Source organism: Pseudophryne corroboree, chromosome 2 (assembly GCF_028390025.1).
Source record: "Pseudophryne corroboree isolate aPseCor3 chromosome 2, aPseCor3.hap2, whole genome shotgun sequence".
Taxonomy (NCBI): Eukaryota; Metazoa; Chordata; class Amphibia; order Anura; family Myobatrachidae; genus Pseudophryne; species Pseudophryne corroboree.
This window is the reverse complement of record NC_086445.1, coordinates 837,094,204-837,166,292: the sequence shown is the minus strand read 5'-3', so window position 1 is coordinate 837,166,292 and position 72,089 is coordinate 837,094,204.

Genomic DNA, 72,089 nt, shown 5'->3' with positions numbered 1-72,089 from the left:
ACACTGGCTGCTCTCCAGCAGATTCTGTGGGCATTATTTTCTGGGAGGCCTGGATCTGCAGCTCCACCCACCCAATTGTTAATCCAGCCCTGCCTAAAGATGGCCTGTTTCACTTGCATTGAGAGCTCCTTGGACCACATGTCGCGGGATCACAGCAACAGCTTCCAAATGCAAATGCCACAGTTAGAAAAATCAACTCCAGACGTTTTTCCTACTTAATTGATTAAGAAATAACAAAGAAATAGCCCAGACCTGTCCATGAAATAGCTTTTGAGTCAATTGTATAATCACTTTTGGTCCTTTGAAAAACACCCCCTTTAATCAATCGATCATAATTTCTCTTACATTTACATATTATCAAATGTGATATTATTATAAAGGATCTGGTCAGGATCCCAGCTGTTGGGATCCCGGAAGTCGAAATGCCGGCACCGGAATCCTGACACTGCTCGGAATGCTGGCGTCGGTATCCCGACAAGGTTCACAAACCCAACGCCGGGATTCCTACAGGCAGTATCCTGAAGGAACGTATGACGAGCTGCCAGAGAGGAAAGCTGGGGGAAGGGGGTTTAGGTTTAGACTGTGGGGGGGGGGGTTTAGGTTTAGGCTGTGGGAAGGGGGTTAGGGGTAGACATCCCTGGTGAGAGTTAGGGTGCGGGGTAGGGAGGGTTAGGATTAGATTGTTGGAAGTGGGAGTTAGATCTAGGTGCCACCGGGGAGGGTTAGGCTGTGGGGGGGATTTGGGTTACGGGGTTCCTGGGGAAAGGATTTCCCACCATCGGGATGCTGCTGTTGGTATTCTGACCATCGGCATCGTGAATGCTAGTATTTCATACCCAACGCTATTATAATATCATTATGACCCATTCAGGAATATATGTAATTATTTAAGGTTCCCCATGCATCAGTTATTTATACCTAGGGCACGTCTTGCCATATGTGTTCCTGAAATTAATTTGATACCAAGATTTCTTAAATCATGAAATATGAGTAAAATATATAACAAATATATTTGCCTATACCAAATATAGAAAGCCACCCGGAGTTCTCAGAGTATACAGAATGTCTCTTTGTGCCCAGTGTGGCTGAGAGGAGGGAGGATGTGGGTACGCTTTACCCGGGCTTAGGCCTGTTGGAGGGGCCCACAGGTGGCCTGGGTCCTGCTGCTCCCCTCCCCCTTCCCTGTTATTGCGAGCCGCAGTTTGGACAGGGAGAGAGAGGACTGACAGCTGCTGCAGCTGCCTCTCTCCCCAGCCCAGAAGGGTGTGCTGGGCTGGGGAGAGAGGCAGCTGCACCAGCAGTCAGTCCTCTCTCTCCCTGTTTGGGGGAGAGATCGCACCCACACACCCACAGCCACCCACAGGTTTTGGCCCCACCTACCTTTTCTAAGGAGAGGGTCTGGTCACTCCAACACACCCCTCCCTGTATCAGGGCCCAGCAGGGCTGTTGGTGCCCCTGTTTATGTATGGCACCATTAGGTTGGTACCAGGACATAGATCACCCCATGAGGCATTTGAAGTTATTCTGTTACCTCTTTAGTTGCCAGTGTTGTCTAGTAGCTAGAGTAGTATTCCAGGCGTTACAATTTACACATCAAATGTACATCTAACACAACAATTAGCTTTTTAAACCTGTAAAGGAAGTCCTGTTTTGAAGTCATTTGTCTATGAAACTAGGTCACAGAATACATTACACAATGTATATAGATGGATTTATTTGATATACGAATTTACAATGTATGTGTTAATGATCCTGTTTTGTTCACTACACCTTTCCACTCCTCTATATCTGATAATACATCTGTATATGGATATTATATTGGTGTGTATCCTTAGTATCCCCACCAGTTATTGATGCTCAAAGGTCCAAATCTCCCCTCTGTGCTGGATTCCTATTTGGTGTTGTGTACCTTGCTTACCAATTAGGGGTTGCACCAGGAACGTGCAGTCAGGGGAGGCAGTCATTAAGGATTAAAATAATACAAAGAAGATACTTATGACACGTTCTGTGTCATAAGTATCTTCTTATATTAATCTAATCATTTTCAGTATTTAAAAAGTAATTTCTGCGGCACTGAGAGCGGTGCCTCATGCTGCCCATTGTAAACGGCTGGAAGCAGGGGGCGGGCCAAGCAGAGGGCTGTAAAAGCCCATTAAAAAAAACTATTGTAAGCGGCACCTATACAAGTGCCTCAGTGCATCAGGGATGTGCTTTCAGCCCATATGAAAGCACGCCCATGTCACTGCTGACAATGTGATTGGGCAGTGGGCGGCAGATTCAGCACTGTCAGTGCTGCTGCTGTACAGGGAGGGAGAGAGCTAATTATTTTGCATCTTATTCATTATGTCTATAAAAAGGACCACATGTCCTCAAACAAAAGAGGCCCCACGGGTGTGTCGGCCCACCGGGAATCTTCCCTGTAAACCCTATGGCCAATCCGCCTCTGAGTATAAGGACATGCATGTGTCAGTCTGTCCCTTGACTAAACTGAATGCTGGACCTTGGAATGGTCCCATGACAGCATACTGGCCAAAAAAGAACAACTGAAAGGATTAGGGAAATCTCCACACCCTCCCCCTTGGCTGTAGCGGTAACAATGATCCATGTCATCATGCCTCACGTGAGCGTGTCACTGGCAGTGTGCGCATGTGCATTTGCACACACATCCCCCATTGTGAGCCATGAGTGGAATGCATGCCACTGCCAGCTCACTGTTCTTGTCTGTGCATGTATTAAGTGAGAGCCGTGAGCGCAGGGGTGGTGTCAATTGACAAGGTTCGCACTTTGCATGACACAGAAGGGATTGCTTAAGGCATTATTGAATAGATAAAAGTGTTAACCCTTGCACCATCAAAGACCCAGCCCAGTGATGGGTCTAATTTTATGATGAGGCCTGGGGCTGCATTCCCAGGTGCTAAATTGTTAATCCGTCCCTGCTACTCCCTTTACACTCCTCCCCGAATTTTCCCATCTACCCCTCTAGCAAGCCAAATACAGGTAAAATGGAGCAGGAATGGTGCCACCTCCAGAGCCTTGTGCTTGTGACAGTAGCATAGCTTGCACACCCCTAGTTACACGCAGTATTAAATTCAGACACACTAAAGTCATAACACACTCCTAACAGGATTCCCTCAGGTTAAGAAACGGGAAGGGTAGATATCATGTAGTATAACAATAAGCAATTATATGACCCAGAGTGGGCACTATTATAATGTACCTTTACCGGCCACCAGTATCAGAGAAGCCTTGACACGACCTGGTGTCTTAATCATATCTTTGCAAATACAAATGTGTCCTGCTACATCTTTGCTCCATACGTCATGCAGCGGGCCTTGCTAGTTGCACCTTTCCATGAATAGTATATGCAACTAAGATCTCTGAATTTTCTATTATCATGTAGTGCCCAAGTCTTATTGCTGATACTTTTTGGTGTGCTGGGGAAAACACATTTTCTTTCTCTAGTTTAGAATAACCCCTCCCTTTCATGCACCTAAGAAGTATTACCAAATTGATTGAGCAGCTACCATTTCATATTGGACAGCTTAGATACAGTACTGTATGTTATGTTACTATAGAGTGACCATTTTATCCCTTTTACCTGGGATGCTCATGGATTACACAGGTTATGTGGCTGATTAAAATCAGCTGAAATGTAGGCTTGAAGTCAGTTAGCCACAGAACCTGCGTAATCCATGAGCGTTCCAAGTGAAAGGGATAATATGGTCACTCTAGTTACTAAAACTCCTACAACACACTAATATGTTAAAGTAATTAAAACTAGTTATACTTACTGTCTTTATGTTTTAACCGATTCATTTTTAGCTTCAAGGATGTTGTCACAACTCTTGCTGGGGTCATGTGGATTGTGGCCTTACTTCTAGGATTTACAACTACACTGAGCAGAGGTGAGGAGTCAAATGCATCAATGGTATTCAACAGGAACCCCCACAAGGGGGATTGGGCTTCACTGCTCCTCATACATAGGCCGCGGCACTCTAACTGTATTCCTAATGTTCAGGGTTGGTGGAGGATCCAAAAGGCATGCAGCAAACTGAGCTCCATGGGGCCTACTGAAGAGTCGTCATCAGAAACAGGTCAGAACCAAGTGAGCAATGCTGTATCGTGGAACAAGCAGAAGCAGGTCAGAAGAAAAGCAAAAATGGAAGAATCATCAGATGGATAGGAGTAGAACACAGATAAGTCTAGAATGCATTGAGTACAAACAGTAACAGAAGTTAGAGATCAAGTAATGACCCTAATTCTCTGCCACTGAATAGTGCCCAGAGGTTATGGATCAAAGGGTCGACACTCAGAAGGTCAACTATGTATCGATCGACACCAAATTGTCGACATGCACAAAGTGGTCATGGTAAAAAGGTTGACAGGGTCGAAATGGAAATAGTCAACACATGAAAAGGTCGACATGAGTTTTTATTTTGGTGTAAAAATTTTCCTTCCAGCATGTGAATCCCCAATTAGTGCACTGACTCCCTTTGCTCACCATGCTTCGAGCAAGGTTACCATTCTGAATTATAGTCCACATGCATGGTAAAGTATTCAAAAAAGTCCTAAAAAAAACTTGTGTTAACCATATGCTGTGTCGACCACTGTCATGTCAACCATTTCAACCTGTTGACCTTTTGAGCATGTCGACCATATGCATGTTGACCATTTGATGTCAATCTATTGTTTGTCTACCTTTTAACTGTCACTCTATCATCCAGATAATGTGCCGAGAGACTTCCTGGTAGCTGCAGCCACCTGGAGCCAAAGCCACACTGAGGCCAAGCTGCTGGGAAGAGCTATGGGATTCTGGTGCAGCAGGAGCCAGGATGAGGGGCTGTCAGTTAGTGAGGAGGGTATTTCCATGCCCCGCACAAAACAGAGTCACCCCTGCCCCATTGGACCAGCGCTACCAAATCCGGTAAGTGGGAGCTGGGCTCCAGTGCACTGTGCCATATGTGCGCAATGTGAGGTGTCTTTCAGCTTGCTTCTGGCTATCTTTTGTATAACATACAATTGTTAAACAAATACATATGAATGATCATTGATGTTCCTCGGTTGATAAATTGTAACCATTCACTCTCTGATTCATCATGTGCAATTATAAAAACATTAGAATAGAGCCGATTGAATCTTAAAATATATTTTTAGCACCTTGTAAAGTTGTCATTCATCTATTACACATTATGTGATAGAATAAGAGTCACAGGGTACTGGCTGAGAATTACTCATCTGCTTTATATATAGAGCTATTCAGGTAGATACTGTTCATTTTTACATCATGAGAACATATGTTCAAATATTACAAAACACATAATTGCAAAATGAAAGCACTCAACATTAATATGTTGAATTTAGTAGAATAAAAAGCAGATTTTAACACTAAAGTATTGACATTCTCCCAACACAAGAAAAACACATTTCACTAAATAATTTCTAGAAGTGTTAAATATATTTTTTAATCCCTGTGTCATAGCGCAAATTGTTGACTTTGTATTCAAGTGTTATGTTCTCTGAGGCTGTGATAAGCAATAAAACTTTCAGAATGTATCTGAGATTATAGGATAGAGCACTTCTCCTCAAGTACTGATCAGGTTTTAAAAGGCTATGTGATTTTAATTGATCTGCCTGTGCTCAGTATGTGATATTCTTCAAATGCGGTGTGTCAGCAAGGATTCAACAAAGAACATACTGTGTCTACCCCAGCCGGTGATTTATAGAGCTGTCACTAGCTAATTCAACACATCACACTCATACGTTTTTTAGACACGATCCCAAAGATCGTTTTTGTTTTATATTTTATCTTACCAAATGACTTTGCGGATACTGTGATCTTAGTCAAAGTCAAAGTACTTTATCCCCTTGTTGCCTTAAATGACCCATTTGCAAATGGATGATCATAAAACTGGTAGACTAAAAATAACTGTATCATTCCAGCAAGCTACATTAGTTGGCAAAGGGTAATAAGTCTGTTTAATGTTTAACTTGTTTCATATTAAAGAACTACTTTGCAATTCATATTTAAAGACATTCTTGTGCTGCTTCTTATTTCATTGTTGCTGACAAAACAGGCCGGGTATAACTATGGGCCTAATTCAGACCTGATCGCAGCAGCAAAGTTATTCTCTAATGGGCAAAACCATGTGCACTGTAGGGGGGCAGACATAACATGGTCAGAGAGTTAGATGGGTTCACTATGGTATGCCAGCGGTCGGGCTCCCGGCGACCAGCATGCCGGCGCCGGGAGCCCGACCGCCGGCTTACCGACAGTGTGGCGAGCGCAAATGAGCCCCTTGCGGGCTCGCTGCGCTCGCCACGCTACGGGCACGGTGGCGCGCTATGCGCACCACACTATTTTATTCTCCCACCAGGGGGGTCGTGGACCCCCACGAGGGAGAATAAGTGTCGGTATGCCGGTATAATGTGCGCCGGGATCCCGTCAGTTGGCATACTGAAGATCACCCAGTTAGATTTGTGTGAGTTATGTTGTTTCTGTGCTGGGTAAATACTAGCTACTTCATTTTTAAACTGCAATTTAGATTTCAGTTTGAACACACCCCACCCAAATCTATCTCTCTCTGTACGTGTTATATCTGCCCGCCCCCCCCCCCACTCCCTCCTCCCTGCAGTGCACATGCACATGGTTTTGCCCATTAGAGAACAAATTTGATGCTGCGATCAGGTCTTAATTAGGCCCTATATACAGAATTAAAAAATGAAGTTTCTGCTGCGGGTTACACTGGGCTCCACAAGGAATGGACAATGGGGTGTAGAGTAGGATCTTGAACCGAGGCACCAACAGGCTCAAAGCTTTGACTGTTCCCAGAATGCATAGCGCTGCCTCCTATATCACCCCGCCTCCCTGCACAGGATCTCAGTTTTGTAATTGCTGCATTCACGGCTGCAGCTCCGGCTCTCCCCAGCGGCGCTGTACACTCCCGAGCCCTGGTTGCCGGTTAACTACAGCAGGAGGCTCCGGTTTTCTTCTTGTCAGGCACACACGATGGGGGCTCTCCGGGATCGCGTTGCCGCGCTTCGGGAGGTGGTAAGTGGGTCCCGCTTGCGGGACCCGGTCTTTATCGCGATCCGGCGTGGTCAGTGGGAGGCGGGCCGCACACGCTAGTGGTGGACACTGTGGCAGTACAGGCGATCCCTCTAGATCACCAGGGCTTGGGATAGGTCAGGTTTTCTCTATAAACCGTTTTATCAGAGCCCGCAGTACCCGGTGGTTTTGCCAGCAGGGGGATAGAGCTTGGACCTGAAGCCCCTCCCCCAGCCCCAGGGTGCCATTTCCTGCAAATGTTCCCGCCCTGGTGCTGCATATCTGTCTCTCCCTCACTCCCTGGCAGTGTCTGCGGCGCCATTATCCCTCAGCTCACTGTTCCTGGGAATGCTTGTGCAAATCCTCCTATGTAAAGCCGCCTGGTTGTCAGTGCTGTGACTTTACAAGACACTTAAGTATTCTACCTGCCTTTTTTTAGTCAGTGTTAGTTAAGAAAGAGTGCACTTAGTCAAGGTTTCCTAGTACAATTACCCTGTGATATACATCCAGTTCTTACTGTGTACTGTTATATCTATTGTTATATAGCTGTGTAAGCTAGTCCAGTGCAGTATTATTGTTAGTAATAACCTCTGCATTGTACAGACTGTGACTATTTGTGTGTGCATTTGATAGCTGAGTGGTGTCCATTTCGTGTCTTTCACTCAGCCTGCTATCCCTATATTCTATAACCTGAGGGGGCTTGGTGCGTCAGGTTTTATTTAATATAGGATTTTCACAAAGATATACTGTATTACGTATTTTTCTCTGTGATTTAGTCACCATATCTCTCCTTTATCTCTGCTGGTGCTGACTACACTGCGCAGGGGTTTGGGCTAGAGGTATTGGGCTGCTGACAAATTGTACTGTGTTACCTGATACTGCAAGTTATATCATGTCTGCTTCTGAGGGTAACGGTTCTGGGGCTGAACACACTGCCGGTGTTGCTGAAGCCGCAGATACCTATGAGAAGAATATAGCAGCTTTGGGCTCTGGTTCTGGGGGCTCCTTGTCCCCCAGTGGGACGGTGGCAACGGGGGCAAATAATGACCCGCCGTGGGCCGCTTTTTCCACACTTCTGCATACGTTAGTTCATAAACTAACACCCCCTATGGGACCCCCAATGCCGGTGCAACCGTTTGTGGTCCCTGCAGCTAACCCGCCGTGGGCGGACGATTTATCTGCTCAAATAAAGAAGTTGAACCAGTCCCTGACTACTAAAAAGTCTGACCGTCGCTCGCCTACGTCCAAGGGGTCCTCTAAGCGAGCGCTTGTCTTCTCACAATCCACTGCTGTCACTGACACCTCGTCGGATGAAGACGGCACTTACACTGACCCCACAGGTTCTGACTCAGATATGGCTGATAGGGAGGGTGGTTCACATGTGGATGTTCCTGATCTTTTGGAGGCTATTAAGTTAATTTTACAGATTACGGATGATCCCGAGCCATCCGTTCTTCCTAAGAAACCAGATAAGTTCAAGTGTCAGAAGGTGATTAAACAAGTTTTACGTCACTCTGACCCCCTAATTGATATACGTCAGGAACCCTGGGAAAACCCGGGTACGAAGTTTGTGCCTCAAAAGAATATGCTGGCTCGCTATCCCCTCGCGCCGGAGCTGTCTAAGAATTGGGAAACGCCTCCTCCAGTGGACTCACATGGGGCTAGGATGGTGGTTTCCTCAGCTCTACCGGTCACCACCGTCACGTCTCTAAAAGAGCCTACAGATAAACGTGTGGAGGGTTGTCTGAAAGCGATTTACACCCTGACGGGTGCTGCACAAAGGCCCACTATTGCAGCTACTTGGGCTGCAGAGGCCATTGAAGCATGGGCATTGGAGTTAGATGCTGAAATCTCCTCTGACCATGCTAGACAATGCTTGTCTTATATTGTCACAGCTTCTCGTTATATTAAAGAGGCGGCTTCTGATGCCGGTTTCCTGGCAGCCGGATATTGACTGCGTCAGTCCTGGCTCGCCGGATATTGTGGCTGAGATCCTGGTCTGTGGATCTGGACTCTAGAAAAACCCTGGAGGTACTCCCTTTTAAGGGAGATATTCTATTTGGGGAGGATTTAAATAAGATTGTGGCTGACTTGGCTACTGCCAAAACTGCCTGTCTGCCAAGTACTGCTCCTTCTGTGTCAAAGGCTAAAGGTACTTCCTTTCGCCCCTTTCGTCCTTCAGGTAAAGCAAAAGGTCAGGCGTACAACAAGCAGGCCCGCACTTCCAAACCTGGTAAGCCTAAGCCCAAAAGAGCCTGGGCAGCCCGTCAGCCAGCTTCCAAGACAGATAAGCCTGCTGCATGACGGGGCGGGCCTCCCTCTGGGGGATCCCCAGGAATGGTTGAAGACCACTTCAGATGCCCGGTACGGGAAGTCGTCACTCGAGGTTACGCCATAGCCTTCATAAACCGACCCCCTCATCAATTTTGCCAGACAGATGTCCCGTTGGACAATACAAAGGCAAACACTCTACATTCGGTGGTACATACCCTCCTGGATACAGGAGTCGTAGTACAGGTGCCTCTTGCGCAGAGGGGCCGGGGGTACTATTCTCCACTGTTTCTTGTCCCGAAACCGAATGGGTCCTCCCGGCCCATTCTCAACCTCAAGGCATTGAACAGGTTTGTGAAGGTTTCCAAGCTCCGGATGGAAACCCTTCGCTCTTTATTTCTGGCCTTGGAACCTGGGTACTTCATCTCCCTGGATATACAGGATGCTTACCTGCATATTCCTATAGCAGTGTCTCATCAGCAATACCTGAGATTTGCGATTGGCAACTGCCATTACCAGTTTCGGGCGTTACCTTTTGGTTTAACAATGGCTCCGCAAGTCTTTACAAAAGTCATGGCGGTGATGACGGTGGTACTCCGCCGTCAAGGGGTCAGGATACTGCCGTATTTGGATGACTTGTTAATCCTGGCAAATTCCCCAGAACTTCTCCTGCGTCATCTAGATGTGACGGTCCGATTTCTGCAAGCCCACGGGTGGCTCAACAACTGGAAGAAGTCATCCCTGATCCCTGCTCAGAGCATGGTGCATCTGGGAGCACTATTGGACACTCACAACCAGCAGTGGTTCCTGTCTCAGGAGAAAGTCCTGAAACTTCAGGACAGGATTCGTTGCTTCCTATATCGTCCGCAAGTGTCGATACATTTGGCGATGCAGGTGCTGGGCCTCATGGTGTCAGCATTCGACATGGTGGAGTACGCTCAATTTCACTCTCGCCCTCTCCAGAGGCTGATTCTAGCCAAATGGGATGGCCTGCCTCACCGGATCAGGTCTCAAATGATCTCATTGACTCCGGAGGTCCGTCTGTCGCTGCTCTGGTGGCTCCGGGACCAACAACTGTGCAGGGGCCGTCCGTTCTGGATATCTGACTGGGTCCTGTTGACAACAGATGCCAGTCTAAGAGGTTGGGGCGCGGTGCTGGAGCAACACTCCCTTCAGGGGCGGAGAACCAAGGAGGAGTCCCTCCTCTCGATCAATATTCTGGAGTTGCGGGCGGTCTTCAATGCCTTGAACCTAGCCCAGCATTTAATTCAGAACCATCCTGTTCAAGGGGGTCATTCCGAGTTGTTCGCTCGGTAAAAATCTTCGCATCGCAGCGATTTTCTGCTTAGTGCGCATGCGCAATGTTCGCACTGCGACTGCGCCAAGTAAATTTGCTATGCAGTTAGGAATTTTACTCACGGCTTTTTCATCGTTCTGGCGATCGTAATGTGATTGACAGGAAGTGGGTGTTACTGGGCGGAAACAGGCCGTTTTATGGGCGTGTGGGAAAAAACGCTACAGTTTCCGGAAAAAACGCAGGAGTGGCTGGAGAAACGGGGGAGTGTCTGGGCGAACGCTGGGTGTGTTTGTGACGTCAAACCAGGAAGGACAAGCACTGAACTGATCGCAGATGCCGAGTAAGTCTGGAGCTACTCAGAAACTGCTACGAGGTGTGTAATCGCAATATTGCGAATACATCGTTCGCAATTTTAAGAAGCTAAGATTCACTCCCAGTAGGCGGCGGCTTAGCGTGAGCAAATCTGCAAAAATCAGCTTGCGAGCGAACAACTCGGAATGACCCCCCAAGTACAGTTGGACAATGCCACCACAGTGGCTTACATAAATCTTCAAGGCGGCACTCAAAGCCGCCTAGCAATGAAAGAAGTCTCACGGATTCTACAGTGGGCAGAATGCCATCTACCGGCCATATCAGCAATATTCATTCCGGGAGTCCTGAATCGGGAAGCGGACTTTCTCAGTCGTCAGGACGTGCATGCTGGCGAGTGAGGCCTCCATCCAGAAGTGTTTCAACTCCTAGTGGAAAGGTGGGGCCTTCCAGACGTAGATCTGATGGTGTCTCGACACAATCACAAGGTTCCAGTCTTCAGAACAAGGACAAGGGATCCTCAAGCAGCATTCGTGGATGCGCTGGCGGTACCGTGGAGGTTTCGGCTGCCGTATCTGTTCCCTCCAGTGTCACTCCTGCCCAGGGTAATTCGGAAGTTCAAACAAGAAAAAGGAAATCTGTTTCTCATAGCTCCGGGGTGGCCCAGACGGCACTGGTTCTCAGACCTGCAAGGTCTATCGTCAGAGCGTCCACTTCTACTTCCACAACGGCCAGACCTCCTCGTTCAGGGCCCCTGTGTCTACCAGGACCTAGCCCGGCTGTCTTTGATGGTGTGGCTCTTGAAGCTTCCGTCTTAAGGGCTAAAGGGTTTTCTGAGGCGGTCATTCAAACTATGTTGCGGACCCGGAAACCGACTTCTGCTCGGATTTACTATAGGGTCTGGCATTCTTACTTTGTTTGGTGCGCATCTAATGATTATGACGCTTCCAAGTTTAGTATAGCCAAGTTGTTGGCTTTTCTTCAGCAGGGCCTGGACTTAGGCCTGCGTCTGGACTCCCTCAAGGTTCAAATATCTGCCTTGTCGGTGTGGTTTCGGAGATAAATTGCGACCTTACCTGATGTGCATACCTTTACTCAGGGCGTGTTGCGTATCCAACCTCCCTATGTCCCGCCTGTGGCTCCTTGGGACTTGCCGGTGGTTTTGGAGGCGTTACAAGAGTCTCCGTTTGAACCTCTTGGTTCAGCTGACCTTAAGTGGCTTTCCCTTATGGTGGTGTTTCTGCTGGCTATTGCCTCAGCTAGAAGAGTGTCGGATTTGGGTGCCTTGTCCTGTAGTTCCCCATATCTGATATTTCACCATGACCGGGCGGTTCTTAGGACTCGTCCCGGCTATCTACCTAAGGTGGTTTCTTCGTTCCACCTTAATCAGGAGATTGTAGTTCCGGCACTTGTTTCTCCTGATCTGTCTCCCAAAGAGCGGTCTTTGGATGTGGTACGGGCTCTCCGTATCTATGTGAAGAGAACTGCTCCTATTAGGAAATCTGATTCTCTTTTTGTTGTGTTTGGGTTTCACAAACGGGGCTGGCCTGCTCACAAGCAATCTCTGGCTAGATGGTGATTGCACATGCTTATGTGAAGGCTTGTCTCTCTGCTCCTGATCACATTAAGGCCCATTCTACTCGGTCTGTTGGACCTTCTTGGGCGGCCCAACGTGGTGTGACCCTTGAACAATTGTGCAAGGCGGCTACGTGGTCCTCTGTGAACACGTTCATAAGGTTCTATGCCTTCGATACTGTCGCTTCCCAGGATGCTTCCTTTGGACGCCGGGTTCTTGTGCCCACTACAGTGCGTCCCCTCCCATAAGGAACTGCTCTAGGACATCCCCATTGTCCATTCCTTGTGGAGCCCAGTGTACCCCGCAGCAGAAACGAGTTTTATGGTAAGAACTTACCTTTGTTAAAACTCTTTCTGCGAGGTACACTGAGCTCCACAAGGTGCCCACCCTGACGCACTTAGCTTCTTTGGGTTGGTATGGCATTAACCGCTGACGCGTCTCCTGTCATGAGAATGCGGTGTTGTGGCTACTAACCGTTGTCGTCTCTTTTCCTGCTACTGCATTGGACTGGTTAACTAAAAACTGAGATCCTGTGCAGGGAGGCGGGGTGATATAGGAGGCGGCGCTATGCATTCTGGGAACAGTCAAAGCTTTGAGCCTGTTGGTGCCTCGGATCAAGATCCTACTCTACACCCCATTGTCCATTCCTTGTGGAGCCCAGTGTACCTCGCAGAAAGAGTTTTAACAAAGGTAAGTTCTTACCATAAAACTCGTTTTTTCATGAAAGCAAGTATATAGGTGTATCATATGGTTCCCATTGTAGTACAGAGCAGCTGAATAAGATACTGTATGTGTTTCAAAGTCTTGTAAGCTCTCTGTAGATTAAAAAAAACTCAGAAAATGCAGATCTAATCAGCAGTGATAGCGAATAAATACATGTACTCAACTAATCCTCTTTAACCAGAGATCTTCTATGATTATAGGGAATCATTCCATAAACATAGTGTGCCTGATGTGAGATTTAAGAAGACTCTTTCCAATGAAAATGCTGCTTGGGGCAAGTGCATCCAGAAACCAGCAACCTAACTATTAGGACCTGAAACACTGATGTCTACTCTCTAGGCCCTGTCCTACTCTCTCCATAACACATCCCTCCTCCATAGATATACGTTGTTCCAATACATTTAACCTTAACCTATCCCCGGTGATGCGGCTGTTGGCTGGTAATGGAAAAACACTCTAACACTGCAAATCAGCTCCCATGGGCGCTGCATGTGCCGCTGCTGCAATTCCTTGGTGCTTGGTCTACACTTCCTGGGGTGCCAAAATGGAAACCAAGGCAGGGACAGGGAATCGCTGCATGTAATCACATTGTTGCACAAGCAGCCAGCATAATAAAATGCTGTTGTTAGTGCTTGGGCAAGTCTTTATGCACAGGTTTTTTTGTTTTTCGTTTGGGGTTTCTTTGGGGATAAACTTTGTAATTTGGACTACTGTGCCAGACCAAGAAGAAGAAAATAATGTTATATCACGGTAGAGAGGACCATTGAGGTGACAATATATGTGAAAGTTTAGTTCACTACCCCAGCCCTCACAGACCATGGGTGTCAGTAAAAGCTCCATCGCTTTTTTAGTAGAGATGTGCAGCGGGCATTTTTCGTGTTTTGTGTTTTGATTTTGGATTCGGGTCATTGGTCGTGTTTTGGATTCGGACGCGTTTTGGCAAAACCACCCTTTCGGGTTTTGGATTTGGATGCGTTTTGGTTTCGGGCGATTTTTTAAAAAACCTCAAAAACAGCTTAAATCATAGAATTTAAGGGTAATTTTGATCCTATAGTATTATTAAGTTCAATAACCATAATTTCCACTCATTTCCAGTCTATTCTGAACACCTCATAATATTATTTTTAGTCCTAAAATTTGCACCAAGGTCGCTGGATGACTAAGCTAAGTGACCCAAGTGGGCGGTACAAACACCTGGCCCATCTAGGAGTGGCACTGCAGTGTCATACAGGATGGCACTTAAAAAAAGTGTCCCCAAACAGCACTTGCAAAGATAAATAAAAAAAGAGGTGCAAGATGGAATTGTCCTTGGGCCCTCCCACCCACCCTTATGTTGTATAAACAGGACATGCACACTTTAACAAACCAATCATTTCAGCGACAGGGTCTGCCACACGACTGTGGCTGAAATGACTCGTTGGTTTGGGCCCCCACCAAAAAAGAAGCAATCAATCTCTCCTTGCACAAACTGGCTCTACAGAGGCAAGATGTCCACCTCATCCTCATCCTCCGATTCCTCACCCCTTTCACTGTGTACATCCTCCTCCTCCTCACAGAGTATTAATTCATCGCCACTGGAATCCACCATCACAGGTCCCTGTGTACTTTCTGGATGCAATTGCTGGTAAATGTTTCCACGGAGGACTTTATAATTCATTTTGATGAACATCATCTTCTCCACATTTTCTGGAAGTAACCTCCTATGCCGATCGCTGACAAGGTGACCGGCTGAACTAAACACTCTTTCGGGGTACACACTGGAGGGGGGGGCAACTTAGGTAAAATAAAGCCAGTTTGTGCATGGGCATCCAAATTGCCTCTTTTTCCTGCCAGAATACGTACGGACTGTCTGACATGCCTACTTGGATGCTGTCACTCATATAATCCTCCACCATTCTTTCAATGGTGACAGAATCATATACAGTGATAGTAAACATGTCAGTAATCGTTGGCAGGTCCTTCAGTCCGGACCAGATATCAGCACTTGCTCCTGACTGCCCTGCATCACCGGCAGCGGGTGGGCTTGGAAAGTTTATCCTTTTCCCCGCAACCCCAGTTGCGGGAGAAAATGAAGGAGGAGCCCATTGACGGGCCACATTCCGCTTGAGTTGACAATATTTTCTCACCAGCAGGAAAGAGAGATACAACGTAGGCTTTAAACCTAGGATCAAGCACGGTGGCCAAAATGTAGTGCTCTGATTCCAACAGATTGACCACCCTTGAATCCTGGCAAAGCGAATGAAGGGCTCCATCCACAAGTCCCACATACTTTGCAGAATCGCTCCGTCTTAGCTTCTACTTCAATTTCTCCAGCTGCTTCTGCAAAAGCCTGATGAGGCAAATGACCTGACTCAAGCTGGCAGTGTCTGAACTGGCTTCACGTGTGGAGAACCTTGCACAAGATGGAAATCATTCTATACTGCGCTTGAGTCAGGTGCATTACCCCGCCTTTGCCTATATCGTAGGTGGATGTATAGGCTTGAATGGCCTTTTGCTGATCCTCCATCCTCTGAAGCATATAGAGTGTTGAATTCCACCTCGTTACCACCTCTTGCTTCAGGTGATGGCAGGGCAGGTACTGGTTTGTTTGATGGCGCTCCAGTCTTCGGCACGCGGTGGCTGAATGTCGAAAGTGGCCCGCAATTTTTTGGGCCACCGACAGCATCTCCTGCATGCCCCTGTCATTTTTCTAAAAATTCTGCAGCAACAAATTAATTGTACAGTATGTGCAAAACATATTGACAGGCAGAAGCGGTCGCTAGGCGGGAGGGGGCTGGACGGTGGCATTAAGCCGCCGTTTAGGGGGTACGGTCCGGCCAACAAAGGCGTGGTTGGACCATTGGGGGGGGGGCGGGCCGCAGCGGCTGTGTGACCTCACACGCAGCCACTGCGACCCAGGCTGCAAAGAGGATCTCCCGGCCAGCCGCAGGAGCTGTGCTGGCCGGGAGTTACTCTTCAAATGCAAAAGCATCGCCGCTGTGCGATGCTTTTGCATTTCTGCGAGGGGGGGTCGGCACTGACATGCGGGGTGGACTAGCACTGTGCTGGGCGTCCCCCAGCATGTCTGAGTGCCTGATCGCAGCTGTGCTAAATTTAGCACAGCTACGATCAACTCGGAATGACCCCCAATATGCGGTACAGGAGAGCGTACCTCTACACCACACAGGGCAAACCCTGTGAAAATTATTTGGATTAAATATTAATAACCCCTTTATTTGGAGAAAATAATATACAGCACAGGACAGCACCACTGAACTTATATGGCAGCACCACTGGACTGGACTTATACAGAGTTATATGAACTTCTATGGATTTATACGGCAGGATCACCGGAATTTTACGGCAGGATCACTGGACTTATACTGCAGGATCACTGCAATTATATGGCAGGATCACTGGAATTATACGGCAGGATCACTGGATTTATACGGCTGTACCGCTGGATAGATACGGCAGTATCACTAAACATATACGGCAGTATCACTTGACTGGACTTATACGCCAGTACTACTCGAATTATACAACAGGATCACTGGATTTATAAGCCAGTACCACTGGAATTATACAGCAGGATCAATGGAATTATACGCTACTACCACTGGAATTGTACGGCAAGATCACTGGACTTATACGGCAGGATCACTGGAATTATACGGCAGGATCACTGGATTTATACGGCAGTACCGCTGGACTTATACGGCAGTATCAATGGACATATACGGCAGGATCACTGGACATATATGGCAGTATCACTGGACTGGACTTATACACCAGTACCACTGTAATTATACGGCAGGATAACTGGATTTATACGCCAGTACCACTGTAATCATACGGCAGGCTAACTGGATTTATATGCCAGTACCACTGGAATTATAAGGCAGAATCACTGGAATTATACGGCTGGATTACTGGACATATATACGGCAGGATCACTGGACATACAGTATACGGCAGTACAACTGGATATATACGGCAGTACCACTGGACATATACGGCAGCACAGGGACTCCACCACTGGACTGATGCAGGACAACACATCACCACTGCATTGGACTGGACTTATACAGCAGCACTGGACATATGGCAGCAGAGGACACCACCACTGTGACTGGACTGATGCAGAACAACACACCGCCACTGGACTGATGCAGCACAACACAGCACCACTGAACTGGACTTATACAGCAGCACTGGACATATGGCAGCAGAGGACACCACCACTGTGACTGGACTGACGCAGAACAACACACCGCCACTGGACTGATGCAGCACAACACAGCACCACTGGACTGGACTTATACAGCAGCACTGGACATATGGCAGCAGAAGACACAACCACTGTGACTGGACAGATGCAGCACAAGACACGGACACTGAGGACAGGGCCGCCATCAAGGGGGTGCCCTGTGTACACTTGTCCCGGGTCCGGCCACTCTGACAGAGAGTGGAGGGCCCGGGCTGCTCAAACATCCCGCCATCGCTGTTCCTGGCGGCCGCCGCCGGTGGGACTGACTGACTGACAGCTGCTAACATACTAAACAGCCCTTATAATCCCGGCAGCCAACGCCGGTGAGACTGACTGAGGCCGCCAGCAGCGGTAAACACCCACCGCCAGTCCGCCACTTCTCCATGATCGCTGGCTGCCACCCTCTCCAGACACTCCAAATTCCAGTAGCAGCAGCCATTGCTGACATGCCGCTCAGGAGGATGCTGTGTGCGCGCAGTGCTGCAAAGAGTGTGCGGGGCCAGGTAGGAGTGTAACAACAGGTCAGTGCAAACAGCTCAGTGTCTGCTCCTTCTCTAGCCCCGTATCACCCCCCTTCCTTCCCAAACCAGCTTGCTGCTGCTCCTTTCTCCACCCTAGTGTTCCTCTCACTCCCACCCCTATCTCACTGCACCTCTTCGCATCCAGTCCCCCCAACTGCAATGCCACACCCACCCATCCATCCAGCCCAGTGCCCTATGCTAGTTCTCTGAACCCCCCATCCTAATATCTCCCACCCTGCCAGTCCAGTGTTCACCCCTTCCCTCCCCAACCAGTTCACTGCACTTCATAACTTCCCAATCAGTCCCGGGAGAAAGGCAGGGCTGCTCGGACTGGAGTCCTGGGCAAGGACCCAGGGGTAGCCCAGCAGCAGATCATGGTCTGGCAGCCAGCCATGGAGAAAAAGCGGCTGCATTTTGGTTATTTAAAAACTAGTTTACGCAATGATTGATGCTCCACCCATATTATCAACAGCTCCACACCCTTTTTTTTTTTTTTTTTTTTGGGGGGGGGGGGCGCCCTGCCTATTTTGTCAGTCCCGGGCCCCACAATTTCTGATGGCAGCCCTGACTGAGGACACTGGGAGGACGGAGACATGTCCTCTCTCTACACTCTCCAATGCCGGAGTGAAAATGGCGGGGATGCGCGGCTCCTTATATGGAATCCAAACCCCGCAAGAATCCGACAGCGGGATGATGACGTTTTGCCTCGTTCTGGTTTCCGAGTCAGGCGGGAAAACCCGAGCCTGACTCTGATCCGGGCTCGGGTGGTGAAGTCCGGTAGGGTTCGGTTCTCTGAGAACCGAACCCGCTCATCTATAATTTATTTATTAATTAGCAGTTTCTTATATAGCGCAGAAAATTCTGTTAAGCCTTAATGTGTATATATATATATATATATATATTTTATATATACAATAAGCTAGAACCCATAGCACTCATACATCCGTGGTGCCAGTGGTATTTGTGACCACACCATTTAAATAAAATAAATCATACAAATTCAGCACTCACCTAATTTTAACACTTCAAGCTGTAATTCAGCTGAATTTAGGGAATGTTAGTTCCAAAATATTGCAAAAGTTTGTTAAGCTGACCAGCCACTTCACAGCAATTCCCATTTGGTCAGTCCCTTCAGTCACTTTCAGAAATCTTAGCATTGCTCTCAGGCATCTTTTGGATTTTAAATTCACAGTATGCTTTTATCATGGGTTTAGGCCCTGTCTCACTTTTTTAAAGAGACAGGAACCACACCCAAGCATATCAGTTAATTAGTGCCGTAACTATGCATTTTAGCGCTGTGTGCAAGAAACGGCATTGGCCCCTCCCCCCATGCAAGATAGGGGCAGTGGGCGCCTTAGGCGCGTGGGAAATATATAGGGGCGTGGCTTTGTGGGAAAGGGGCGTGGCCACAAAATAATACCAATTCATACTACGGTGCACAGTAGTCTCCATTATCAAATTTCGCTGCACAGTAGCGCCACTACACCAGGTAGAGCTCCATTTCCGCATTACAGCAGACACTCCCCCATTTTACACATTACGGCAGCCAGTCCCCCTTTTTACACATTACGACAGACAGCATCCCCCTTTTTACACATTACGGCAGACAGCATCCCCTTTTTACACATTACGGCAGACAGCATCCCCTTTTTACATATTACAGCAGACAGCGTCCTCCTTGTTACACATTACGGCAGACAGCGTCCCACTTTTTACACATTACGGCAGCCAGTCCCCCTTTTTACACATTGTGGCAGACAGAATAGATAGATAGATAGATAGATAGATAGATAGATAGATAGATAGATAGATAGATAGATAGATAGATAGATAGATAGATACCATCTCTCCCCGCTGGCAGTCAGGCTCCTCGGTGCTGGCAGATCCCTGGCAGGGGGGGAAGGAGGAGGAGGGAAGGGGACTGGAGCTGCAGCAGTGCTATGTAATTGATAAAGGGCACCGCTGTAGCAGTCCCCTCTCCTTCTGCATTGGCTGGCCGCCGCTATGAATGCTGGGATGAGGGAAGCGCATCCCAGCATTCACAGCAGCGCCGGGCAGCCAATGCGGAATGAGAGGGAACTGCTGCAGTGGCGCTACTACCAATTACATAGCGCTGCTGCGGCTCCAGTCCCCCTCCCTCCTCCTCCTCCTCCCCTGCCTCCAGCGCGGCTGCTGCTCTCCTCCAGCGCGGCGCACGGACGCACGCAGCACAGAACAGGCGACTTGTAATGAGTCAATTTGACTTATTACAAGTTGCTGGCCATAGCGCCCTCAGGGCAACTGCGCTGTGTGCCAGGCACACCTGGCACACACGTAGTTATGGCGCTGCAATTAATAAATACTTGCCTGAGAGCAATGCTCAGATTTTTTAAAGTCAGCGTAGGGACTGACCAAATGGGAATGGCCGTGAAGTGGTTGGTCAGCTTAACAAACTATTGCAATATTTTGGAACTAACATTCCCTAAATTCAGATGAATTACAGTTTGAAGTGTTAATATTAGGTGAGTGCTGAATTTGTATGATCTTTTTAATTTAAATGGTGTGGTCACAAATACCACTGGCACCACGGATGTATGAGTGCTGTGGGTTCTAGCCTATTGTTTATATAAAATTATTGTGGTCGCACTTTTTCTTGCACCCCTATGGTCCATATGTAAATTAAATGTTAAGAAATTCCCCAGGTATTTATTAACTGATATGCTTGGGTGTGGTTCTTGTCTCTTTAAAAGAGTGAGACAGGGCCTAAACCCATGATAGAAGCAAAAAGATGCCTGAGAGCAATGCTCAGATTTTTGAAAGTCAGTGTAGGGACTGACCAAATGCATACCTCCCAACTTTTATCTTCCACAAGGAGTGTCACCTGCGCGCGCGCCTGCCCAAAAAGGGGGCATGGCCAATGGAAAAAGGGGCATTGCTTTGCGGGAGGGCCCGCGATCATGAGCCACGTACCCAGTTTTCGTCACTGAGGGGGCATGCACAGCACTCCGTAAGCTGTTGGCATCCCCCCTCTCCTCCTGTCTCCACTGGATAGACGCTGTGCGCATGCGCACAGTGTCTATTCACCCCTGCTCTGCTAAGCAGGGCAGCGAGTGCAGGAGCATCTCAACTGCCCCTCCTCCACTGCGGGACACTGCAGCCCGCGGGTGGGCAGCGGGACAGTCCCAAGAAAACGGTACTGTCCTGCAAAAATAGGGACAGTTGGGAGGTATGTAAATGGGAATGGTCGTGAAGTGGCTGGTCAGCTTAACAAACTATTGCAACATTTTGGAACTAACATTCCCTGAATTCAGATGAATTACAGTTAGAAGTGTTTATATTAGGTGAGTGCTGAATTTGTATGTCTTATATATATATATATATATATATATATATATATATATCTGAAGGGGGCCCAGAGATATCACTGTAACAGGCCCCAAGATTTCTGTTGTCAGCCCTGCTAGCAGCAATGAAGAGTGATAGAATCCATGTCCTACAGCTTTAAAAATGGCAGCTGCATAGGCATTAGTGACTGCATCTGCATCAGGCCCATAATGCATGATAATTCTTGTATTTGAACATAAAGGGGCTAATTCAGAGATGGGAACAAAGGTAAAATAAAGGAGCAATTTTATACCTTGGCAAAACCATGTTGCACTGCAGGTGGGATAATTTAAAATGTGCAGAGAGATTTAGATTTAACAGGGATGTGTGTGTTGGGTATGATATATCGCCACCCGGGATGCCGAACGTCAGAATCCCGACATCAGCATCTCGAGCGGTCGAAAGCAATGAAGCCCCTTGCGGGCTTGGTGGCGAGCTACGCAAGCCACAACTACGCTCGTCACAGGTTCTATTCTTCTTCTATGGGTGTCGTGGACACCTATAGAGGAGGAATCACCTACCTTGCCGGTATTCTGGCGGCGGCATTGTGCCTCTATCGGACTCCCAGCGCCGGTATTGTGACAGACTGTTCAACGAGCGGTATGCTAACTGCATACCGGATGTGTTCTGGCTCAAAACTAAATTTAAAATAAAAAATCAAGCTATATAGAAATTGTGGCCTACACGGGAAAAAGAAAAATGTAAGTTCAATTAATAGAAGTAAAAATAGGAATTTAATATCTACCGGTAAATCCTTTTTTCCTTACTGGTAGGCATGGCCGGACTGGCCATCTGGCCCTTCTGGCACATGCCAGAAGGGCCGATGGGCAGGTGGGCCGAATCGGTCACTCAGAGAGCCAGGAAGGCCGCACGCAGTGCAGCCTCCGCTCTCTGGTTCCATGGTATCTATGGAAATGGGGGAGACCCCCCAGCAACCGTCGCTATGGTAATGGGGGCGTGCCACGAGTCCATGCCCTTATGACTCCCGACACGCCACCATACGTCAGGACGCATTCTCAAATCAAGGCCCCAGTCCATCGCTGCCAGTAGGTATTAAATTCCTATTTTCTCTAACGTCCTAGTGGATACTGGGGAATAGTAAATTACCATGGGGACGTCCCAAAGCTCCCAGAACGGGTCGGAGAGTGCTCAGACCCCTGAAAAACTGCCTAAACAAACTAAAGGTCATCCTTGGCCAAGGTGTTGAACACTGTTGAGAACTCTACAATCAACCCTACCCCACAAGCTCGCTGCCTAGATGTCATACTTGACTCAGAACTGTCATTTGCTCCACACATTCAATCTGTCTCAAAATCATGTTACATACATCTAAGAAACATATCCAAAATACAATCATACCTTACACAAGACACTGCTAAAACCCTAAAACATGCTCTCATTATCTCCCGCATTGATTATTGCAATAGTCTTCTTACTGGTCTTACTAAGAAGAGACTCTCACCTTTACAATCCATTCTGAATGCAGCTGTAAGGCTAATATTCCTCGCTAGACGTTCATCATCTGCAGATCCACATGTCAGTCCCTCCATTGGCTACCTGTGTTCTACCGTATTCAATATAAAATATTGTTGCTTACACACAGGGCTATTAACCATACTACACCAACATACATCTCTTTGCTTATCTCAAAATATCTCCCAACCCGACCCCTTCGCTCTTCACAAGATCTACGTTTCTCATCCACACTCATTACTTGCTCCCATGCACGATTACAGAACTTTCTTCGGGCTGCACCCACTCTGTGGAATGCCCTACCACGTACAATAAGACTCTCCTCTAGTCTTCAAACCTTCAAGCGTTCCCTGAAAACACACCTATTCAGACAAGCTTATCAAATTCCAGAACCGCTCACATTACCTTCATAGTTTTCCTACCCAATTATATCCCCACAGTACAGTCCACACATTCCCCACATATTTTCTTTCTACACTCTCCCTCCCTCCTGACCCTGGTTCATCACAGCTGTGATGTGATATCACGCAGCCCACCAAGAACCTTTACAATCTGGTGGACAACTATGCAATAAATAGCACCTATCCTTTTGTATCAATGCCTTTTTTTTCCATAGATTGTAAGCTTGCGAGCAGGGCCCTCCTACCTCTATGACTGTTTGTTTTTACCCAGTTTTGTCATCCAATTGTGTCCAGTTGTAAAGCGCAACGGACTTTGATGTGCTATATAAGAAACTGTTAATAAATAAACTTAACAAACGCTTTCGAACCAGACCAATTAGCTGCCCGGCACAACTGTAAGGCTGAGACACCCCGGGCAGCCGCCCAGGAAGAGCACACCGACCTTGTGGATTGAGCCAGAATAGAACTCAGCAGCGGCAGAGCTGCTGAAGTAAAGGCTTGTTGGATAGTCAATTTGAGCCAACAAGCAATGGACTGCTTGGAGGCAGGGCGACCAATTTTTGTAGCATCATAAAGGACGAAAAGCGAGTCAGACTTCCTGTGGCAAGCCGTCCTTATGATGTAAATACTCAAAACCCTCAGTACATCCAGAGACTTTGGAACAATGGAAATTTCAGATAATACTGGAACCACAATTGGTTGATTTACATGAAAGGCCGACACCACTTTCGGCAAAAACTGTGGGCGAGTTCTGAGTTCTGCCCTATTCTCATGAAATACCAAGTACGCCTCTTACAGGACAAGGCCTACAATTCCGACACATGTTGAGCAGAAGCCAAGGCCAGTAACATAACAGTCTTCCACGTTAGGTACTTTAAGTCTACCCTATGTAAGGGTTAAAATCAATCCGGCTGGAGAAAGGTCAAGACCACATTGAGGTCCAATGGAGCCGTGGGAGGAACAAAGGGTGGTTGAATGTGCATAACTCCCTTCAGAAAGGTCTGTACTTCAGGAAGTACCACCAGTTGTTTCTGGAAGAAGATAGAGCTGAAATCTGAACCTTGATGGAACCTAAACGTAGGCAAGAACAGTAGAAAACAGCCCAGATGAAATTCCACAGGGGAACATTTTCTACCCTCACATCTAGAAACATATTTCTTCCAAATACGGTGGTAATGTTTGGAAGTAACCACCTTACAGGCCTGGATCATAGCGGAAACAACCTTGGATGGAAGATCCTTTCTGATCAAAAATCTCCCTTTCAACCTCCAGGCCGTCAAACGTAGCCACTGTAAGTCTGGATAGACGAACAGTCCTTGTTGAAGAAGGTCTTGAGAAGCGGAAGAGGCCAGGGTTCCTCCAGTAACAAGGTCAGGAGGTCCGCATACCAGGCCCGTCGAGGCCAATCTGGGGCAATGAGAATTGCCTGAACTCTTTCCTTTTTGAGTCTTTTTAGAACTCTTGGGTTGCAAGGAATTGGAGGAGAATGAACTGGTAAGTCCATGGCACTGTCAGAGCGTCTACCGCAACCGCCTGCGAGTCCCTCGTTCTGGAGCAGTAACAATAGAGCTTCTTGTTGAGACGAGAAGCCATCAGGTCTATCTGTGGACAACCCCACCGGTGAATAAGTTGTTGAAACACCTGAGGGTGTGGGCCCCATTCCCCTGGATGAAGGTCGTGCCTGCTTAGGAAGTCTGCTTCCCAGTCCACTCCTGGAATGTAAATGGCTGAGATGGCCCTTGCATTGGCTTCCGCACAGAGGAGTATTCTTGACACCTCTTGCATTGCAGCGCTGCTTTTTGTTCCTCCCTGTCGGTTGATGTATGCTACTGCCGTGGCGTTGTCCGACTGCACCTGGATGTCCTGATTCCAAAGGAGGTAAGAGGCGTGTATGAGAGAATTGGAAATTGCTGAGTTCCAGGATGTTGATTGGAAGAGCAAATTCCTGAAACAACCATGTCCCCTGGAACTGTGCCCCTTGGGTCACAGCCCCCCAACCCCGGAGGCTGGCATCCGTTGTCAACAGAGTCCATGACTGGGTATTGAAACTCCAACCCTCCACCAGATGGGAGACTTGTAGGCACCATAACAGGGATATCCGTGCTTTCGGTGAAAGGGTTATATGCTGATGCATGTGCAGGTGAGATTCCAGCCATTTGTCCAGCAAATCCAGTTGAAATGGTCGCACATGGAACCTGCCATACTGGATCGCCTCATAGGAAGCCACCATCTTGCCCAGCAAGTGAATGCAAAGATGAATTAAGATCTTGCATGGTTTCAGTACCGAACGGACCATAGACTGAATAGTCAAAGCCTTGTCCATTGGAAGGTAAACCTTCTGAGACACTGTATCCAGGATCAATCCCAGGAACTGAATTCTCTGAGACGATTCCAGGTGACATTTCTGGAAATTGAGTATCCATCTGTGATCCGTAAGCAGTCGATACTGTGCAGCAGCTGTTCCCAGGACACTGCTTTTATCAGGAGATCGTCCAGGTACGGGATTATATTGACACCCATCATGCACAATTGTAGCATCTCCACCATGACCTTTGTGAATAACCTTGGAGCTGTGGAGAGACCAAAGGGTAAGGCCTGAAACTGTTAATGTTGGTCCAGCACCACAAACCGGAGGAACGCTTGGTGAGGGGGCCAAATTGGGATATGCAGGTATGCATCCTTGATATCCAGGGACACCTGAAACTCCCCATCCTCAAGACTTGCTATCACTGCTCTTAGTGATTCCATCTTGAATTTGAACACCCGAAGATAAGGGTTCAGAGATTTGAGGTTCAAGATCGGTCGCACAGAGCCGTTCGGCTTCGGAACTACAAAGAGACTAGAGTAAAACCCCTTTGTGTGCAGCTGAGGAGGTACAGTACTGGAACAGTAACTCCTGTGGAAAACAGTTTTTGCACTGCCTCTTGTAAAGAAACTCTCGCTACCGGTGAAGATGGTAAGCCCAACCTGAAGAATCTGAGCGGAGGAAGTTCCTGGAATTCCAGCTGATATCCATGGGATATGAGGTCCCTCACCCAAGGATCCCAGCAGGACTCTGCCCATATATGGGCAAAGTGTTAAAGGCGAGCAACAACCTGAAAGTCGCCTTGCTGCTGGGGCCAACCATCACGTGGAGGGCTTCGTGGAAGAGGATTCTGTGGTCTGGTCCGAGGTTCCAGCAGCAGCTGGTTTACGGGACTTACCGCGATTTCCTCTAGCAGCATTGGAGGCACCTCTGGCTTTGCCTCTGAATCTGGCCACCCGAAAGGACTGCAGAGAGGACCCAGGCTATGGACGTCTAGCAGGTGGCGGAGCAGATGGCAGAAATGTAGATTTACCTGCAGTTGCTTGAGATATCCACTTGTTCAGTTCTTCCCTAAACAAGGCATCACCTGTAAAAAGAAGGTTCTCAACCCCTTTTTTAGAATCAGCATCTGATGACCACTGTCACAGCCATGAGGCTCTACGAGCCGATACTGCCATAGCAGTGGTACGGCCATTAATGATACTAAGTTCCTTAACAGCCTCACTCATAAAGTTTGAAACATCCTGTATATGTTGTAGTAGTGTAACCATCTCATCCTGAGGTAGTGTAAGCAGCCCCTTCAGAATATCAACAGACCATTTTACCATGGCTCTAGAAATCCAGCCGCATACTATGGTAGGGCATTGGGCTAGACCTGCTGCAGTATAAATTGATTTAAGAGTGGTTTAAGTTTTGCGATCAGCTGGGTCTTTGAGAGAAATGGCCCCAGGTACAGGTAAAAAAAGGTATGTGACAGTCTGGACACAGAGGTATTCACTGTCCACATCGGTTGATATTCAGTCAGAGCCGGCCATAGGCATAGGCAAACTAGGCAATTGCCTATGGCATTTGATATGCCTAGGGGCATCAGCAGGTTCTGCTGATTAAAATGATATGCGGCATGCCTATATTCTGTGTGTAGCATTTCATATGCAGATACAGCCACAGTCTCACACAGTATATAGACATGCTGCATATCATTTTAGTCAGCAGAAACTGCTTGTGTATCCTAGCTAAATAGCAATGCAAATAAGATGCATTTTCATAAAAAAAAGGTGCCCGATGTTAGCATTGACGCAATATTTATGAGGACACATCTGTATCCAAGCAGAGGCAGAAGTCACAGTGTTAGTGGCAGTGTGAGTGCTGTGTGCGGGTGGGTTGGTTGTGCAGTAGTGTTCGGAATATGTGTAAGGAGCATTATGTGTGTCATGTAAAAATGCATTAATAATGTGCAACATATTTGTAAGGGGCACTATGTGTGTTATTATGTGTATAAGGGCATTAATAATGTGCGGCATATGTGTAACAGGGTACTACTGTATGTGTGTCATTATGTGTATAGGGGCACTAATAATGTGCAGCAAATGTGTAGGGGGCACTATGTGTGTCATTATGTGTATAAGGGCATTAATAATGTGCGGCATATGTGTAAGGGACATTATGTGTAAAAGGGCATTAATAAAGGTTGGCATAATGTGTAAGGCGCATTATGTTTATAAGGACATTAATAATGTATGTCATATGTGTAAGGGGCATTACTGTGTGGAATGTGTGTAAATGCATTACTAATGTGTGGCATTATGTGTATAAGGTGCTCTACTATGTGGCGTTGCATATAGAAAGGGCACTACTGTGTCGTCTAATGTGAATAAAGAACAATAGGGTGTGGTGTAATGTGAATAAGGAGCAATTCAGTGTGATGTAATGTGAATAAGGGGCTCTACTGTGAGGAGTCTCGTTTACAAGGTAAAGTGATACTACTGTGGGATGTAATATGAATTATGGACACTATCACATGATCATATGTGAATAAAGTTGCAGTACTGTGTGGCGTAATTGGAATTGGGGTTATTGTGTGGCCATGCCCATTGCCAGAAAAAACACACCCCTTTTTGGGCTGTGCGCCAAATGTGCAAACTTTTCCTATTTAAAATATAAGGGGTACAAGGTCAGAGGCGGAACCAGCGGTGGTGCTAGGGGGCACCAGCTAAAATCTTGCCTAGGGTATTCAGTTTAACAGACGTATACACTTTGTTACATTCATTCACTTTATTGTATTTTATTGTGGTGCCTGTGGTTAGCATTACCCTTGAGTTTTGCTATAATCGTTTGTATTTGAGGAGTGGAGGGAACTCCTTTAAAGGGTTTTTGTTCCATTGGCTGACTATAAGCGCACGAGGGCTGGTCTTTATTCTTTTTGCTAATAATAGTCTGTCTTGTTCATTTTAGTTTTAAATTGCAAACATTTTTTTTTTCAGCCACTGAATTGCCAGACATGTTTTAGTGTATTCTCATATAATCCATTTACAAGCAATAAATCATTAATGCTTTAAACATTCACTGGGCTCTATAACTTTGGTTTGGCCTTATGAAATTGCGTTGACTTGCCTGGAGCATAATTGCAAACCAAAAATTCTACAGATGGCACTTTTCCAAGCAGCAGAGATAATACTGCAATGTTTAAAAAGAAATGATATGAAAAATTGCACGGCTCATGTTTTTTAAAAAATATGCCAGTAAACTACGTATGTTAAAACGTAATAATCTATACAGTATTCCTCTAAGCTGCAAGGTTTCTTGTGTTTGAATAACTTTGGCATTTTGAATTATGTTCCTTGTGTACTAATGGCAGGTTAGCATTACTGCCTTACAGCACTAAGGTCATGGGTTCGATTACCACCATAGCTCTAACTGTGTGGAGTTTGTATATTATCCCCGTACTTGCATGGGTTTCCTCTGGGTACTCCCGTTTAGAATGAATGTGTGTGCGTATAAATTAGAGATGAGCGGGTTCGGTTCTCAGAGAAACAAACCCATCCGAACTTCACCACCCGAGTCCGGATCAGAGTCGGGCTCGGGTTTTCCTGCTTGACTCGGAAACCAGAACGAGTCAAAACGTCATCATCCTGCTGTCGGATTCTCGCGGGGGGTTGGATTCCATATAAGGAGCCGCGCGTCGCCGCCATTTTCACTCCGGCATTGGAGAGTGTAGAGAGAGGACGTGTCTCCGTCCTCGGTGTCCTGCATCAGTTCATTGTTAGTGTCTTGTGCTGCATCAGTCCAGTCACAGTGGTGGTGTCCTCTGCTGCCATATGTCCAGTGCTGCTCTATAAGTCCAGTCCAGTGGTGCTGTGTTGTGCTGTATCAGTCCAGTGGTGGTGTCTTGTGCTGCATCAGTCCAGTCACAGTTGTGGTGTCCTCTGCTGCCATATGTCCAGTGCTGCTGTATGAGTCCAGTCCAATGCAGTAGTGCTGTGTTGGCCTACATCAGTCCAGTGGTGGTGTCCTTGTGCTGCTGTATATGTACAGTGGTACTGCCGTACTGTATATGTCCATTGATACTGCCGTATACTGTATGTCCAACGGTACTGCCATATAAATCCAATGATCCTGCCATATAATTCCAATGATCCTGCGGTATATAAATCCAGTTCAGTGATACTGCTGTATATGTCCCGTGGTACTGCCGTATAAATCCAGTGGTACTGCCGTATAATTTCAGTGATCCTGCCGTATAATTCCAGTGATCCTGCCATATAATTCCAGTGGTACTGGCATATAAATCCAGTCCAGTGATACTGCCAATTATGTCCAGTGGTACTGCCGTATAATTCCAGTGGTACTGCCGTATAAGTCCAGTCCAGTGGTACCTCCGTATAATTCCAGTGATCCTGCCATATAATTCCAGTGATCCTGCCATATAATTCCAGTGGTACTGGCGTATAAGTACAGTGATCCTGTTGAATAATTCCAGAGGGTCTGGCGTATAATTCCAGTTTCTGTGATACTGCTGTATATGTTCCGTTGTACTGCAGTATAAATAGAGTGGTACTGCCATATAATTCCAGTGATCCTGCCGTATAATTCCAGTGATACTGCTGTATAATTCCAGTGATCCTGCCGTATAATTCCAGTGATCCTGACGTATAATTGCAGTAATCCTGCCGTATAAATCCAGTGATCCTGCCGTATAATTCCAGTGGTGCTGGCGTATAAATCCAGTCCAGTTATACTGCCATATATGTCCAGTGGTACTGCTGTATAAATCCAGTAGTACTGCCGTATAATTCCAGTGGTACTGCCATATAATTCCAATGATCCTGCTGTATAATTCCAGTGGTACTGGCATATAAATCCAGTAATCCTGCCGTATAATTCCAGTGGTACTGGCATAAAAATCCAGTGATCCTGCTGTATAATTCCAGTGGTACTGGCGTAGAAATCCAGTCCAGTGATACTGCCGTATATGTCCAGTGGTACTGCCATATAATTCTAGTGATCCTGCCATATAATTCCAGTGGTCCTACCATATAATTCCAGTGACCCTGCTGTATAATTCCAGTGGTACTCACATATAAATCCAGTGTTCCTGCCGTATAATTCCAGTGGTATTTGCGTATAAGTCCAGTCTTGTCATACTGCCGTATATGTCCAGTGGTACTGCCATATAATTCCAGTGATTCTGCCGTTAAATTCCAGTGATTCTGCCGTTAAATTCCAGTGATCCTGCCGTATAATTCCAGTGATCCTGCTGTATAATTCCAGTTGTACTAGTGTATAAATCCAGTGATCCCACTGTATAATTCCATATAAATCCATATAATTCCATGTAAGTCCAGTCCAGTGGTGCTGCCATATAAATTCAGTGGTGCTGTCCTGTGCTGTATATTATTTACTCCAAATAAAGGGGTAATTAATATTGAATCCAAATAATTTTCACAGGCTTTGCCCTGTGTGGTGTAGAGCTACGCTCTCCTGTTCCGCATATTGTTATACAACTCCAGAAAAATAATGGAGAACAAAAATTAGGAGGATAAAATAGACAAAGATCAAGAACCACTTCCTCCTAGTGCTGAAGCTGCTGCCACTAGTCATAACATAGATGATGAAATCCCATCAACGTTGTCTGCCAAGACTGATGCCCAATGTGATAGTAGAGGGAATGTAAAATCCAAAAAAGTTCAGTAAAAAGACCCCAAAAAAGAAATTAAAATGGTCTGAGGAGAAATGTAAACCTGCCAATATGCCATTTACGACACGGAGTGGCTAGGAACGGCTAAGACCCTGGCCTATGTTCATGACTAGTGGTTCATCTTCACATGATGATGGAAGCCCTCATCCTCCCGTTAGAAACATGATAAGAGTTAAGATGAAAAAGCACAGCAAAGAACTGTGCGTTCTAAGACAGTATCACAAATCCCCAAAGAGAGTCCAAGTCTGTCGGCGGTTGCGATGTCTGACCTTCCCGACACTGGACGGGAAGAGGTGGCTCCTTCCACCATTTGCATGCCCTCTGCAAGTGCTGGAAGTAGCACCCACAGTCCAGTTTCTAATATTCAAATTGAAGATGTCACTGTTGAAGTACACCAGGATGAGGATATGGGTATTGCTGGTGCTGAGGAGGAAGTTGACGATTAGGATTCTGATGGTGATGTGGTTTGTTTAAATCAGGCACAGGGGGAGACACCTGTTGTCCATGGAATGAATAAGCCCATTGTGATGCCTGGGCAAAATACCAAAAAAGCCACCTCTACAGTGTGGAATTATTTCTCCACAAATCCAGACTACAGGTGTCAAGCGTGTGTTGCCTCTGTCAATCTGTATTTAGTAGGAGTAATGATATTAACCACCTAGGAACATCCTCCCTTATACGTCACCTGCTGCGCATTCATAAGAAGTCAGTGTCAAGTTGTGAAACTTTGGGTAAGAGTGTAAGCAGTCCACTGACACCTAAATCTCTTCTTCCTCCTTACACAAGCTCCTGCAAGCCACACCACCAACTCCCTCAACGTCAACTTCCTCCTCAGTCAGGAATGTCCTTATTCTTGCCAGTAATATGGCCTGCAGGACTACTGAGTCCTCTACTAACCGGGATTCCTCCGGAGGATCCTTGAGTGGTACGCCTGCTGTTGCTGCAGCTGCTGCTGTTGCTGCTGGGAGTCGATTGTCATCCCAGAGGGGAAGTCAGAAGACTTGTACTACTTCAACTAAGCAATTGACTGTCCAACAGTCCTTTGTGAGGAAGGTGAAATAAGAGAGCAGTCATCCTTTTGCAAAGCAGATAACTGAGGCCTTGACAGCTATGTTGGTGTTAGACGTGCATCTGGTACCCGCCATTAGTTCAGTGGGACTTAGAGAATTGTTTGAGGTATTGTGTCCCCGGTATCAAATCCCATCTAGGTTCTACTTCACTAGGCAGGTGATACCAAGAATGTACAGAGACGTCAGAGAAAGTGTACTCAGTGTCCTAAAAAATGCAGTTGTACCCACTGTCCACTTAACCACGGACATGTGGACAAGTGGAAAAGGGCAGACTAAGGACTATATGACTGTGACAGCCCACTGGGTAGATGTATGGCCTCTCGCAGCAACATCAGCAGCTGCACCAGCAGCAGCATCTCGCAAACGCCAACTCATTCCTAGGCAGGCTATGCTATGTATCACCAGTTTCCGTAAGAGGCACACTGAGGGACATCATTGCACAATGGCTTACCCTAATTAGACTCTCCTGGGGATTTGTGATATCGGACAATGCCACCAATATTGTGCGTGCATTGCATTTGGGCAAATTTCAACACCTCCCATGTTTTGCACATACAATTAATTTGGTGGAGCAGAATTTTTTTTTAAATGGAAGGGGCATGCAGGAGATTCTGTCGGTGGTCCGAAAAATTGCGGGTCACTTTCGACATTCAGCCACCACGTGCCAAAGACTGGAGCACCATCAAACACTCCTGAACCTGCCCTGCCATCACCTGAATAAAGAGGTAGTAACAAGGTGAAATTCAGCCTATACATCCACCTACGATATAGGCAAAGGAGGAGGAATGCACCTGACTCAAGCGCAGTGGAGAATGATTTCCGTTTTGTGCAAGGTTCTCCAACTCTTCGAACTTGCCACACGTGAAGTCAGTTCAGACACTGCCAGCTTGAGTCAGGTCATTCCCCTCATCAGGCTTTTGCAGAAGCAGCTGGAGAAATTGAAGGAGGAGCTAAGACAGAGCAATTCCGCTAAATATGTTGGACTTGTGGATAGAGCCCTTCATTCGCTTTGCCAGGATTCAAGGGTGGTCAATCTGTTGAAATCAGAGCACTACATTTTGGCCACCGTGCTCGATCCTTGGTTTAAATCCTACGTTGTATCTCTCTTTCCAGCAGACACAAGTCTGCAGATGTTCAAAGACCTGCTGGTGAGAAAATTGTCAACTCAAGCGGAACGTGGCCAGTCAACGGGCTCCTCCTTCATTTTCTCCCGCAACTGGGGCTGCGGGGAAAAGGATAAAATTTCCAAGCCCACCCACTGGCGGTGATGCAGGGCAGTCAGGAGCAAGTGCTGACATCTGTGTGTACTCCAAAAGAGTGTTTAGTGCAGCCGGTCACCTTGTCAGTGATCGGCGTAGGAGGTTACTTCCACAAAATGAATTATAAATTCCTTCAGAAAGACCTTTACCAGCAATTGCCTCCAGAAAGTACACAGGGACCTGTGATGGTGGATTCCAGTGGGGACGAATTAATACTCTGTGAGGAGGAGGATGTACACACTGAAAGGGGTTAGGAATCGGAGGATGAGGATGAGGTCGAGATCTTGCCTCTGTAGAGCCAGTTTGTGCTAGGAGAGATTGATTGCTTCTTTTTTGGTGGGGGCCCAAACAAACAAGTAATTTCAGCCACAGTCGTGTCGCAGACTCTGTCGCTGAAATGATTGGTTTGTTAAAGTGTGCATGTCCAGTTTATACAACATAAGAGTGGGTGGGAGGGCCCAAGGACAATTTCATCTTGCCCCTCTTTTACTTCTTTGCATCATGTGCTGTTTGGGGCCTAGTTTTTTTTAAGTGCCATCCTGTCTGCAACTGCAGTGCAACTCCTAGATGGGCCAGGTGTTTGTGCCGCACACTTGTGTCGCTTAGCTTAGTCATACAGCTACTTCATTGCAACTCTTTTACTTCTTTGCATCATGTGCTGTTTGGGGCCTAGTTTTTTTTAAGTGTCATCCTGTCTGCCACTGCAGTGCCACTCCTAGATGGGCCAGGTGTTTGTGCTGCACACTTGTGTCGCTTAGCTTAGTCATACAGCCACCTCGGTGCAACCTTTTGGCCTAAAAACAATATTGTGAGGTGTGAGGTGTTCAGAATAGACTGGAAATGAGTGGAAATGAATGTTATTGAGGTTAATAAAACCATAGGATCAAAATTACCCCCAAGTTCTGTGATTTTAGCTGTTTTTATGTTAATTTCAAAAATCATCCAGATCCAAAACTAAAACACGAAAAGTGCCCGCCGCACATCTCTAGTATAAATGTTCTAGGAAATATGGATTGTAAGCTCCATTAGGGCAGGGACTGATGTGAATGGCCAAATATTCTCTGTAAAGTGCTACGGAATATGTATGCGCTATATAAATAACTGGTAATAATAATAATTCAATTATTTATGGAGTTTCTATATTTTGCAAAAATACTGTCAAAACAGCATCTGGAAGCAGATTGTCCTCTAGTTTAGATCTATGCTGGTACTATTGAGAATTTCTGAGCACAGGGTCAGACAGGGGTATTTTAACAGAGGAGCGGGCCTTGTGCAGACTCCAGGTGGGCCCCATCTTCTGCACGGCGCTGTAGTCTCCGGCATCCTGCCCCGTCACCAGATCCCGCCCCTCAACAGACTGCGTTCCTATTAAGGCTGCTTCCAGAATTTCCCAGGCTGGATTTCAAACCCAATCCTCCCCTGTCTGAGTCTAGCAGCTTAATGCATGTATTTCTCTGTTCCATGTCCTACAGAGTACTGAGAAGTCCTCTCTTTTGTGATGTCCTATGATTTGTTATTTTATTAATTGCAATGAGTTTTAGGATTACTGCCGTTAATAAGAAAAATAATTGAGATGCTGTGACCAACTAGGAACGCATACTGAAACTGCATGGGAATCAATGCACTTGCAATATGCATTCACCGCAGGTGACCATTGGGACGCATGTGCATGAGTAAAACAGTAAATTTTTTCTGCTTCCACCTCTATCCCAATCAAAACTAAGAGAAAGATGACTACAATAGGTTGTAGAGCAGGGGTGGGGAACCTTTTTTGGACCAAGGGCAATTTGGATATGTATAAAATCCTTCGGGGGGCCATACAAAAATAATCAACTTAAAAGTTATTTGGTAAGAAATTTAATTAACTCACCCCTAATGTGATGGATGGAACTGCTTTAATTGCAATAGGCCCAGTGTGTGTGTGTGTGTGTGTGTGTGTGTGTGTGTGTGTGTGTGTGTGTGTGTGTGTGTGTGTGTGTGCGTGTGTGGGCCCAGTGTGTGTGTGTGTGTGTGTGTGTGTGTGTGTGTGTGTGTGTGTGTGTGTGTGTGTACCTAAGTGCGCTGTCTTTCCGGGTCCACAGTAGCTCACCACCACCTCTTTTTATCAGCAGCAGCCTCCCATGATATGATGGAAGCCGGGCACAGCAGGAGTTTAGAAGATACGCAGTGGACGCACCTAATCTCCTTGCAACCCATGTCCTCGGCTGCCAAGCCGTGCCCCCTTCTAGTCTCCCCCTTTCCCCAAATGCCTTGATAACCCACGTTGGATGCCACCTCCCTGCTAGTCCTGCCTGCCGTCCGCTGTTGCAAGGTAATCAATCATAGCCACGCCCGCGGTTGCTAGGTAACCCACGTCACCCACGTCTTCATCCATCTCCTTCCTAGTCCCGCATGCTGCCGTCCTCCCACCCCACGTCCTCCTCCATCACCCTTCTAGTCCCGCATGCTGCCGCCCTCCCACCCCACGTCCTCCTCCATCCGTCACCTCCGTCGGATACCGCCCCCTCCTCTCCTGCAGTTTCCCAATACTCCGGTTGGGCCAGGCGAAGTGGCTATGCGGGCCTTATAAGGCTCGCGAGCAGGACGTTCCCCACAACGTTGTAGAGCAACACTGCTGTCATAGGCAAATGCAAAGCAGGTTTCTGCTTGCTTGAAACCCCCCTCTCCATCCCACACCATGACCACTATAGCAATAGTACATAATACAATTTTACTAGAACTGCATGTTTTTATGCCCTCTTCAGCTTTACAAATAAAATAATTAGCACCACCTGTGGATCTTTTAAACTATGGTATCCAGGAATCAATACACCTGTGCATCAACTAGGAGATATGTAAAACATGCACTGTTATAGGCCATCTATAGAGTTAATTGTTCAAACTTTAATGTGTACGTCTATGTCCAGGACAGTGCTAGGATGTTCTGTTGCTTGCCAAGACTCCGAGACTTGCTCCAATACTCTGGATTGGTGGCGACATCTGATATAAAATTATAAAAACATTCAGTTTTCTAAGGTTGGCCCTTCTGCCACATCTAATGGCTTACTGTCATCGTTGGCCCTGTATATGTCGGAATTATGATGTACATTGCACTTTGTATGATGCATATATAGCTGGTTCAGTGCTAATTATGCCCTTTTGATGGACTGACCACAAGCACTCTAAAATCAAGCAATTGGAAACACCCATCTAGAAATCCTATGTTTGCCCCTGGCTGTATGGGCCCTCTATTCTCTATAGTCAATACGAGTGCAACTGGTGCCTTCGCCCATTTTGGAAAGCAATGTTACCTTCCCCAGGGATGGTCCCTGATCCCTTAAGAGGTTAGATCCCTGCGCTGTGTTCCCTACAGTGCTGCAAACTGTAGCAGAGAGAAAAAATAATAATGAAACAATTTTAAGAAGCCAGCATTGTCCACATACAGAAATGTTATTACAGCACAAATTATCTATTCTGTATGATGAAATAAATATTTCATAAAGTTATTATTCATTCAGAGTGGGTTCCCACCCATGTACAGTCAGGAGGTCTATTTTTAATTTACAGTATAGTCTCCTAAACTGCAAGTCCAGCACATAAATACTTTTACAGCAGTAAGGATTTGGAAAGCAGCCTTTGATGAAAAATGCATTACAGTGCAAATGTTAGTCGTCTACTTACAAAAGCAAATATTTCTGGAACATGTCAGATAGCGAGCTATAGTTAGAATGCATATCATATTCAGGGTTTATTGGAAGCAGTCATTTTATTGCTTAGTTTTACTGTATCAAGTCTCTTGACATTGGATAATGAGAGACATTGGAGATCATTTTGTTACATAGCAACACAAAAAGTATATTTTATTGGCCTTTTGGTGTAACTGACCCTGTTTTCGCACCAAAATGAAAACTAAACGCGATTGTCCTGCAAATGCACATTTTAGCTGAACATACTTCTTACAAAGATACAAACATACACACACACACACCATAATAAAACAGATCGCAACTCACATTATTTTGAGAAATATTTTGTTATATCTTATACTGTTATTCTTTATTTATAAAGGGTCAATGATCTATACAGTCCTGTACACTAATGAGATCTTATAACAAACATAGGCCCTCATTCCGAGTTGTTCGCTCGGTAATTTTCTTCGCATCGCAACGATTTTCCGCTAGTTGCGCATGCGCAATGTTCGCACTGCGACTGCGCCAAGTAAATTTGCTAAGAAGTTTGGTATTTTACTCACGGCATTACAAGGTTTTTTCTTCGTTCTTGTGATCGGAGTGTGGTTGACAGGAAGTGGGTGTTTCTGGGCGGAAACTGGCCGTTTTATGGGAGTGTGTGAAAAACGCTACAGTTTCTGGGAAAAACGCGGGAGTGGCTGGAGAAATGGGGGAGTGTCTGGGCGAACGCTGGGTGTGTTTGTGACGTCAAACCAGGAACGACAAGCACTGAACTAATCGCACTGGAAGAGTAAGTCTCGAGCTACTCAGAAACTGCACAGATAAATCTTTTTGCAATTTTGCGAATACTTCGTTCGCAATTTTGCTAAGCTAAGATTCTCTCCCAGTAGGCGGCGGCTTAGCGTGTGCAATGCTGCTAAAAGCAGCTTGCGAGCGAACAACTCGGAATGAAGGCCATAATACATACCATAAGAGAGAAAAGGGAGTGTTTATACAAGCCCAGGTAGGCATACTTGCACATGACTTTGTACATCAGCAGTTTCAGTATATTAGATGATCATAGGATTCATAAACTGGTAACAACATTGGGCAAAATAAATCACTTTATATGTAGATGTTTCACTCAAATCTATATTGATACTGTCAGATTAGTTAGCACTCAGTGTCACAGGTTTAACTGCAATATGGCTTATTATTAGAGATGAGCGGGTTACTGAGAACCGAACCCTACCAGAACGAGGCAAAATGTTATCATCCTGCTGTTGGATTCTTGCAGGTTTTGATCGTCATCCCAGAGGGGAAGTCGAAAGACCACTTGTACTACTTCAACTAAGCAAATGACTGTCCAACAGTCCTTTGCGAGGAAGATGAAATATGACAGCAGTCATTCTGCTGCAAAGCGGATAACTGAGGCCTTGACAGCTATGTTGGTGTTAGACGTGCGTCCGGTATCTGCCATTAGTGCAGTGGGACTGCAGTGTCAACCCTAGATGGGCCAGTTGTTTGTGCTCTTAGCTTAGCTATACAACTACCTCATTGCACCTCTGTTACTTCTTTGCATGAAGTGGTTTGGGGCCTAGTTTTTTTAAGTGCCACCCTGTCTGCCACGGGTGTAGTATGGCTGACCGGCGGTCTCCTGACCGCCGGTCAGTGTACCGACGCCGGGATCCCGGCAGCATACCGATGCCGGGATCCCGGCGGGGAGGGGCGAGTGCAGCAAAGCCCCTTGCGGGCTCGCTGCGCTCGCCACGCTGCGGGCTCGGTGGCAACCTGCGGTCGCCACGGGTTCTATTCCCACTCTATGGGTGTCGTGGACACCCACGAGTGGAAATAGTCCCTGTTGGTCGGCATGCCAACCATCGGGAAAGTGAGCCATCGGGCTCGTGGAGGAGGTCATGTGACTGTCGGTCAGCTGACCGGCGGTCACATGAATACCACCCATCTGCCACTGCAGTGCCACTCCTAGATGGGCCAGGTGTTTGTGCTGCACACTTGTGTCGCTTAGCTTAGTCATACAGCTACCTCGGTGCAATCTTTTGGCCTAAAATCAATATAATGAGGTGTGAGGTGTTCAGAATAGACTGGAAATGAGTGGAAATGAATGTTATTGAGGTTAATAATACTGTAGGATCAAAATTACCCCCAAATTCTGTGATTTTTAGCTGTTTTTATGGGGTTTTTATTTTCAAAAATCATCCAGATCCAAAACCAAAACACGAAAGAGTGGTTTTGGCAAAACCAATCCAGATCCAAAACACGAGCATGGAACCAGAACCAAAACCAAAACACAAAACACGAAAAGTGCCCGCCGCACATCTCTACTTATACTATAGAGGTAGTAAGCTGTGAACAGCCAAAATATAGCTATATATATATATGTATATATAAATATATATATTAATAGTGTCGAAGTCAAAAATATTACATAGAGAGAACATACAGACTCCACACATTATGAGTCGCTAAGCTTGCAAATACGCGCAGCACGCACCGCAATATATGGTAACATATGCATTTACACAGACATGCCACAAAGATAGATTCAACACATATTTCATACAGCACATAAATTGAACATATCAAGCGCCAGACATCATAATGTTTTAAATTATATAATGGAGTAACGTCATGTATGTGTATTATTGGAGCGGAGCAAGATGGACATGTCGTGCTTGGTATCAAAGTAATCAGATTAATGAATGTGTTCATTTGGTGCCTTTGGTTAGATTGTAGCACATTGCAATGAGTAAATATGATTGAATGTATGAATATGAAGTCACTTTTACTGGAACAAAAAGATTAAATTTAAGCATGTGATAGACAGGAAACCCGAGACCAGCAACCTTGAACAAAAGCCCAAACACTCACCAATGACTCATCATGAATGAGAAAGTTACCTCCCCTAGACTAATAATAAGAGATCTGTGCACGCCCCCGAGAGACTCAGTGTATTGCTGAACACACACACACGCAGATGGCCCTGTTTGTCTCAGATGCTGAACAAGATTGGTTTCTGCCGATATTCTGCTGTGAGCATGGAGGGGGAGCGTAGTGTGTATTTGAGCAAAACATGGTAATTGTATTGCTGGCCGTGTCTGTATTTGAATTAGTTTGTAATAACTGCTTACTGTGTAAATTGTAACCATGTAACTATATATATATACTGTACATTGTGATATATTGAATACATATCCTTTTAATAACAAATATATACATCAATGAGCTTTGGAACTCAGATAATGTGTATTGTTTTTCTCTTATGGGATGCAGTATTTTGCGATGTATAGCGCACATTCATAGCACATGGTAATAAGATGCGCAGGCGTCCACAGTATATAATAGAGCTGGAATTTTAAATATTTGTTAGAAAATAATTTGAATTGCACAATATATATATATATATATATATATAAACATTGAATTTGATGGCAGATAAGAACCACTTGGCCCATCTAGTGTGCCCCTTTTTTTAACTTATCTTTTTATCTCAAACCTTATTTGATCCTTATTTATTTGTAAGGATATCCTTATGTCTATCCCATGCATGTTTAAATTTTTTCTACTGTCTTAGCCTCTACCCCCTTTTATGGGAGGCTATTCCACTTGTCCACTACTCTTTCTGTGAAGTAATTTTTTCTCAAATTTCCAGTCTCGGGGGCTCATTTCGAGTAAATTTAGCACAGCTACGATCGTTAACTCAGACATGCAGGGGGACGCCCAGCACAGGGCTAGTCCGCCCCACATGTCAGTGCCGCCCGCCCCCCCCCCCCCCCGCACAAATACAAAAGCATCGCACAGCGGCGATGCCTTTGTATTTGTGGAGTAAGTCCCGGCCAGCGCAGCTCCTGCAGCTGGCCGGGAGCTGCTCGTCGCTCCCGCTGGCCGCAGCGGCTATATGACACGTGACGCAGCAGCCGCGGCCTACCCCCCAATGGTCCGGCCATGCTTGCGTTGGCCGGACCGCTCCCCCTAAACAGCGGCGTACACGGCGTATTTTGTTGGTGTCGTTTTCTTCGTAAAGGGACAAGGAACCCCAACTAGTGCACCGTGTCCCCTCGCATGTCTCACTTCGTTTGCCATGCTTCGGGCAAGGTGCCTCTCTCCAATACTGCTGCACTCGGCACAGGTTACTATTCCCAATCGTAGTCCATGTGGATCGTAAAGTATGAAAAAGTTCAAAAATGAATTTTTTGGGAAAAACTCATGTCGACCTTTTCATGTGTTGACCTTTGCCATGTCGACCTAATGCATGTCGACCAATAGTGGTCGACCTAAGTGCTGTCAACCTAAAGACCGGATACCGACTCTGAGCACTAGTGTCACTAATAAACAGTAGCTCATGTGCAGGTGATTTTCCTACTCAGCATGCCCAAAACACTGGGAAAATGGCAGCCACGCCATTTTACCAGTGATTTTTTTCAGCGCTGCCACTGCCGACATGGGACTCCGGAGGGGTAATTATTGAAGAAATGGGTGCAGCGTGTGTGGTGTGGACCCCTCTGGACCCAGGGACCTGTGTGCACCGCAAACACTGCACCCATTATATAGTAGATATGTCACTGACGACGTCTCCTGTGGCATTTGTATATTTTAGCACAGCCGTCACGACAAAGGCACACAATGTGTTCCCTTCATTTTTTTGCAGTTTCTTTAATTTCCACACAAAGCTTCACAATCCGTTTGCGCATTATTACTGTATAGTCTGCTGCTCAGTTTCTGTTCTTTAAGTTACACGTCCACTCTCCACAGTAAGAAATTTCTTTAAAAGATGTACATTTATCTTGATTGGCTCTCATGTACATTTATCTTGATTGGCTCTCATGTTATATTTATGTATTCTCATCAGTACAATTTTCAGTGATTAAAGGATCCTCATTGGCTTTACCTACTGTATAATAATATGGCAGAAACATTGAGTACCACACAAAGTATTCGGTATTATCAATTTGCTATTTACAGAACTCATTGATATTTTTGAGTCAGTGTTAGTTAGGTTAGGGAATTAATTTCTTCTGCTTCAGCTGGTTTGTTACACATTTACTGGTGTGTTTTGGATTATTTTGGGATTGAACGTTCCCATTTTATTAAGCTTCAAACAATGGATGTATAACCTAACCTATAGAATATAATTTTCTGAATAGAAAGGATTATTCATTGAGAGATTGCATGCTGAATTCTAAATCTTATATAGAAATGGAGATTGAAGAAAGGTCAAATAGACACTTGGGGCCTGATTCATATTTGTACGCAAACCCAGGACCCATTCGCACATGGGGCCTAATTCTGAGTTGATCGCAGCAACAATTTTGTTAGCAGTTGGTCAAAACCATGTGCACTGCAGGGGGGCAGATATAATATGTGCAGAGAGAGTTAGATTTGGGTGGGGTGTGTTTAAACTGAAATCTAAATTGCAGTGTAAAAATAAAGCAGCCAGTATTTACCCTGCACAGAAACAAAATAACCCACGCAAATCTAACTCTCTCTGCACATGTTACATCTGCCTCTCTCCCCCCTGCAGTGCACATGATTTTGCCCAATTGCTAACAAACTTGCTGCTGCGATCAACTCATAATTACCCCCATGAGCAGAATGGATCTTGCGATATTGTTTGCATACCCCACGTATGATTGACATGCTGCAGCGTTAGGGGGTTAGAGTGGAGGCGGCACCCGGTACCGTTTTTCGAAATGGGTGTGTGTGTCTCCTGTGGTGTAACGGGTCTGCATCATTAGGCGTAGACTTCCTGGACCCCAGTGTCCAGATCCTACGCCCAGCCTGAGTAAGTTTAATAATAATATTACAAAACTGGATTTCAATAAATTTTTGAATTGAAATCCATTTCAGTGCAAAAAAATATATTTTAATAATAATATATATATACAAAAATGTATTTCAATACAACCATCTTATCTTTGTATAAGCTTCAGCTCCAGCAATTTGACAAAGAACTGTGTATTGAGTGTTACACTGCATAACTGGAATTCAGTGTTCTGCCATATTATTATACAGTGGATTAAGATGACAGGGATCATTTAATTAGCCTGAAAATTGTACTCATGAAATTACCTGAATTTAACCTGAGAGCCAATCAAGCTAAATATAAGTTTTTTTTAAAGAAATGTTTTACTGTGGTTTAGAGATGAGCTGGCTTGGTTTTCAGAGTCAAGTCCACCTGAACTTCCGGGATCCAAGATGAGACTTAGTTCACCCCTTCTGCCGCAGATCCCAAAAGGAGACAAAATATCCCTTTCCCACTCTCGAATCTCACAGGTTTTGGATTCAGGCGCAAAATTTTCAAGTCCCATTGAAATCCATGGGCAGACTGCTGATTGGCTGAGAGAGCCAGTCTCACAGCTCTCAGCCAATAGGCTCCTGCATTCTCGGCCACCCAGAGGCTGCTGCTGTGTCCACCAAAAGGATGCTGCTGCACTGACAGACACTGATAGAGTACTGTGTACATTGCAGAGCTTGCACCATCATCATCCTCAAAGATACCACCAGGGGCATTTACCATTGGGGGGACCCTCCTGTCTGCTGTCACAGTAAGTGCATTATTGGTGTATCCAACCCAAATTGAATCTGACCTGCACTGTATCTGACCCACACTGTATCCATCTCACACTGTAACCCACATTGTATATGACCCACACTGTATCCTGCATTGTATCTGACCTGCATTGTAATCCACACTATGTTCAACCTGCACTGTATTCAACCCGCAATGTATCCAGCACTGTATCCAACCCCATACTGTAGCCTGCACTGTATCCAACCCACACTGTATCTAACCTGCACTGTATCCGACCCGTACCGTATGTGACCCACACTATATCTGACCTTCACTGTAACCTGCACTATATCCAACCTGCACTTTGAGCCACACACTAACCCACACTGTATCCAACCTGCTCTGTATCTAACCCGCACTGTTTCCAACCCGCAGTGTAACCTGCACTGTATCTGACCCACACTGTATCCGACCTTCACTGTAACCCTAACTGTATCCGACTCACATTGACATTGTAACCTTTGCTGTATCTTACCCACACTGTATCCAACCTGTGCTGTATCCATCCCGCACTGTAAGCTGAATTGTATACAATCCACACTGTATCCATCCCACAATGTATCTGACCCACAGTGTAAGCAACACTGTATCCAACCCGCTCTGTAACCCGTTCAAAATGTAACAGTGTGTCCGAAAGTATTCCACACTGGACCCTGCACTGGAACCTGTTTTTATGGTTGGGGAAATTTTGAGGAGCTGCTCAACAAAAAGGTTGATTAATAGGGGCTTTACAGAGTGCCAGTCATCAGTGGCCCAGTGCCCCCAGGATGTATTGGGCACTGAGAATAGGTATGTGTTGCGGGCATCTGCACCCCTGTTTTTGAGAACACTGCATGACACCGCCCCATTAACTAAATTCCCTAAATGGCAGCAGTATGTCAATCACTATGTAGCTTATGGGACACTGCAACTATTGTCGCTTGCACAAATCTACACATACATATATCAAAATGAATCAGAGATGTGCGTAAACATCGCGCTTACATACAGTAGATCTCTGATCAGACACATAAGGGGAAATGTAATATGGTCTGAGTTTGCTGAGGTCTGGGATTTTGGTTGAGATTGCCCATGTTTTTAAAGTAGCAATTATTTACAAGGCAAAACCAACCTGGTTTTGCCTTGTAAATTATTGCTGCTTTAAAAATAAGGACAATCTTTGCCCGTATTTCTTTCTACATTTAATTTTCTAGCAGTGTAAGTGGAGACAAGGAAACTGGTTGATATATGTTTAATAGATGTTACTAGTCTGCATGGTCCAAAGAAAGTTATAGACTGAAAATAAAAGCAGCTGACATTTTTTATTCTGTTAGATCAAAATGAACACTGGTAAGATTAAATATTGAAGTACTGTATAATTAGGTGGTCCTTCTATGTCAATACCAATTGCACCATCTACAGTGTATGCAAGATAGAATTTGAAGTTAATGAAACGAGTGCTTACTGTAAAGAGATACATAACAACAGTACTGAATGTTTGAAGCCAGCTGGAAGGGAAACTAGATCACCATTAGTCACAAACACCTTTCAGCTATATCTGTTTCTTTGAATATTGGAGACTTTGAAGTAGCCATGTGAGCAGATGGGTCTCTGATGATGGTGAAGGTGGGGCTTTTATCAGCACACCATGAGAACAGCAGCAGCATTCTGCGAATACTGCACTTTGTCTTATGTGCTCCATACACAATTTTACCAGGATGTTTTCCTGTTTGTCGTAATGCAACTATTCCAAACACATAATGATCTAGAAATGTTGCTATTTTTTACTTTACCTTCAACATTTAAAGCTACAGCAAATGAAAAAGAATGTGTGTGTGTGTGTGTGTGTGTGTGTGTGTGTGTGTGTGTGTGTGTGTGTGTGTGTGTGTGTGTGTGTGTGTGTGTGTGTGATACACACTGCTCAAAAAAATAAAGGGAACACTTAAACAACACAATGTAACTCCAAGTCAATCACACTTCTGTGAAATCAAACTGTCCACTTAGGAAGCAACACTGATTGACAATCAATTTCACATGCTGTTGTGCAAATGGAATAGACAACAGGTGGAAATTATAGGCAATTAACAAGACACCCCCAATAAAGGAGTTGTTCTGCAGGTGGTGACCACAGATCACTTCTCAGCTCCTATGCTTTCTGGCTGATGTTTTGGTCACTTTTGAAAGCTGGCGGTGCTTTCACTCTAGTGGTAGCATGAGACGGAGTCTACAACCCACACAAGTGGCTCAGGTAGTGCAGCTCATCCAGGATGGCACATCAATGCGAGCTGTGGCAAGAAGGTTTGCTGTGTCTGTCAGCGTAATGTCCAGAGCATGGAGGCGCTACCAGGAGACAGGCCAGTACATCAGGAGACGTGGAGGAGGCCGTAGGAGGGCAACAACCCAGCAGCAGGACCGCTACCTCCACCTTTGTGCAAGGAGGAACAGGAGGAGCACTGCCAGAGCCCTGCAAAATGACCTCCAGCAAGTCTACTCAAATGTTCAGAAACAGACTCCATGAGGGTGGTATGAGGGCCTGACGTCCACAGGTGGGGGTTGTGCTTACAGCCCAAGACCGTGTAGGCTGTTTGGCATTTGCCAGAGAACACCAAGATTGGCAAATTCGCCACTGGCGCCCTGTGCTCTTCACAGATGAAAGCAGGTTCTCACTGAGCACATGTGACAGACATGATTGATGCTGGAGACGCCAAGGAGAATGCTCTGCTGCCTGCAACATCCTCCAGCATGACCGGTTTGGCAGTGGGTCAGTAATGGTGTGGGGTGGCATTTCTTTGGGGGGCCGCACAGCCCTCCATGTGCTCGCCAGAGGTAGCCTGACTGCCATTAGGTACCGAGGTTAAATCCTCAGACCCCTTGTGAGACTATTATGCTGGTGCGGTTGGCCCTGGGTTCCTCCTAATGCAAGACAATGCTAGACCTCATGTGGCTGGAGTGTGTCAGCAGTTCCTACAAGACGAAGGCATTGATGCTATGGACTGGCCCACCCTTTCCCCAGACCTGAATCCAATTGAGCACATCTGGGACATCATGTCTCGCTCCATCCACCAACGCCACGTTGCACCACAGACTGTCAAGGAGTTGGTGGATGCTTTAGTCCAGGTCTGGGAGGAGATCCCTCAGGAGACCATCCGCCACCTCATCAGGAGCATGCCCAGGCATTGTAGGGAGGTCATACAGGCACGTGGAGGCCACACACACTACTGAGCCTCATTTTGACTTGTTTTAAGGACATTACATCAAAGTTGGATCAGCCTGTTGTGTGTTTTTCCACTTTAATTTGGAGTGTGACTCCAAATCCACCACCATGGGTTAATAAATTTGATTTCCATTGATAATTTTTGTGTGATTTTGTTGTCAGCACATTCAACTATGTAAGATTTAGGATGTGTTGTTTAAGTGTTCCCTTTATTTTTTTGTGCAGTATATATATATATATATATATATATATATATATGCCCCCAATTGCTATTTGACTAGTGAACACCTCAAAATAAGTTTGATCATTTGGGGCTTGAACTTGGGAATCTGTATTGTAAAGCTACCAGAGTTATGGGATGTGCTTTAGAAAGTGACCAGAGATATGGGGGTCAGCAATGGAAGGCCACCAGAGATATGGGTAGTCAGCTATGGAAAGCCACCTGAGATATGGGGACAGCAATGAAAGCCAGCTGAGACATGGGGGCCAGCAATGGAAACCTCCAGAGATTTGATGATCAGCAATGGCAAGCCACCATAGATATTGGGGTCAGCAATGGAAAGCCACCATAGATTCAGTCGTCTACATTACCATATACATAATGCGTGAATGACATAATACAACTTATACGACCATGTAGTTATGGTTTTTCTTCAGTTAATGGATTCATACAATGTATGCATCTGACAAGCTAAAGCATTGTAGTAATGGAGCACCATTCTCTTTTAACAATTAGGGCCTTATTCAGGTTTGCTAGCAAACAAAAAAAAGCACACTAATGGGCAGTGGCGCCACAACGTGGGTGCGGGGGGTGCGGGCCGCACCCGGGTGTTACCCTCTGAGGGGTGACACCAAAGTGCCGGCTCCTGCTCAGTGACAGGAGCTGGATGCTGCAACCCGGCTCCTGTCACAACGCAGAAGCCAGCACTGCAGATTCAGCAGTGTCCGGGTGAAGGCCGTATCCCCCGACCCACAATGTGCCGAAAATGGGGGTCGGGACGCGAAGCCACGCCCCTTCCACAAAGCCACGCCCCCTTTTCACCCGCGACCGCACCGGGTGTTATAACAGTAAGTGACGCCTCTGCTAATGGGCAAAACCATGCTGCACTGCAGGTGGGGCAGATGTAACATGTGCAGAGAGAGTTAGATTTGGGTGAGTTGTGTTCAAATTAAAATCTAAATTACAGTGTAAAAATAAAGCAGCCAGTATTTACCCTGCACAGAAACAATATAACCCATTAATTTGGGACTATCCTATTTTCTTACCCTTACCTTGAGAAATAATATTCCCTATATTTAAAAATTGTATTTTCTTAAAATAATCAGTTTTACTTTCTTGCTCAGTATAATAATCTATTTAATTTTTTTCTTAGTTCTGCACTTGTAATATATTTTATGTAAATAGAAAAGGTGTTAATTAGTCTTTTTTATCGTATATATACACTGACGTGGCAAAAGTCATGGGGTAGGTACAAAGTAAAGTATGTCCAGATGCTTCAAATCACAAGAATAATATCCAAATGCTGCTACCCAATAAAGGGGGTGCTGATCCCCTTAATAGTAAACCAATCATATATAATAAAAGGCTAAGGGCTATTACACACGCTCTGGGCAGCGCCGGCCGGCAAAATACCGGGTGGCTTTTTGCCGCGGCCGTGTTGCTGAGACACATGCAGAGCAATGTATCAATTCACATGGCACGGCTCCGGCACGGTTGCTGGCTTGTAGCCGGAAATATCCACTGAAAGATACGGCTGCTACGCAGGGGCCGTGCCATCCTTACAGGCAGCGAGTTACGTGTGTGAATGGGCGCTTTCACACACAACGGGTTTTTGTGCCGTGCTGCTGCTGTGGCGCATGTGCACAGCCTTAAACACATCACAAAACCGTTGTGTGTGAAAGACCCTCCCGGATGGCAAAAAGCCAGACAAAGTTTGACCGGCTTTTTGCCATCCGGGGAAAACCGGAGTGTGTGAAACAGCCCTAAGGCTGCTCCTCACCTTTGTTATGTGCGCTGGCGGCCAAGATAGGAGACCTTCTCCACATATTTGAATATACAGGCTCCATGTCATTAACAAGCTCAAACAGATCTAGGAGACTGACCTTGCCGATCAGAACATACGTATGGGCTCGGCCTTTATATGTGAGCACTGGGAAACAGCTGCCTGTACCACTTAATATAACCATGGGGTGTTAAGAGCTGCAGCACTTATTTTATCAATGTTCATTTTGTCTTTGCAGTGGACTTTGGACCTTATTCAGTAAGGATTGCAGTTTCTGCTAAAAAGCAGTTTCTGTGATCAAATAGTTGCCGCCCAGGTATAGAGAAAAAACGCCTATTGCAGAAATTGCAAATGCATCGCAATATACGGGCTGATCGCAAAACCATATGCAATTACCGGAACATCGAAGATTTTTCCTGTCAGCGCCCGGCAAGGGCCCTCATTCCGAGTTGTTCGCTCGCAAGCTGCTTTTAGCAGCATTGCACACGCTAAGCCGCCGCCTACTGGGAGTGAATCTTAGCTTAGCAAAATTGCGAAAGAAAGATTCTCAAAATTGCGAATAGAAATTTCTTAGCAGTTTCTGAGTAGCTCGGGACTTACTCTGCCACTGCGATCAGTTCAGTCAGTTTCGTTCATGGTTTGACGTCACAAACACACCCAGCGTTCGCCCAGACACTCCCCCGTTTCTCCAGCCACTCCCGTGTTTTTCCCAGAAACGGCAGCGTTTTTTCACACACTCCCATAAAACGTCGAGTTTCCGCCCAGAAACACCCACTTCCTGTCAATCATATTATGATCACCGGAACGAAGAAAAAACCTTGTAATGCCGTGAGTAAAATACCAAACTTCTTAGCAAATTTACTTGGCGCAGTCGCAGTGCGAACATTGCGCATGCGCAGTTTGCGGAAAATCGCTGCGATGCGATGAAAAAGAACGAGCGAACAACTCGGAATGAGGGCCCAGGTCATCCACAATTCTTGAGACACAAGAGCCTGGAAGTGGTCATCATTGACGTTAGACACTCTCCTTAAAAACACCTGGGCACTCCTGCATTTCTTTAGATTAGACACACCCCAGAAAATGGCAGGTTTCCATCCAGAAATGCCATGTTCCTGTCAAACAGCGTCTGCATTTCGATCACAATGTGATGCATTTTTTGTCGCTATTATTATTCGCACGTGTGCAATGTGGACACTAATGTTCGGCCAGATTGCGATTAGCAAATTTTGCAACCCTTACTGAATAATCCTTTATGCCTATTTGGAAGTCCTAATTTGTTTGGGTTATTTTCCAAGAAATATTATTCTCATACTGTTAAAAGATCATTCATGAGACATTCTAATTGGAAACACATTATAAGTGTTTAGGATTCTGGATCTCAGGCATGCACCACTTTAGTGGAGCTGACGATACATATTTATTGCCACATTGTAGCTATGTAGTAACAATTCAGTTAATTGTTTGCTATGTTGCAAAATTTTAAAGTGGTTCTTGTATCAACCATGTTACAAAGCTACTTGTTGCAATTTAACCATTTTACTATGTACTGCTGGTACCAGTCTATTTATTGTGACAATTACCTACATATGTGTTTTTATTTCTATTTTTATTATTACTTATATTAAATATTATTGGGTTTATATCATTTGAGATCCCTTTTCTATTTATATTTTCATGGGATACAGTAGGTGCCTAGTATCGTGTAAAACTCCCTCTATCCCAGCCAAATGCAGCAACTCGATGTGGTATCAATTCCATAAGCGAAGTGAAGACCTCTAGAGAGATGTTCAACCATGCCATCTGATTAGCTTTGCAGGAGCAGAATCTTGGGTGTGAATGGACCTCTCCACCACGTCCCAAAAAATGCTCATTTTGGTTCATGTTGGGTGAACGTGGTGGCATTTTGTCAGATCTCTTCAGGCTGCTCTTCAAAACAATTCTGGCCAAATTGGGGCAGATGACAAGGTGAATTATCCTGCTTGAAAATTCCATTGTTGTTGGTGAACATGAAGTCCATGAAGGGCTGCAAATGGTCATCAAGCAATGCAATATAGTGGTTACTGGTCAATGAGGACCAGCAGACACAAACCATGCCAAGTGAGCACACCCCGCACCATTATAGAGCCACCAACAGCCTGCATGGTGCAATGTTGACATGGGGTCCATGGCTTCATGGAGTCTGTGCCACACCTGAACCCTACCATCAGCCTGAAACAACTGGACCCATGACTCATTGTATCATGCCACATGTTGCCAGTCATCCAGGGTCCAAATAGCGACATCATGAGCCAAGATGAGTAGCTGTGTCCAGTGTCATAGCAATAACAGGGGCACTCTGGTGGGTCTTCTGCTCCGATAGTCCATGAAATCTAAAGAATGCTGCACTGACCTGCTGGATATGTATCTGGTACCTCCTGCATTAAATGTGGATGGGATTTGAGCAAGTGTCACTTGTCTGTTACCATAGACAATTCTGGCCAGATGCTGCTATTCATAATCATTATGCACCTATGGTCACCCTGTTTAGGGGAGATACTGATAGCTTGCTGCGCTTGTAATGAGCTGCTCAGTTTCTAGATCAAAGGATCAGTTTTATGGAGAATGTTACTAAGCGCTATGTTTGTGGCTGTGAAATTAATATCTGATCAAAATATATATCTGGCAAATAAATATATAGAATATATCCCTGAGAAAGAATCCAACAGGATTTGAAACGCGTTGGAAGTGGTGTGGGAGCAGACACAAGAGAACAAGAATGCACCCCCGCCACCAGCGTCTGACATCACCGGAAGCCATCACCCGAACTTCCGGTTGAATCGCACAGCGCACAGAGCGGGACCTGACTTAGGGTAAGCCAGGGACAGTGTTCACCCACAATATTCAAGCAGAACTGTCATCCACAAAGTGTCGAATCAGCACCAACCAAATTACCCAGAAAGGGCTGTAAACACCGGTTCACTAGACCATTGTTTTTTATATATATTTTTATATTTATTTTATATACTTTTATAAATGATACATCTCCATTGTCCTTTTCTTCTTTCCTATCTTTGCTGCTCCTACTGCACTTTCTTCTTCTTTTTCCTTATACACAGCTGTAATTTTTCATTAATTAATTTATGTTTATTTATTTATTTTTATTTATTTTTTATATATTTATTTGCCAGATATATGTTTTGATCAGATATTAATTTCACAGCCACAAACATAGCACTTAGCAACATTACCCATGGTCACCCACTGCACTGTCCTCCATGAGTGGTAACGCCTTCCATGAGGTATTGCCGGTTCACGCATGATACTGTAAATCAAGGAATGTTGAATGTCTGTACAATTTCAAAAATGGAGTGTCGCATCCATCGGGCATCCACTATCATGCCCTGTTCAACTCAAGTTGCCTTGCCATGAGCAGCGAAGCCAGTGTTCACACTGATACCCCTTTTCCACTAGCTCAAAAAACCTGGTCGGGAGGTTGGGGGGGACAGCGCATGCCATCTGTCCTGCTATGCAGACAGCAGCACTGGTCATGTGTACGGAGACTGGGGGCAGCCCAGCAGCTTTCAGAGTGCTGGTCTTGCCCCCATCGTGACGGTGTGCAGTATTGCATTAGGGGTGTGGCCTAACGGGACCGAGGCCATGCCCTGAGGGTACCGATCTGCCAGTTTTCCCGGCGCTTGGAGATGACTTCATCTCCAAGTGCCGGCCAGAAGACACTGCACCCGGGTGTAATGTAAACAGCGCCGACCAGGGATATTCCCGGGTTGGCGCCGTTGTGGAAAAGGGGTCTGTCTCGGGTCTGACCTGGCTTGGAACCGTGTTCCAAATCCCGGGTCAGACCCGAGACTTCTAGTGGAAAAGGGGTATGACTCAGTTTACAACTGATGGAGGTCTAAGCATTTCCAAGACAACACAGTATGGTGGCACCACCTATAATTACCTTTATATACTGCTATCCCATGAGACTTTTGGCACTGCAGTGTATGGTCTAGTCATCTAGTGTAAGCATTGTTGGAAAATGCAAGTGACATGTTGGAACAGGCACATGGTGCATGTAATTGTCTACACATTATTCAATAATATGGTCTAAGGCAGAGGTTCCCAAAATGGGTGCCATGGGGCAGTTGCAGCGGTGCCATGGGTCGGTGGTCCAGGACCAATTACTTATGGTCAGTGTGATTGACATAGGCTGCCAATCATAAAATATGCAGACAAATAGAAGCACAACACTCTACACCACCACATAACTGAACCTAAGGATGATGGGTAAGCACACTGTAGTACTTAATGTAGCAATTGTTTTCTGAATTTCTCAATTATAAACTTTTGGCCTAGGGGTTGCCTTGAAAAAAAAAAATGCTGATACTACAGAGCACTATGATTAAAGACAGTTTGGGAACCTCTAGTGTAAGGGATTTGGATACCAGTCACCTGAGAAGTCATCACTACTGACACTTGAAAGAAAAGATGATGATGATGATGATGATGATGATGATGATATGTGTTCATTAGCATGCGTGTAGAGTTATTCCATCAATTTTCAGCCCCAATATGTAAGGCCTGAAAAAAAGCCAGTTAAGTCACTGGAATATTCAGAGCAGCACCAATTATTTCAGGAGAGAAGTGTGCTGATTTGGTCAGAGGCAGTTGCCGGTCCTCCTGTGTGATTCTGTAAGTGAGGGTAAGACGGCATATGATAGTGGTAGTCAGGGCCATAACTTGGGTAGTGCAGCTGGTGCCACTGCACATAGCGCAGATGCCCCATGGGAGGAATCGGCCATCACCACTGCAAACTGCCAAGTGACTGCTGTGATATATGTTACAAAGCTGACTGAGCTCTGCCTCCATGGGTCCCACAGTCTTAAGAAAGAACCACCCTGTCATTAAGTCATCTCCCCATGGCGTTCTGTGTCTGGTAGCATCAAAAAAGGTAAGTAGGAAGAGGAGGAATGATCATAGGTGTGCACAGAATATTTTATTAGCGGGGGTGTTTAGCACCGCCTACTAGGCATGTCTAGCAATGCTTATTGGGTGTATCTAGCACTGTTTATTGGGCATGTCTAACACCACCTATTGGCACTCCATGCAATATAAATCACATACCACAAGGGGTGTGGCCACTGCAAACGGGCACGTCAACATGACACGTCACCTGTTTCTCATCACTCTTGGAGCATTCTTTTCCATTCCATATGCACCTTACCTATATGGTGGTTTCTCACAACAGGAAACCTTCACACTATTCATGTAGAAAATGACAGTGTCCAGAAGATGCCTGTTTGAGTAGGAATATAACCAAGATCATCACCATGCAACATAGGTTCAACCTGATTAGTGTCACTTCCTGCCTCCTTTGTCTCTCAGCCACACCATCATTCCTGCCTGCATGTCTCAGCCACACCATCTCCTCCTTTCCCTGTATTATCTCTCACCCCTACCATCATCCCCTCCCTGCGTTATCTCTCATTCACGCCATCTCCTGCCTGTGTCTTCCTGCCACGCATCTCTCACAATACACCTCACTTAGTGTCTCTCAGTCTCCCTCTTTCTTCACTCTGTGCATATCAGCCTTCCACCCTTCACTCTGTCTCTCAGTCTGTCCCCTTCACTTTCAGCCTCCACCTCCCTTCATTCTGTGTCTAGTGCCGCTTACACACAATGCCCACAGCAGGTTTGCCCCTTACACTATGCCCACAGCAGTTGTGCCCCTTACACAATGCCCACACATTGGTTGTGTCCTTTACACAATGCCCACACAGTGGTTGTGCCTCTTACACAATGCCCACAGTCCTGAGTACCGACACAGCACAGTAGTTACTTGGAGTCCTGCTCCAGCACCATGTAAAGCTCCGCGCACTTTGGTTTCTCCATTCACACACTGCAGGAGCCAGAAGGCGGTGCTCAGGCTATGGCTGAAGGGGCAGCTGCCGTGGGGCTGCACAGTGTGACCTCTCTGACATCACGCTACGCACTGCCACACAGCCAGACAGCATCTAGTGCTCTGCGGTGCTGCGTGTGTGGGGGTGGGGGGGCATTAGGGGGTGTTTGTGCACACCAGGCACCCCCAGTGTGCATGCCTTTGGGAATGATAATGAGGGAGAGGAATGATGAGGAGGAGGACAAGAAGGGGGAGACATACAGATGAGGAGAAGGAGGGGGAAGAATGATGATCAGGAGCAGGAAAAGGAGGGATAATGAGGATGATGAGGGGGGATGATATTGAGGAGAAGTGGGAAGAATACTGATGAGGTGCGGTGGAATGAGGAGAAAGGAGATGCATGAGGAGGAATGTTGATAAGAAGGGGAGGAATGAGGAGGAGGAGGGGAAGATGATGATGAGGAGGAGGGGAGTAATTTCTATAAGGGGTACAACATGTATAAGAAGATCTACTGTGGCATAGCATGCATAAGTGGCACTGCTGTAAATTAACATACCGTATAAGGGCTCCACTGTGGCGTAGTGTTAATAAGGGATCTACTGTGATATAATGTGCTCAAGGGGCTATACAGTGGTGTAATGTGTATAAGGGGCTGTACTGTGTGGCGTAACATGTATAAGGGGCTCTACTGTGGCATAATGTGTATAAATGGTACTACTATGGGGAGCAACGTGTATAACAAACATTACTGTATGATGTAATGTGAATTGGTTGTGCCCCTTACACACAACTTGTGCCCTGTGCCCCTTCACCCGCTAAGCCATGCACTTTTATTACAGATATGGGGGGGTAGACACCAATTCCCTGGCACAGGTCACCAAAATGTCTAGTTACTGCTATGGCTGTAGTCCCATAATGTAAGGAGGGAATGGAGGTGAGCAGGAAGCCACAGGATCTCCTAACAAAGCAAAGTAGTGAAACTGATGTGGGAAGATAGTTTTGTCTTATGTATCTCTTTATGAAAAGAAAAATAGCATACATCCATATACATGAATTAAATACCATGGCAACAAGTATCTTTTAAACTTCAGATTCTTACTTCAGTCAGTTGCAAGATAAAGACCATCTTGTTAACAGGTGGGAGTTTGTATCATTTACAAAACGACATACCCAGTCAGCTGGCTAAATACTAATACTACCAAAAGCTATGTCTCATCTGTAAACTGTTCCATACAGCTCTCCCTCCTACCTCTGTAAATGTGCATTGGACTTTACTCTGAACTAGAGATGAGCGGGTTTGGTTTTCAGAGAACCGAATTCCCCCAGACTTCACGTCACAAGCCCGGATTCGAGTCAGGCTTGCATTTTCCCGCCTCACTCGGAAACCAGAATTAGGCAAAACGTCATCATCCCGCTGTCGGATTCTTGCAGGGTTTGGATTCCATATAAGGAGCCGCAAATCCCCGCCATTTTCACTCCGGCATTGGAGAGTGTGGAGAGAGGATGTGTCTCCGTCCTCAGTGAACTCAGTGCTAGTGTCTTGTGCTGCATCTGTCCAGTCACAGTGGTTGTGTCCTCTGCTGCTATATGTCCAGTGCTGCTGTATAAGTCCAGTCCAGTGGTGCTGGGTGATGCTGCATCAGTCCAGGGTTGGTGTCTTGTGTTGCATCAGTCAAGTCACAATGGTGATGTCCTCTGCTGCCATATGTCCAGTGCTGCTGTATAAGTCCAGTCCATTGCAGTAGTGCTGTGTTGTCCTGCATCAGTCCAGCGGTGGTGTCCCTGTGCTGCTGTATATGTCCAGTGATACTGCCATATATATCCAGTGATACTGCCGTATATGTTCCTTGATACTGCCGTATACTGTATGTCCAGCAGTACTGCCGTATAATTCCAGTGGTACTGGCGTTTAAATCCAGTCCAGTGATACTGCCGTATATGTCCAGTGATACTGCCGTATAATTCCAGTGATCCTGCCGTATAAATCCAGTGATCCTGCCATATAATTCCAGTGATCCTGCCGTATAATTCCAGTGGTACTGGCGTATAAGTCCAGTCCAGTGATACTGCCATATATGTCCAGTTATAATGCCGTATATGTCCATTGATACTGCCGTATATGTCCAGCGGTACTGCCGTATAAATCCAGTGATCCTGCTGTATAATTCCAGTGGTACTGGCGTATAAGTCTAGTCCAGTGATACTGCCTACTGCCGTATATGTCCATTGATACTGCCGTATATGTCCAGCGGTACTGCCGTATATGTCCAGCGGTACTGCTGTATAAATCCAGTGATCCTGCCGTATAATTCCAGCGGTACTGGCATATAATTCCAGTCCAGTGATCCTGCTGTATGTGTCCAGTGGTACTGCCATATAATTCCAGTAATACTGCCGTGGCTAATCTGACGTGGACGTTGTGACGTCATCCTCCGGGAACAGAGCCGGTGCAGAGACGAGCCGTGGATCCGAACATCGGAGTGGCTAAGTCACGGTGTTAATACCGTTGTCGATTAATTTTAACCTCAATGTATGTGAACATTTGTTACAAGTAAAGGTGTTACTTTTTATACATTTATGAGTGCGCTCTCCATTCTTTAACAGTCTTTACAAACACTCCAGTGGCGTGGAGAGGATTTGAAGCAGCACTCAACTGGTCATTAACTCTGGATACTAATAGATCCTGGTGCGCAACACTGAACTTTGTGGAGAATATATATATATATATATATATATACTGTACATACCCTGTTGCAAAGCAGATTTCTGAGGCCGTAACAACTATGCTGGTGTTAGACGTGCGTCCTGGATCCGCCAGTAGTGCAGTGGGACTGCAGTGCCAACCCTAGATGGGCCAGGTGTTTGTACCGCACACTTGTGTCGCTTAGCTTAGTCATACAGCAACCTCAGTGGCGGATTTAGGGGGGGGGGGGGGGCACCAAGGCACGTGCCCCCCTGTCATTTTTAGTAGATTTTTGCTTTTTTTTAGTGCGCACGGCGCAACGCACCCACCCGACATGAGGCTGCTGCTGGTCCAGGAGGAGGATCGTTCAAGCGCTGCTCTGATCCACTCCAGTGTGTTCCTCCTCCTGATTGGCTACCTGGAGAAACATGACATGCAGTCAGTGCATGTCACGTTTCTGTGCAGTGGAGCCGAGCAGGAGAAGGAACTTCCCAGCTTCAGCCCGCTGCCGCTGAGGGATAACACCGTGACCCAGCCAGTCACACAGCGCTGCGCACCGGCACCGCACAGCACCAGTGTGACCAGCAGCCCACCCGTTACCCGGCCGCACACAGCAGCGCAACTGTTACAAGTGAGAGGACAGAGCATAGGCCTGGGGGGGAAGGTCGCAAGTGGTGAGGAATGGATAGAGCAGAGACCTGGGGGGAGGGGGAAGGTTGCAAGGGTTTCGGTATGAATGGTCGGCAGTCATTAGGTCAACCACTAATGGTCAACAGTCACATAGTCAACGTGGAAAAAATGTCGAAGATCTTTTCCCCCCTGTGTATAAATTCAGGGACCACTGGATTGTTTCTAAGTATAAGTTATATGTTTTTTTTACAGGTACCCCTATTGGATTCTACTGGACAAGTGGACGTGATCGGCGTGGGATATAGGTAAGTAATCTGTCTCTCATTTTTACAGGTACCCCTATTGGATTCTACTGGACATGTGGACGTGACCGGCATGGGATGCAGGTAAGTATGTGTGAGTGTGTAAGTGTGTTTTAATACATTTTTACTGTCATGGTGTGTGTGTGTTGTGTTTTTATTTGGGTATTTTTTTTGTATTAGAACTACAGGTACCAGTGGGCCCGTTATTTCCCCACATGCTGGTACTTGAGGTTCGCCAAGTACCAGCAAGCGTGGGAGGCTTGCTGGGCCTTGTAGTTCCACAACAAAAAAACAATATTCTTTTTTTTTACACACTTATGGATATCAGCCCGGCACCCACGGCCCAGGGGTGCTGGGGACAACCTCAGGCTTCACCCCTGGCCCTTGGGTGCATGGAGGGGGGGACCCCTTGATTTAAGGGGTCCCCACTCCTCCAGGGAACCCCAGCCAGGGGTGACTAGTTGGGGGGTAATGCCATGGCCGCAGGGACCTCCATAAATGTGTCCCCCGGCTGTGGCATTATGTCACTGGCTAGTGGAGCCCGATGTTGGTTTTAAAAATACGGGGGACCCCTACATCTTTTGTTCCCTGTATTTTTGGAACCAGGACCGGACTAAGAGCCCGGTGCTGGTTGTCTAAATACGGGGAACCCCTGTCCAATTTTTTCCCAGTATTTAAACAACCAGGACCGGCTCAAAGAGCCAGAGGCTGGTTATGCTTAGGAGGGGTGACCTCACACATTTTTTTTTTTTCATTTTTTAATCCATTCAGACCCTTCTCCATTAAGTTAATGGAAGTCACAAACAACAAAATTGCATTCATGTCCTCCTCCCACTCCCTTCCCAGTCCCAAACACTAATTATTATTTATTTTTTCAATAAAAATGTACAATATATCACAAGTATGATGAGCAGGCAGGCAGCGGGCATTGGTGGTCATTCCGAGTTGTTCGCTTGTTGCCGATTTTCGCTATGCTGTGATTTGTTGCTAAATGCGCATGCGCATGGTACGCAGCGCGCATGCGCTTAGTTATTTAACTAAAAACTTAGCAGTTTTGCTGTTGTCTGTGCAGCGCTTTTCAGTCGCTCTGCTGATCGGTGAGTGATTGACGGGAAAGGGGCGTATGTCAGGGAAAAACGCGGGAGTGTCTGGAGAAACGGGGGAGTGGCTGGCCGAACGCAGGGTGTGTTTGTGACGTCAAACCAGGAACTAAACGGACCGAGCTGATCGCAATCTAGGAGTAGGTCTGGAGCTACTCAGAAACTGCAAGAAAATATTTAGTAGTGACTGGCCTTTTTACTATCTTATATCACCCGCTTTCTGGGTCAAAAATGGGTCACTGTTTCTTTCAGCTATCTTTATAATTGCCAACTGTTGTGCTATATCTGTAACATAACTTGTTGAAACCACTATCCGTTGGTATCTGTTTGCATTTTGTGATCCCATGAATAAAAATTACTTTAAAAAAAAAAAGAAAATATTTAGTAGCAATTCTGCTACTCTTTCGTTCGCTATTCTGCTAAGCTAAGATACACTCCCAGAGGGCGGCGGCCTAGCGTTTGCAATGCTGCTAAAAGCAGCTAGCGAGCGAACAACTCGGAATGAGGGCCATTGGTGGTCATTCCGAGTTGTTCGCTCGCTGCTATTTTTAGCTGAATTGCTAATAGGCTAAAATCCGTCAGTTCTGCGCATGCGTATGCACAGCAGGGCGCACGCGCTAAGCAATTTTACACAAAACTATGCTATTTTACTCACGGCGAACAAAGCTTTTCAGTCGCTCTGTTGATCGGAGAATGATTGTCAGGAAGTAGGTGTTTCTGGGTGGTAACTGAGCATTTTCCGGGAGTGTGCTAAAAAACGCAGGCATGCCAGCAGAAAACGCAGAAGTGGCTGGAGAAATGGGGGAGTGGCTGGCCGGACGCTGGGCGTGTTTGTGACGTCAAGCCAGGAACTAAACGGACTGAGGTGATCACAATCTAGGAGTAGGTCTGGAGCTACTCAGAAACTGCAAGGAAATACTTAATAGCAGAATTGCTAATCTTTCGTTAGCATTTCTGCTATGCTAAGATACACTCCCAGAGGGCGGCGGCTTTGTGTTTGCATTTTTGCTAAAAGTAGCTAGCGAGCGAACAACTCGGAATGACCACCGTTGGCGGTATCGGACTGAGATGCAAATTAGTGGCGGAGGGCTGGGTCAGTTGATGGTGGGCGAGTTTGTAAGGCGGTGGCAGCGGGCAGCGACTCAGGGGCAGTAGCGGGCATTGGCTCGGCCGCGGTAGGGGTAGGATCATCGCCAGGATTCGGCGGACATTATGGCTATAGTGCTTCATCAGCCACTGACCTCACCGCACGCCACTGGTGTACATTTTCTTGTATGTTTTTCCTTTATTTTTTCCACAGTAGATGTTAATTTGTTATTTCTTTTCCAGACACATCTGCCAGTTTCCTGCTCTTACATATCCGCCAGCTTCCTGCGTTTAGGCAAGCACTGATGTTACATAGAAGAAAAGCTGCAGCAAGTTGACAAGACACCAAAATCAGGTAGGGCATAATGAGATTTCGCCATGTTTATTTCATGTACCTGTTCATGTATGTTTTATGTTTTTCTTTCTTTTTTTCTCGCTGCTGTATGGATTTGTGGGAAGGAGGAACTAGTATGTATACTTCTCCACGTATTGCTTATCAAACCCACTGTAGTCTATGTAATGCACCCATGATGGCTGCCATGTCTGTTCATTGTTCAGTGGGTTTGGTTGACAATCCGTGGACATGCTGCTGGGTATCTTGTTGACCAGGCCATGTATTGAGAATTGTGTATTTGTCAAAAGTGTGTTGCTAGTTTAATTTTCTGTAATTTGTTGTGCGCCTCAGATGACAAAATCATTTATAGGAATATGTTGGTTCAGAGATTCTGATTTGTTTTTATTTTATTTTATTTTTTTGTTGCTTTGGTTATTTTAAGCTTATAGATCACTTCTCCACGTATTGCTTCTCACACCCACTGAAACTTGGTCACGCCCACTCCACTTCTAACTCCACCCCTCCTTGATAGCACAACCACTTATGGTGCCCCCCCTGTAATTTTTTTCTGGTTCCGCCCCTGAGCAACCTCATTGCATTTCTTTTTCTTCTTTGCATGATGTGCTGTTTGGGGCCTAGTTTTTAAATCTGCCATTCTGTCTGCCACTGCAGTGCCACTCCTAGATGGGCCAGGTGTTTGTGCTGCACACTTGTGTCACTTAGCTTAGTCATACAGCCACCTTGGTGCGACCTTTTGGCCTAAAAACAATATTGTTAGGTGTTCAGAATAGTGATGTGCACCGGACATTTTTCGGGTTTTGTGTTTTGGTTTTGGATTCGGTTCCGCGGCCGTGTTTTGGATTCGGACGCGTTTTGGCAAAACCTCACCGAAAAATTTTTGTCGGATTCGGGTGTTTTTTTCAAAAAAAACTAAAAAACAGCTTAAATCATAGAATGTGGGGGTCATTTTGATCCCATAGTATTATTAACCTCAATTACCATAATTCCCACTCAATTCCAGTCTATTCTGAACACCTCACAATATTATTTTTAGTCCTAAAATTTGCACCGAGGTCGCTGGATGGCTAAGCTAAGCGACACAAGTGGCCGACACAAACACCTGGCCCATCTAGGAGTGGCACTGCAGTGTCAGGCAGGATGGCACTTCAAAAAAATTGTCCCCAAACAGCACATGATGCAAAGAAAAATGAAAGAAAAAAGAGGTGCAAGATGGAATTGTCCTTGGGCCCTCCCACCCACCCTTATGTTGTATAAACAGGACATGCACACTTTAACGAACCCATCATTTCAGCGACAGGGTCTGCCACACGACTGTGACTGAAATGACTGGTTGGTTTGGGCCCCCACCAAAAAAGAAGCAATCAATCTCTCCTTGCACAAACTGGCTCTACAGAGGCAAGATGTCCTCCTCATCATCATCCTCCGATTCCTCACCCCTTCCACTGTGTACATCCCCCTCCTCACAGATTATTAATTCGTCCTCACTGGAATCCACCATCTCAGATCCCTGTGTACTCTCTGGAGGCAATTGCTGGTGAATGTCTCCACGGAGGAATTGATTATAATTCATTTTGATGAACATCATCTTCTCCACATTTTCTGGAAGTAACCTCGTACGCCAATTGCTGACAAGGTGAGCGGCTGCACTAAACACTCTTTCGGAGTACACACTGGAGGGAAGGCAACTTAGGTAGAATAAAGCCAGTTTGTGCAAGGGCCTCCAAATTGCCTCTTTTTCCTGCCAGTATACGTACGGACTGTCTGACGTGCCTACTTGGATGTGGTCACTCATATAATCCTCCACCAATCTTTCAATGGTGAGAGAATCATATGCAGTGACAGTAGACGACATGTCAGTAATCGTTGGCAGGTCCTTCAGTCCGGATCAGATGTCAGCACTCGCTCCAGACTGCCCTGCATCACCGCCAGCGGGTGGGCTCGGAATTCTTAGCCTTTTCCTCGCACCCCCAGTTGCGGGAGAATGTGAAGGAGGAGTTGTTGATGGGTCACGTTCCGCTTGACTTGACAATTTTCTCACCAGCAGGTCTTTGAACCTCTGCAGACTTGTGTCTGCCGGAAAGAGAGATACAACGTAGGTTTTAAATCTAGGATCGAGCACGGTGGCCAAAATGTAGTGCTCTGATTTCAACAGATTGACCACCCGTGAATCCTGGTTAAGCGAATTAAGGGCTCCATCCACAAGTCCCACATGCCTAGCGGAATCGCTCTGTTTTATCTCCTCCTTCAATGTCTCCAGCTTCTTCTGCAAAAGCCTGATGAGGGGAATGACCTGACTCAGGCTGGCAGTGTCTGAACTGACTTCACGTGTGGCAAGTTCAAAGGGTTGCAGAACCTTGCACAACGTTGAAATCATTCTCCACTGCGCTTGAGTCAGGTGCATTCCCCCTCCTTTGCCTATATCGTGGGCAGATGTATAGGCTTGAATGGCCTTTTGCTGCTCCTCCATCCTCTGAAGCATATAGAGGGTTGAATTCCACCTCGTTACCACCTCTTGCTTCAGATGATGGCAGGGCAGGTTCAGGATTGTTTAGTGGTGCTCCAGTCTTCTGTACGCGGTGGCTGAATGACGAAAGTGGCCCGCAATTATTCGGGCCACTGACAGCATCTCTTGCACGCCCCTTTCATTTTTTAAATAATTCTGCACCACCAAATTCAATGTATGTGCAAAACATGGGACGTGCTGGAATTTGCCCAGATGTAATGCACGCACAATATTGCTGGCGTTGTCCGATGTCACAAATCCCCAGGGGAGTCCAATTGGGGTAAGCCATTCTGCGATGATCTTCCTCAGTTTCCGTAAGAGGTTGTCAGCTGTGTGCCTCTTCTGGAAAGCAGTGATACAAAGCGTAGCCTGCCTAGGAACGAGTTGGCATTTGCGAGATGCTGCTACTGGTGCCGCCGCTGCTGTTGTTGCTGCGGGAGACAATACATCTACCCAGTGGACTGTCACAGTCATATAGTCCTGAGTCTGCCCTGCTCCACTTGTCCACATGTCCGTGGTTAAGTGGACATTGGGTACAACTTGCATTTTTTAGGACACTGGTGACTCTTTTTCTGAGGTCTGTGTACATTTTCGGTATCGCCTGCCTAGAGAAATGGAAACTAGATGGTATTTGGTACCGGGGACACAGTCCCTCAATCAAGTCTCTAGTTGCCTCTGAATTAACGGTGGATACCAGAACCACGTTTCTCACCGCCCAGGCTGCCAAGGCCTGAGTTATCTGCTTTGCAGCAGGATGACTGCTGTGATATTTCATCTTCCTTGCAAAGGACTGTTGGACAGTCAATTGCTTACTGGAAGTAGTACAAGTGGTCTTCCGACTTCCCCTCTGGGATGACGATTGACTCCCAGCAGCAGCAACAACAGCAGCGCCAGCAGCAGTAGGCGTTACACTCAAGGATGCATCGGAGGAATCCCAGGCAGGAGAGGACTGGTCAGAGGGAGTTGGTGGTGTGGTTTGCAGGAGCTTGGTTACAAGAGGAAGGGATTTAGTGGTCAGTGGACTGCTTCCGCTGTCATCCAAAGTTTTTGAACTTGTCACTGACTTATGATGAATGCGCTGCAGGTGACGTATAAGGGAGGATGTTCCGAGGTGGCTAACATCCTTACCCCTACTTATTACAGCTTGACAAAGGCAACACACGGCTTGACACCTGTTGTCCGCATTTGTGTTGAAATAATTCCACACCGAAGAGCTGATTTTTTTTTGTATTTTGACCAGGCATGTCAATGGCCATATTCGTCCCATGGACAACAGGTGTCTCCCCGGGTGCCTGACTTAAACAAACCATCTCACCATCAGAATCCTCCTTGTCAATTTCCTCCCCAGCGCCAGCAACACCCATATCCTCATCCTGGTGTACTTCAACAGTGACATCTTCAATTTGACTATCAGGAACTGGACTGCGGGTGCTCCTTCCATCACTTGCAGGGGGCGTGCAAATGGTGGAAGGCACAAGCTCTTCCCGTCCAGTGTTGGGAAGGTCAGACATCGCAACCGACACAATTGGACTCTCCTTGGGGATTTGTGATTTAGAAGAACGCACAGTTCTTTGCTGTGCTTTTGCCAGCTTAAGTCTTTTCATTTTTCTAGCGAGAGGATGAGTGCTTCCATCCTCATGTGAATCTGAACCACTTGCCATGAACATAGGCCAGGGCCTCAGCCGTTCCTTGCACTCCGTGTCGTAAATGGCATATTGGCAAGTTTACGCTTCTCATCAGACGCTCTCAATTTTGATTTTTGGGTCATTTTACTGAACTTTTGTTTTTTGGATTTTACATGCTCTCTACTATGACATTGGGCATCGGCCTTGGCAGACGACGTTGATGGAATTTCATCGTCTCGGCCATGACTAGTGGCAGCAGCTTCAGCACGAGGTGGAAGTGGATCTTGATCTTTCCCTATTTTAACCTCCACATTTTTCTCCATTTTTTAATGTGTGGAATTATATGCCAGTATCAATAGCAATGGCCTACTACTATATATACTGCGCAAAACTAAAATGCACCACAGGTATAGAATGTAGATGGATAGTAAACTTAATGACGACACAGAGGTAGGTACAGCAGTGGCCTTCCGTACTGTACTGCTATATATACTGGTGGTCACTGTGTCAGCAAACTGCAAAACTAAAATGCACCACAGGTATAGAATGTAGATGGATAGTATACTTAATGACGACACAGAGGTAGGTACAGCAGTGGCCTTCCGTACCGTACTGCTATATATACTGGTGGTCACTGTGTCAGCAAACTGCAAAACTAAAATACACCACAGGTATAGAATGTAGATAGATAGTATACTTAATGACGACACAGAGGTAGGTACAGCAGTGGCCTTCCGTACCGTACTGCTATATATACTGGTGGTCACTGTGTCAGCAAACTGCAAAACTAAAATGCACCACAGGTATAGAATGTAGATGGATAGTATACTTAATGACGACACAGAGGTAGGTACAGCAGTGGCCTTCCATACCGTACTGCTATATATAGTATACTGATGGTCACTGTGTCAGCAAACTGCAAAACTAAAATGCACCACAGGTATAGAATGTAGATGGATAGTATACTTAATGATGACACAGAGGTAGGTACAGCAGTGGCCTTCCGTACCGTACTGCTATATATACTGGTGGTCACTGTGTCAGCAAACTGCAAAACTAAAATGCACCACAGGTATAGAATGTAGATGGATAGTATACTTAATGACGACACAGAGGTAGGTACAGCAGTGGCCTTCCGTACCGTACTGCTATATATACTGGTGGTCACTGTGTCAGCAAACTGCAAAACTAAAATGTACCACAGGTATAGAATGTAGATGGATAGTATACTTAATGACGACACAGAGGTAGGTACAGCAGTGGCCTTCCGTACCGTACTGCTATATATACTGGTGGTCACTGTGTCAGCAAACTGCAAAACTAAAATGCACCACAGGTATAGAATGTAGATGGATAGTATACTTAATGACGACACAGAGCTAGGTACAGCAGTGGCCTTCCGTACCGTACTGCTATATATACTGGTGGTCACTGTGTCAGCAAACTGCAAAACTAAAATGCACCACAGGTATAGAATGTAGATGGATAGTATACTTAATGACGACACAGAGGTAGGTACAGCAGTGGCCTTCCGTACCGTACTGCTATATATACTGGTGATCACTGTGTCAGCAAACTGCACAACTGAAATGCAACACAGGTATAGAATCTAGATGGATAGTATACTTGACGACACAGAGGTAGGTACAGCAGTGGCCTACTGTACCGTAATGCTATATATTATATACTGGTGGTCACTGGTCAGCAAAACTCTGCACTGTACTCCTCCTATATAATATTATACTGGTGGTCCCCAGTCCCCACAATAAAGCAGCACACTGAGCACAGATATGGAGTGTTTTTCAGGCAGACAACGTATACTGGTGGTCACTGTCAGCAAAACTCTGCACTGTACTCCTGCTATATAATACAGCTGCTCACCAGTCCCCACAATTAAGCAGTGTGAGCACAGATATATGCAGCACACTGAGCACAGATAAGGAGCTTTTTTTTCAGGCAGAGAACGGATAAAACTGGTGGTCACTGATCAGCAAAACTCTGCACTGTACTCCTCCTATATTATACAGCTGCTCCCCAGTCCTCCCCACAATTAAGCAATAAAGCACAATCAAGTTCAACAATAACAGAGAGGACGACAGCCACGTCCTCTCCCTAACATTTCCAATGCACGAGTGAAAATGGCGGCGACGCGCGGCTGCTTATATAGAATCCGAATCTCGTGAGAATCGGACAGTGGGATGATGACGTTCGGGCGCGCTCGGGTTAACCGAGTCATACGGGAGAATCCGAGTATGGCTCGGACCCGTGTAAAAAGGGTGAAGTTCGGGGGGGTTCGGTTTCCGAGAATCCGAACCCGCTCATCACTAGTTCAGAATAGACTGAAATGAGTGGAAATGAATGTTATTGAGGTTAATAATACCGTAGGATCAAAATTACCCCCAAATTCTGGGATTTTTGCCATTTTTATGTTTTTATCAAAAATCATCCAGATCCAAAACCAAAACCCGAAAAGGCGGTTTTGGCAAAACCAATCCAAAACCAAAACACGAGCTGGGAATTAGAACCAAAACCAAAATACAAAACACAAAAAGTGCCCACCGCACATCTCTACCCTGAACAGTTCCATAAACACTGTTTGGAATGAATACGTTTTTATTCAAATGTGTTCATTTTGAGTCTTTTTTATTAAAATAATCTGCACCAAAACTACAGCAAGTAATCATCAAATAGCTTACTGTACAGTGCAATTAGACAATGAAAGTAAACGTTAGACTGGTTCAGGTGCAGGTTTGCATACAAACAAATTCAATCACTTCCTTGTACATTTTGCAAAAAATCAATATATACATTATAAAATAGGATTTTGGTACCTTTTTATTATTATTATTATCATTTATTTATATGGCGCCACAAGGGTTCCGCAGCGCCCAATTACAGAGTACATATGCACATAATCAAAACAGTGACTTACAGTTGAAATCAATTTTGGACAAGTACAGGGTAACTATGCATAACTACACCAGTAAATGACAGAGATAAGTTCCAGGTGGCCCAAAAACTGTGATTTGGGCAGTTGAGAATTATTAAAGAAGAAAAGGGTGAGCACGTGAGGGAAGAGGGCCCTACTCGTGAGAGCTTACATTCTAGGGGTAGGGGTAGACAGACAGGGGTGACACAGATGGAGTCCCCAGCATCCTCTAGGACGTATGAGAAAATAGGATTTTAGTACCTACCGGTAAATCCTTTTCTCTTAGTCCGTAGAGGATCCTGGGAACTAGATGGATCCGCAGGAGCTTGGGCACACTATAAAGACTTAAACTGGGTATGAACTGGCTCCTCCCTCTATGCCCCTCCTCCAGACATCAGTTAGAAACCGTGCCCAGGAGAGATGGACATTTCGAGGAAAGAATTTATAAACACGGTGAGTGTCATACCAGCTCACCCCACGAACATACCGCAGAACGTGGCATTCAATAGAAAACCAGCCTACGGCATGAAAAAGACACAGCCACATGCTGAGAGAATATGTAACACAAACTGTGTGCCAACACAACCAATAATAAGACACCTCATGCCATGGCCTGAACATCGTCAGAAACAGTCTGGCAGAGAAGAAACACCACTAGAGTGTAACCAAAACAATAACTGCAGACACAGTACGCACTGGGACGGGCGCCCAGCATCCTCTACGGACTAAGAGAAAAGGATTTACCGGTAGGTACTAAAATCATATTTTCTCATACGTCCTAGAGGATGCTGGGGACTCCAAAAGGACCATGGGGTCAATACCAAAGCTCCAGAATGGGCGGGAGAGTGCGAACGACTCTGCAGCACCGATTGAGCAAACAAAAGGTCCCCCTCAACCAGGGTATCAAACTTGTAGAGCATAGCAAAAGCGTTTGAACCCGACCAAGTATCCACTCGGCAAAGTTGAACTGCCGAGACTCCTCGGGCATCCACCCAGGAAGAGCCCATCTTCCCAGTAAAATGGGCCTCCACCAACTTCGGTGACGGCAATCCAGCCGTAGAACGAACATGCCAAATAGCATCACAGATACCACGTGTAACCGACTGCATAACACAGTCACCCAAACTATACTGGGAACATATCAGACAAACAGAGCCCCTGTTTCTCCAATCTGAGCCAAATTGGCGACCTAAATATTCAAATCCCTGGCTACATCGAGAGAATTTGAATCAGCTAATGCCTAAGTAACCACCGGCATCAAAATAGGCCAAATTCTGCGAAACCCAGAAACCACTCTCGGCAGAACTACTAACTGAGTTCTCAATTCCTCTCTATCGACATGAAAGATCAAACAAGGCTCTTGTGAGACAAAACCACCATTTCCGACACCCGCCTTGCGGATGTCAAAGCCAAGAGCATGACCACTTTCCAAGAGAGAAATTTTTGTAAAGAAATTATTAGGCCACACTCCCAACTTTAAACTTGCATCCACCCCGGTTTGTAAAGTATGGATAAGAACGACCTAGCTGAAAGACTTCCATAGAGGCCTTCCTGGATACACACCAAAACACATAGTTACGCCCACTACAGTGGTAAAGCTTAGCTGTTACTTCTTTCTTAGCCTGAAGAATTGAGGAAATGACTTCACTGGGAACACCCTTTCAGCTTAGGATATGGCATTCAACCGCCACGACGTCAGACGCAGCCGCGGTAAGCCTTGAAACACGCCCTGATATTGTTGTAACAGATCCTCACGTAGAGAAAGAGGGCAGGAATCTTCTGAGTAAATCATGAAAATCTGGATAGCCAACCCTCCTTGGCTAGACCGGATCCAAGAGGATCGCCTAAACCTTTGTTCATCCCATGAAAACGGAGAGGCCACCTAGACCGACTAAAACAACACCCACGGTGTCACGAGGTTGTCCCCTGCTATAGCTTGAGCGTCCCATGACCTGGAACAATATCCCTGAGGCCTCTCATTGAGGCGAGACGCCAACATATCCAATTGCGACAATCCTCAAAGACTTGTCACGTCTGTGAAAACTTCTCGATGATGACTGAATTTCTCCCGGATGGAGATCGCGTCAGCAGAGGAAATCTATTTTTCCGTCGTTCACCTCCAGAACGAAGACTGCTAATATAGCGTTTACCAGACTCTCCACCCAACGGCAAAACTGTGCATCTTCTGCCATTGCCGCTTTGCTCCTTGTTCCGCCATAGCGGTTTACGTATGCCGCCGCTGACAAGTCGTCTAGCAGAACTAACACGGGCAGAACACGAAGAATACGTTTGTCAAAACTAACTCTTAATCCAAGAAAGTTTATAGCAGACAAGCTTTCCAACTCGACCTCATCCCCTGGAAACACGTCCCTTGCAAGTACTGCTCCTCCGTCTCGGAGATCTGTACGCACGGACACCAGGATCTACACCCGGAACCCGAACCTTCATCCCTCTAGAAGGAGAGAACCGAGCAGACACCACAGGAGCGATGTACTGGCCGTTAGGATTATATTCAGGTGCATGTGCAGGTGAGACCCGGACCACATTTCCAACTGGCCTCTTGAAAACCACTCTAGCATTAGAGCCTCTCACCAAAACAGGCCACTCCGGCCGCAGCCAACCGGTTAAGTAAAGGAACACCTTGATGAAGTGTCCCAGTAAAACCGATCCAACTCTGGATCTTCAGACATCTTTTCACATGGAATAACACCGAACTTTAACCGGTCATTATCTACTCTGAAACCCACCTCCAACATCAGTGTCGTTGGAAACAACAGTCAATCCCTGTGTCGAAGAACAGTCAGAGAGAACCAACGATTTGCACCTTTATACAGGGACCACCAGACAATGTCCTGATCCTGACGCACCTCTGTATGGTGTCGCGTACTATCTTTCCTTCCAGAGTGGAATGGCTAGAACTATTAGAAAAACAGTAAGGGGAAACAACCAGTACTCAGAATGTTCCCCTTTGGATTCTATAAATAACCCACAGGTTCTAGTCTATTCCTGGACCAACTGAAACATAGTAGACGAGTGCCCACCGGAGTGGGGATCAGCCCGAAAGACTCACAGAAAACGACATCCACTACTGCGAACCTAACAAGGCTGCAGAACTCTTACCTTTTCACCTTCCACTGTCTGCACAGAAAAGGAAAAAAGAACGGTATCGAACCGGTTAAAACGATTGCATCCCACAAGAGAATGCGACACCAACCGTTGTGAAAGAGGCTAACTCACGAAGTTAGACTTACCAGTGGAATTCGCCGAGATTGACTGAACAGAGACCACACCAAATAGCTGTATACCTCCCTCCAACATCTCCCGGAGACATCCTCCTCATTTTTCCGGTCACACCTCCTGCTGTCACCTGGCAGCCTGCTGTAATGTTATAAGTTAGAATAAACATAGGCAAGCCTACCCACACTGGGTAGGGTAATTCTATCGGATGCCTACCCGAATACAACACTCCCTCAAGTACATACAGCGCAAACAAGGTCAAAGTATAGAAATAAAATTTCACTTTGCTGCCTGTGTATGATCCTTTGCGACCGGGCTCTGCATCGACCAGGAGTTGACTGTCATAATTTTCTCTCTGCGTTGTGAAGAGAATAATATTCGGACTCCTTGAGAGGATCGAAACCAACTCGTCATGGCCAATCTAGAGCTTAATCAACAGAGCGACCAGCACATGATAAGAATACCATTATTTCAGCATTCATGGATATACATCATGTAATACACAATAAAACACATATATCCTAACCATGCATATATAAACCTATATCTACATATATACATATATAGATATAACCTATACGCAAGTGGATTGTCCAGACCTGTCAGGTCCCTAGTGACAGTAATGTGTTGTGAATGTGTATGACCATGTACTGACACGCCCCCGATGTGGATCTACCAGGAGCGTTCTGGTCGACAGAAACTTAGTAAATGTCGACAGCAAGGAATAGTAAGCGGGCAAAAAATAATCACGGAACCCCGAGGGGTCTGAGGGAA